This window comes from Lagopus muta, chromosome 7, assembly GCF_023343835.1.
Source record: "Lagopus muta isolate bLagMut1 chromosome 7, bLagMut1 primary, whole genome shotgun sequence".
Taxonomy (NCBI): domain Eukaryota; kingdom Metazoa; phylum Chordata; class Aves; order Galliformes; family Phasianidae; genus Lagopus; species Lagopus muta.
This window is the reverse complement of record NC_064439.1, coordinates 49,851,389-49,912,336: the sequence shown is the minus strand read 5'-3', so window position 1 is coordinate 49,912,336 and position 60,948 is coordinate 49,851,389. Positions and strand designations below refer to the sequence as shown.

The 60,948-nt window shown below is 41.0% G+C and overlaps 1 protein-coding gene across 4 annotated transcripts; it reads left to right on the top strand.

Annotated features, from left to right (window-relative positions):
- Positions 1–1,186: 1,186 nt before the first annotated feature.
- On the top strand, positions 1,187–31,368 carry INHBA (inhibin subunit beta A). Of its 4 annotated transcripts, none has more exons than XR_007378170.1 (3): positions 1,187–12,885; positions 23,359–24,550; positions 30,095–31,368. XR_007378170.1 is itself a non-coding variant. In XM_048951234.1 (3 exons), exons 2-3 carry the CDS (start codon positions 12,498–12,500, stop codon positions 24,243–24,245), a joined length of 1,275 nt encoding a protein of 424 aa, XP_048807191.1. In that variant the 5' UTR covers positions 1,187–9,700; positions 12,364–12,497; the 3' UTR covers positions 24,246–25,139. The 4 variants fall into 4 exon arrangements, 3 of the variants coding, with proteins under 3 accessions (XP_048807191.1, XP_048807192.1, XP_048807190.1); XM_048951234.1 differs by lacking the exon at positions 30,095–31,368 and having other exon boundaries at positions 1,187–9,700; positions 12,364–12,885; positions 23,359–25,139; XM_048951235.1 differs by lacking the exon at positions 23,359–24,550 and having other exon boundaries at positions 30,095–31,068.
- The last annotated feature ends 29,580 nt before the right edge of the window (positions 31,369–60,948 follow it).

The following is a 60,948-nucleotide window of genomic DNA, read 5'->3' as shown; positions in this document are numbered from 1 at the left end:
CTTAGCCTTTGTAAATTTGCCCTCCCTAAAATTAGACCTGGCCACCTGGAAATATTTACTAACTGAACTGAAATACTCTTGTGAAAGCCCTGCCAGTGTAAATTGAATTCTTACCCCTGTAAAGTAACAGCACTCGCATTGTGCAGCCCTGAATGTAACTGTGAGGTACTCCGAGAGAAGGTCAGATACTTTGGACCCTTTCTGTCATGTTAACTTTTTCACATGAAGGGAACAGCGTTTGCACTGACAATGTAAAAGCATATGACACTGCTTGCAACTCTGTGTTGTGTGCACTGAGAAAACAGTTCCAAACAGGAGCTAGAGGTTTGAGAACATATTGCTAAAACCTTCCTGAGCTGAGCCTATTCAAATGCCCTTTCTGAACAACAAAAGGAAAGAAACAAAAGATGGAGTGTGCAAGCCAACAATTTATTTGTCCAAACACTAATAACACCGTGCTTCTCATTTTCTCATAGACATCTTGTGAGAGAAACAAAAGGGATTTTCTGAACTAAACAGTGAATAATGGTCCCAATAGTAATACGTGCAGGCTCAGCCAGAAACTGAGATGCAAAGTATACAGACACTGAAATCATAGAGTCATAGAACTGTTTGAGTTGGAAGGGACCCGTAAAGATCATCTAGTCCAACTCCCCTGCAATGGACAGGGACACTTATAGCTGAGACAGGTGCTCTGAGCCACCTCCATCCTGACCGTGAGCATCTCCAGAGATGGAGCATGGAGCACCACCTCTCTGGGCAACCCGTGCCAACGCCTCACCACCTTCATTATAAAAACTTCTTTCTTACATATAATCTGAATCTCCTCTCTTTTAGTTTGAAACTGTTTCCCCTTGTCCTGTCACCACAGACCCTGCTGTATAGTCTGTCCCCTTCTTTCTTGTAGCCCCTCTTTAGATACCGAAAGCTGCTGTCAGGTTACCATGGAGGCTTCTCCAGGCTCCAGAAATGTTCTATCATAAAACAGTTAACCATATTCTAAACATTTTCTGTTGGAGGTTTTGCACAGCGTGGAGTGGTTTTTCAGTTCCAAAGCAGGTAGCAACATATTTTAGCCAGCAGGAAGAAAAGCTTGGAAACCATGGCAGGTTCCCCTTTCCATCCTTCCAACCATGGATTTCTTTGGAAGTCCTGGGCAGCCAACCAAGTGCTATGTGCAAACTTCCACTTTGTATCTTCCAAGTTAATAAAGAAAGACAACAAATACAGTTTCAACACTTACCTATACCAGAGATTAATCAGTAGATTTCTGCAAAGATTTTTGCCTGTCACGTACTGTCTGAGTACCAGGAATTCATGCTACCAGAGACCCTGATACTTTGAAGTTCAAACACATTTTAAAAGGCAGGTTTCAATTTTGTGCGGTTATTACTGTATTTCAGTCCATTTTTGAATCCCAGAATATGCTTTGGAACTTTCCTTTTCCTGGAGCTATCAGATTTTCAGCTGATGACTGAAAATGTCTCCCAGCATCTCCAACTCCAAGTAATATAAAAATGTCTGTATTTGCTTGTTGAAGCAGCTTATTCTATGTGGAAATTTTGTAATGAAATACAGCTTATTCTGTGTCGTACAAGCAGGTATTTCATTTCTATGAGATGGAGTGGTCAAAGGAAGCTACTGAGGTAGCTTTGTGTGGAACACTCACCTCCTGACTTTCACCTCCCTTTTCTGATTCAGATGTCCTACTGCAATTCCAGCCTCTCCTGCTGTTTCTGTTTCCAGATGGTGACATGCAGCAGGCTTCCCACAAACATTGAGACATCCAGCCATACCTGGGCAATTCAGAACAGCTTCACAGCTAGACAGCAGAAGCAGTCTTTCCCAGTGATTCAGCTTTGAGACTATGAGAAAGCAGTCTAACATATACAAAAGATGTTTTTTTAACTTTTCATCTTAACCAGAGTTTGACGTACTGTTTCAGCATCACTCGCTGAGGAAATGCTTCCAATTGGATGTGATCATAGTCAGCCAATAATCTTTCTAATAGTACTGAACTCTAATACTTTTTTTTCCTCGTAAAAACCCTCAACGAACTGACCAGAGGTGGGGGTGTGTGGAACAACTGGTGTTTGGTATATGACACTTTTTTCAGTTCCAGATTAGCAGTTCAAATCCAACCTGTGTCAGTTGTGACTAAGATGGTTATTCACAGGACTAACTTTTGTCTAGGGTAGATTTCCTGTGAAATTGATGGTGAGAGATAGGGTTTTCTAACAGATGATTCAGGGCAGGAAAAGGTAGGTTCTGCTCTGAATCACCTTCAGGAGCGTTCTTCTCTTCTTTGTGGCATGGAGACAGGAGCCTCAGTCCCACATGAGGAAGCTTCTTGCATGGTCCTGCCAGTAGTCCATCTAACCCTCTTTTTCTCAAGCCAACAACAAATGCTCTGTGCAGAGAGAATGTGAGCCTGGCCACTTTCTGTGGGTCTTTCTCTTCAAACTCCCCAGCATCTGCAATTGTTGTATTAAGGATGTTAAAGGATATGTCCCTGCCTATTCCCTCTGGTAGTTATTTATGGACCTTTTTGAGTCTGCTGATACTGTCTGCCCCACAGCCTCCTGTGGCAACAAATCCCAGAAGTTCAGTCTCCATTGTGTAAGCACTGTATCTGTTTTAAATCTTTTCCTACTAGTTTCAACGAGTTCCCCCTGGTTCTAGCACTGCAGGGTTTGGTGGATAACAGTTCTACATTCACCTTATCTGCCATCTTCATGACTTTCTAAATCCCAAGCGTGCCTTCCTCAGCCTTCTCTCCAAACTGAAGAGTTTCTGCCTTTTACTCTTTTTCATTAGGCAGCTGCTCCACTACCATTACCATTTTAATGCCTCTTCTCTGACTCCACTACGTTCTTCTTGAGATGGGGAAAGCAGAACTGCACACAACATCCATGTCAGAGGTGCACCCAGGCTGTATGTACCAATGCAAAATAGTGCCTTCTGTCTTACTCTCCTCACCCCTCCTGCCAAAAGCACACATTCTGTTGGCTTTTCGGACTTCCACTGGTCATTGCATCGACAATTTTGGAGAACTAAGCTGCAGACACCTCTCAGCAATACTACCCTGAGCGTCACTTCCAGACTATGTGCTGACTGGTATGAAAGGATTCCTTTCTCTCGGATCAGTCCCCACTCAGAACAAGTCACAGCATCAGGCAGCTCTGCTGAGTGTCGCGTTAGCTTGCTGGACCGTGGGGATGAACCAGCCCCTGCGAGTGGGTGAGGAAAGCTGTCCTGTGGCTCTCCCTGCTGTAATTCTCCCGTGAGCAAGCAGATTACTTTAGTATTCAAAGCTGTCAATTTGGCTCTGATCAGAGGAGCTAAATTCAGTTTAAGCGGGAAGAAAAAAGAATGAGAACTAACTAAAAAATCTGCTTCATGAGAAATATCTGAACACTTCTTTGTTGTTTTCATACTTCCTAGATGCTTGGTTACTGCCTCTGAATGGACGGCTTCAAAGGAGCAATTAAAAAATGTGTGCATGGATACACAGATGAGCCCTGTTTGCACACAAAAACTTTATTCTGAGCTACCTTATGTCACCCCTTTTAGCAGGAGTCATCACGAGGGCATGACACCAATAAGCAGACAATGAATAAAGAAAATAACTGTTTATAAGTTCATCGTTGGCATACGAAAGTTATTGAAGAAGAACTGATATTCTAGGCAGCTGGCCATCACTGCTGCATATCAGCCCGCTGTTCTCCCAGTGATTACAGGATGATTTTAAAGCCCATTTTAAAAGCACCTGTAAGAGATCTCTGAGCTTGGCAGGTACAACTCTGTGTGCTCTGATAAACACGCTTGCCCCATGTTTTGTGTGCACACTGAAGTCTGTAGATAAGGACGCTGAGCAAGCAGGTACTGAATTAGATGCTGTCCCTCCCACATGCACTCAAATACAAGCGTGGTGCTTCAACTACAAAACATGAAAACACATGAGAAAAGTTAGTGCAAGTGGATTAGGGAATTCAGTCCAGACCTGGGGACATTGTGTCCACTCCAAAGGATCAGCCTCAGTGCTACCAAGGCAAATCTCAAGTGTTATTACTCCTAGATATGGGGAAAATTCTGAAATAAGTTCTCAGAACTTAGATTTTCATCTTAATGTGGAAATTCTGACTTGTAAAAGGTACGTGTGCTTATAGGGAAGGGGGGCAACTTAATTGCATTAGCAAGCAACGTGTGTTTATTTCACTTCTCTCACTTGGCATATATGAAACACTCTCAGAAACTTCCTAATTTCTAATGAAAATAATCACAGAACCCCATCCCTCAGAGGTTAGTTGCCTGTGCTGGACGCGAGTCTGAAAGTGATCTTAAATGACCAAAATTAAATCTGGTGCTGGTAGTAAGGATACAGCACAGCATTGTTCACTGCATATTGCTAAAGCATATTATGTGCTTTAGCTGAACAGCGTTTCAAGTTAGGGAGCTTCTGAATTTGCTGGTTAATGGCAAATTGAGATTCTCAATAAATAGACAGGTATCTGTGGTTTCTTGCTCTGTGAGAGCCAAGGCAGGCTCACAGGGCTTGGAACTGCCTCCCTTAGAAGGTCACTGCTGCCTGAGGAAGAAGCACTGGTGGATACTTCCAAAGGTACCAAGGAAGTGCAAAAACACACTGGGAGCACTGACTGCACTTCATTTGACATCAGCTGAGCTTGTGCGCTTATCCACACCCTGCTTCCATCTACAGTTTCCTTCCTTCAGATCCCAAAACACTTTGAAAAACCAAGCAACTGCAATGATGGTTTTTTTTTTTTTTTGCTATTCCTGATCCACTGATCTCAGTACTCCCCATCATTTTGTTTCCATTTTGCAGATGGGGAAGTTATGGACTTGTCCTAAGGGCCCAGCAATCAAGAGTAGAGCTAGAGAATCCAGACTTCCCAGGACCCCATCTAATACTCTGCTCGGAAAAGCTGTAAGCAGTCAGGCTTCTCCTTACCATCTTCACTTCTGGATATGTTGACTTTTCCGTGGTGATTTGTTCTACTGGGGATTCACAGTGGGAAAAGCTGCAGCGATGCACAAGATCAGCACGTCCTCTTCAAGGCACGTGTCAGTGTCCTCAGTGTTTCACTTATGCCAGTTCTCTACCTGTCACTCTCACAAAGAGGGAATATCCATCAGTGTGGGTTGCTACGACTTTTCCCAATGGCCTGTGCACGATGACTACTTTGGAAGATTTGCCAGAGTAATCTCTTGTTGAGTTCAACTCAAAGCAAATGGCCAGCTCATGAGCTTCATTCAGTTCTCTCCCACTCATCTGCAGATTTAAAAGCACACAAAACAGTAAAAAATGCATCCCTGTCGTATAGGGAGCTAAAGCGAGATGAAATCGTGCCTTTCTTACAATACAACCATTGGTATCTATGTTTTAAAGAACAAGCCAAAAAATACACGTTGATACGTGGAAGATAAATAGAAAAAAAGACTTCAGATTTTCTGTCTCTGAAGAGACAAAGCCCTCTGAGGAGGGCTACTCCAATTTACATTAACTAAATGTTCAGCCCTGCTTTTACAGAAAGAGTTGCAGGTTTTTCTGAAACCCACAGGCAATATTACTTTAAGAAGCACATCAGCTGAACAGCTTTTGCCTAAGCCTTGATTTCTAGTCTCTCTTTCCATCTCTCAATGGTTAATATTAATCTTCAAAGTCAAAGTTCAATTCAGCTGACTTCTGGTCCCACAGACAGTGTTAACTTCAGTGGCATTGAGAATTGGCTCTAAAAGCTGAAAGATAAGAGTTTGCATTCAATAGGCTGTGATTAGCTGCAGTAAAAAGAATACAGAACGGAGAATTCAGAACTTGTAAGAGAAATAGACATCCATTATTCTTGACAAAACTCCACTGGTCTAAGAACAATTGTTATTAGGAATGGCTGCGATGATTCATTGTGCAACTTAATTTAGTGCAATCTAATTTTCATTATTAGCTTTAACTTACCTATAAATGTTAAATGCTGCTTCAACTTTAGCCATAGATTTTTCACCCACCTTGATACCAAACAGGATCGGTCATCTGGGGCTTCCTCCCTGTGTGATTTAAATCACTGACGTGACTCCAACCACATCTTCTGGAAATGTCTTTGAAGGCAGTATCACTCAAGACACAGAGCTGCTTCTCAAGGAAAAAAAGACTACCCCAGTAATGTGACAAAAATCTGCCTATCAAGCCACCAAGGCAGGACACTAGGTTTTATGAACCACTTCATTTCATGTAGTTGTGGTTTAACTCCATTCTCTCTGCAGATTGGAGAAAATTCTCGTTGTACATAGATTTTACCCCACGGGAAATGCTTTAAACAAGCACTGGTCACAGAACACACAATTTGTGTCGTATCATCTCATACCAGTACCATCATCTGGCTTGTGTATTCGTGTCTCCTGCTTTTTGTTTTTAAGTGTGAAATGGCCACACATATGCTAAAATAGCACAAACATAAAATATCCCTTTTAAAGAAATAACTCACTGTTCAGGGATTGGAAAGGAAGATGAGTGAATTGCATAGCAGAAGATGTAGGTATAGTTCAGACAGAAAGAAAACATACTTGCTTTTGTCAGCCAGACTGACTTTATACAAGAATCACTTCAATCAGAACATTTTTACTTATTCTGCCCCCCTGAGAAAAGTGTCATCCATTAGTATAAAAAAAAAAGGCAAGAAGTTGAAAGCTATTATTTACCCCACCCTCTAGATTGAGTTCTTATCCTCAAATGAACTTTATTTTTTGACCGGCTCACTAATTATGATTGAAAACACTGGCCCCTCCAAACAGCACAGAAGTATTAGAGTTTGCAGCAAAAAGACAAGGCTTAATTGGTCCTTATACATAAAAGCGGAAACATAAAACTTCTAAATATAAGTTTCTGGCACATCTTTTGTTGCTATTACAGTAAAATAAGGTACACCAGAGTGAAATTCCAGCTGATTTGCACAGAAATCTGTGCCAAAGTGTTTTCTAGTGACTGCTCTTCAAAGCAGGAATGGAGGCACACAAATGCTATTGTGTGCAATTTGGAATTCCAAAATAGCCAGTAAATCACACAACCTCCACTAGGTGAATAATGAAGTGGCACCGGGCCATCCTTTTTAATGGTTTGTAGGATAAAATCCACAATTAGGAAATAAGAAGCAGGTTGCTGCTACGCTAACCTTTCTCTCTGTCCCACTCCTTTAGTTATTTCTGATTCAGCAAGGAACAGAAGCGTGCCTACAAGCCCAGCTAGATAGGCTTGGTGTCACTCTGATGTTGTATGTGGTCTCAACTGGCAGCATCAGAACTGACATTAGAAATCCCAACTTCACGAAATGAACAGTGATTATCTGGATTCTGAATCTGCTAGGAAAAAAAATAAAGGCAGAAAAAAGAAAAAAAAAAAAAAAAAAAAAGAAAGCAAGAAAGAACGAAAGAAAAGAAAAAAAAAAAACAACCAACAAAACAGCTAAAGTCTTTCCCAAGAGCAATTGCCCTTTCTGGCAGGAAGGGGTAAAAATAGAGGCAGCTCATTAATATGGCTTGGCAGTGCTTAATGGCAGCTGGTCTGAAGAGCCAGATCAGTGGGCCTTTCCAGCAGTACTCCCGGACCGCTGCCAGCAGGTGTTGCTGTGTTCAACAAAATGAGAAGAAGTGGAGGGGTGGGGAGAAAAATATTTATAAAGAGAGAAATAGGTGTGAAAAAAAAATTAGTCACTGAGTAAAGCTTTCATTAGGCCTTTGGTAAAGCTATACACGAATTCCCCGAGGCAACAAGGAGCATGCTCTGAAATGAATAATGCTTTTCACTTCTCCTAATCTCCTTTCAGAAATTATCCTGGCTATAAATCACGCACACGGTTGCTGTGCTCTGCTTGTAGCCCTCCGGTTCTGCCACAGACCACACACCCTCCCCGGACCCCAGCCCTCAGCAGCCCCCAGCCTGATGCTTGGGTACAGAGCTCTGGTACTTGTGGGGCAGATTTTCCACTCTCTATAAAACCAAGGCAGTACAAGATCTCTTGCTGAGCGCCTGTCTGCTGCCAAATGACAGCAGTCACTGTGCCACCAGTATGTAACTAATTTCAGAGGGGTTGAGGACGCCGGTTAGAACCAAATTCAGTTTGGTCCTGAGAAAAACACAGTTCTGAGTCCTCTGTCAAAGCTTGGGTTTAGGATCCCCACAAAAGTGACTGTCCTGCACAGAAGTAGGTACGTGCATGCTCACCATTTGTTTCTTCAAGCGCGTCTCTCTCGCTGTCCTTCAAGGAGGAAAAATAAAAATAAAATGTTCTTTGCAACAACTGGAACCCTCAGTGTCAGACCGCAGAAAAAAAAAACGAAGGAAACCTGTTTCAAGGGGCTTCAATCCACGGCGCGTTACAGCCTGAAAACTTATTATATGCATGTAAAAACTGGGAAACAAAACAACCTATCTGGTCATATGTTTCCCATTAACTCCCGATTTTTTGCTCATTCTACTAAAGCTGTTGTGTGAATAGAGCACATAGTTTGGTTGGAATCAGTGCTGCTCTGAGTACTCCCTGGTATCAGGGAGAAGAAAATTTGAAATCTTTCTTGCCTGATCCACAGCAGTCATATTCTGAGACAGATTAAATGTGCATTACCGACAGGACATAAAAATACAATTGTAAGTACGATTCAGGCCAAGAAAAAAAAAAATCTGAAGGATGGGGATTTTCTGGTAATCAGTGGGTGTTTTGAATGAGTAAAGACTGCATGATCATGCCATTTGTCATAAACGGTACCACATAAAACCAGTTATTATGTGTGTTTAAGAAAGGAGATTGATTTTCAATTTACTTGTGACCTTATGTATATCTATTAATTTTGTACTGCCTAATTGGCATACGGTAATTTTTGAGTTTCGCTAATGTAAACTGAAATGGAAGTTGAAGTTGATTTTATTTCACCTGTAATTCATTGCAGCTTATTTTTAGATGTCTAAATAGTTTTTAATAGTGATGTAATCTGCACGTCAAGAAGCCATGAGACTTGGACATGAGCAATATGATTCATTTTTGAAGAACTTTAAAAGTATGCCTAAGTTAACAGAAGGACATATTTGTACAAAGAGTGAACTAAAAATTGTATCCTCTGCAAAAGGATTCTTAACCAGATGCATTTTCCTGAATTTGAAAATAATCCAAATTTGCAGATAGATTATCTGGTATATCCTTAGCACGATAGCAGACTCAAACAATTTGCTAACTAGTAATTAAATATCTGGCAAACACTGCATTTGAACTAAATCAGTGTTATCTACATCTAATAATATCTATATCTAGCTATGCAATAAAACAAGTTGGAGAGTGTCTTCTGACTCATAGTGTTTGCATTCAGTCTGATTTTAAGTTCTATTCTTTAAATGGATACAGAGATCACCACTACAAGTTGAATCCACGATATTTTGTCATGCTAGACAATTAGGAGTTTCCATTAGATAATTACCAGAAGTATGTCTCATACAGGAAAAACAGTCAATTGCTGATGTAACAGGATTAACCAATCCAGCACACTGATCCGGCCCACTTACTCTTGACAGACACTATATGTGAGTGTACACACGAGAAGTACAGTATAAAGCTTCGCATTATAAGTACCACAAAGAGGAACTTCAGCAGTTCTTAATGCACAATACAGCAGTCTCCTTCTCAGAGTGAGGACTAGAGAGGTAAAACTTTAAACCAGCTTTTTTTTTTTTTTTTTCTTCTAAAACTAAAACTTTCAATTCATGTGCATGCTGTTGCATATTGCTAGGGCGATGCTGAATGAATGTATATGCAGAGCTTTGCAGCTCAGGTAATTTTATGGAAAGAATCTGCACCAGCATTTCTCTATTTATTCAAACCCTGTATTTTCAGACGTGAACATAGATGTGTGTGTGCATGCATATCTGGAAGGATGAATGAACTCTCTATCAGTGGTACCAGCAAAATCGCTTTCAGAAAACAATGCTTTTAGAAAGTTGTGCTTTAGCATTAAATCTGTCATCAGCATGGCATGCAGGCATGCTACGCTCTCCCTACGTGTAACAGGCTGTGAGAGGTGTACCTGTTACATTGGCAAGCAGCGCACGCCGCACAGCAACAACTCAAGTGCACTGTCTGTCTTTTAAACTGAAATATGCCTATCCCTTACTTCTCATCAGACACTTTTGGGATAGATACTGTATTAGAACTATAAATAACTCCTTTAATTATGTCATCTGTTAGTACATCTAATCATGAATGCGTATTTTCATCTGAATTTTTTTTTCTTTTTTTCCTTTGGTCCAATTAAACTTTTAGTTCTATTTCAAGCTGACTTTCAGACTTCATATAATTACAACAGACTTTGGGCTGTTCACAAGATCCAAGAAATTTAGATGTATTATAGCGAGGTTTGTGTTACAAAGATGTGTTTATAAGAATGGCTGCAGGGTTTATAATGCTGACAGACCTGTAAGTGTAACAGTATATAACAGTATAGCAACTGAGGTCAGTAAAACGCAGATGAGGGTGTACTGTGAATGCCTTCTAACAGTGAAAGACTTATAAAATACCTTAATTGAAAAGGACTTGCAATATATAACATTTGTAAAACTTGGTTGATTTTTCAATTACTTCTGTATGCTTCACTCTCTCCAACTCCAATCCCTTGCCTGTCTCTCTGCCCGCGTGCCGGGAGCTATCTCACGGAAACGACAGACCTCACAGTGCTCATCTTTATAAATTACTCTTTCCCACTCAAATACAGTGGTTGATGGTAATGTACTGAAAGTGAAATGTTTGCTTGGAAGGAGGTAAGCACACCTGAGAAGACAGAGGTGTGTGTGAGAGAGAGAGAGAGAGAACGAAAGAAGGTAAATGCCAAAGAAGCAGAAGCTCTGAGAAAATCAGTAAAAGTTTAAGTCCAGTGTGAAAGAACCTCAGAAGCTCAACTCCATCAGCTGTAGTTTTCTCTGTTACAAAGTCCAAATGTGAGGGAGTTTGTTAGCTTCACCCTCGCTAAGTAAGGTGCAGCACAGAGATGCTGCTGAGGTTAGAGGCAATACGAAGCCCTAAGAGAAACTTCCCATTGCAGGGCAGAAGCCTCATCGGAATGAGCTGCTAAGGTTCTGCTGACATGGACTGGAACTCTGGCTCCTAGCAGTGCTTTAAGATTGCTTTTCACTCATTATGTCTTATTCTAATATTATGATTCTGTGGTTTAAATGAATGAAACAAAAAGTTCCTTTGAATAACAATGGGCCAAATGTAGAAGATCTTAGTCTTCACTCAGACAGAATTATTATTGGCACTGATGAGGGATTTGCTTGAGTCAGGAGCAAGTACGATTTGGCCAGATGACATGTAATATGTTCCGTCTTCAAAGCATTTTTCAGACATTACTTGATTAATCCCAAACCTAAATAGGAACTTCTAGGCACAGGCTAGCATAGCAGCAGGGATGTTTCTGGTTCCCGAGCAGTACCTTTGCATGTCACAGACCTGTGCCCTACCAGCTCCTCCTGCTCGTGCTCTCAGTGCCTGGCTTGCATTCTGCAGCTGGAGAGCGTATCAAGTATAATAGAGCCCTCCAAACAACAGGATTATTTTGCTTCTGTCAGATCTCCTGCCAGTGTTGATAACCTCCAGCATTTACAAATGAGCAGAAAAGATCTTTTTCTCTTCCACTCAAGGCAGAATAGCGTTCTGCCCAAAATACTTTCAGCCCCTGCCGTCATCCCCATCTTGTTCACAAGCTATTTAAGATCTCCTGCTAACCCTAACAATACCAGGCAGGACAAGAGCAAGGTGCTCATTAATAAAAGGTTTCACTCTTCATTCATTCATGTTTCCTCTGTTTAGTTAAGCCAGTGATACTGTTGTAGGAATAAAACAAATGGAAAAAAAAAAAAAAAAAAAAGAAAAGAAAAAAAAAAGAGAGAAAAAAGGAGGGGGAATGTGACAGCCAGGAGGGAGCCAGAAGGGTCAAACTGGGAAAAAGGAAGAGTAAATTTACAGGAATGGAGAGAGATTTTAGAGAGGAGGGCAGAAAGCCTGAGTAGTGATATTTGAAGAGAGGTGTGTGTTAGGGGAGCAATGAGCATAAGGAAGCCAGCCTGCCTGTTCCTCCCCCTTCCTAATCATAGCCTTTACTCACAGACAAAACTCCCTCCCTCTCCCATTCACTCACTCACTTTAGGCCAATCCGTCCTCTCCCTCTCTCTCCCTCTCTCTGTGTCTCTCTCCTACTCTGAGACAGAGTCAGAACTCTTCTCCCTGACAGCCACTAACATCTACAGCACTTATTGCATTCAGAGAGGGAACCTGCAAACAAAACTTCACAGAAAACTTTTGGTTCTTGTTCCAGAGAATTTGCTGAAGAGAAAGAAAAACAAACAAACAAACAAACAACACAAACCAGCCCCCAAAAAAACTGTGCGTGAAGGGGGAGGAAAAGCAGGGCCTTTTAAAAAGGGAATCACAACAACTTTTGCTGCCAGGATGCCTTTGCTTTGGAAGAGAGGATTTCTGTTGGTGATTTGCTGGATTATAGTGAGGAGTTCCCCAACCCCAGGATCCGAGGGGCACAGTTCAGTCACTGACTGTCCATCATGTGCCCTCACCACGCTCTCGAAGGATGTGCCCAGCTCACAGCCTGAGATGGTGGAAGCAGTAAAGAAGCACATACTGAACATGTTGCACTTGAGGGACAGACCTAACATCACCCAGCCTGTGCCCAAGGCAGCACTTTTAAATGCCATCAAGAAACTCCATGTGGGAAAGGTGGGAGACGATGGCTATGTGGAAATAGAGGATGATGTTGGAAGAAGAGCAGAAATGAATGAAGTTGTGGAGCAAACCTCAGAAATCATCACTTTTGCAGAATCAGGTGAGTGCTTAAAAACAAAGCTGTAAAATAGCCTGTTTGCCAGAACTGCAATTAACTTCTTTTCTTCTCTGCAGCAGTACTGCTTTCTGCGAGGTTGTGAGATGAGACCTGGGGGAAGGGAGAAGGACGGATGGGATGGGGTGGGGGGGTGGGGGGCACTCTGAAGGAATTTGATTTTTCTGATTTAGTCTTGCCTACACATTACACTTGCTAGGCACAGGCAGACACACAGGGAAGAAGCTCTTTAACCAATCTCAAGCAGAAAGTCAGGCTGCAAAGGGGTGCTCCTGACTGCTTCTGAAACCAAAGTACTTGCACTAAAGTACTGGATCGCAGTGCTGATGGTGAAAGAAAAAGGGCTCAAGGCATTTGGGGATTTTCTAAGGACAGAAAAGTGAGCTGCAAACTACTTGAGAAGCTGCCCTTTCTTTTAAAAATTATAGTGGAAGTTATAAAATCAGATGAAACAGCTTTAACTTTTAGGGCATTTTTGTTTTCTAATTTAACACAGCATCTTCGGCAATAAAGAGTTGCAGGGACTGTCAGATGACTTCAATAGAATTGGACAAGTTGCTGTAGCTGATCCAATTTGTAATGCAGACTTCTGCACGCTGTAAAGAAAAAAAAAAATTCTGCTCCTAAACTGTTTCTGCCAAACAAAAAAAAAAAGCAACCTTGATAGGTTATATTTTGAACTTTTTCACAGTACTGTTTTACCCTAGCTGTTCTATAGTAAGGGCTAAGAATATAGATATTTACTAACTAATGGCTAAGGCTCACATCAACTGCCTATCGGAAACAGCTTTAAAGTTGTAGTTTACTGTCTTGTTCCTACATGAATAGGACAAAAACTCATTTTAAATCAGTGTATGTGCATATGTATCTGTTTGCATATGTATGTTTATACATGCAACAATGTCATTATCCTGCAATAACTCTATCATCTAACTAACAGCAACTTTTTATGATGCTGTCTAGCCAAAGCATTTTTCCTGTTGCCAAGACAGTTTTAAAAGAATGTCATTGTTTTGTTTGGTACAGCATATGGTAGGCAAAGTATGCAAAGGAACACCAAGCATTTTTGTTTAAAAGTTTGCTGCAGCAGTATAAACAATTAAGACAACACTCAGAGTTTCCAGTCCTGAAAACCTGTTGACTCAGATGTTCTGTTTGCAGGGAAGCCGTGCATAAGAAGTGTGCATGCTTTTAAGAGCAGACATTCCTGCTGCCTGTCCAATTTCCAACTGTACAGGGAGCCCTCGCCTTTGGCGTCCTTGTCAATACGCACATTATCAGTTCCTTCAGCATGCAAGTTCAGGCTTTTTTTTTGGCTTTTTTTGTTTTTTTTTTCATCCCCTCCACTTCAGAAAGCAGGCAGACATCAGTGCCTAGTGGTCCATAGAAGCAGGAGCGGCTCAACCTTAGTTTAGAAATGAGCTTTTAAAAGCAGTGAAACCCCTACGAGTCAGATTCCCCACCTGGTATTCAGCAGCTCGTTCTGAAACACATATGGCATGAGCAGTGGTTTCTCTTCCCTGTGTGAGTCCCAATCATTTGTAAACACATTATTGTCTCTCCTGAGCTCTCACACAAAGGAATTTGGAATTTGATATATGCCCACTCAGTACGACACCCTCCAACGGCAGCTCTTGAAGCCATTGGCTCTCAGGGCCACGTGAGCAGTGAAAATCATGCCCAAGCCCACAGGCTGGCCAATAGTTCAGCCACTGATCCCCCTGCTGCAACAACCCCACACCAGTGCATCACTGACTTTGATTCACATAGTATTGTCCCGTCACTGCTAGCCAAATTCATTTAAGAAGACTTATGTTATGGAGCATGCCTGGGACATATGCTATGTTCCTATGCCTTTCCTTCCTTGCTGTCCTCTCCAGCTCCACATCAAGCCTACCCTGGAAGGCTACTCCAGCCCCGCATCCCCGTACCTGGTAGGCTTTTATCTGGAAGAAATAACCTAGGAACTGAGTTTCTAGTTTTCATGGCAATGTTAACTCCAGTCTGTAGAGAGACTTCAAGCTGTTGAAACATTTCTTATCTGCGGCTGTTCGTAGTTGGAGTCTCACTAAAACTGCTGGACCCACCGTGCCTTGCAGGTACAAGCGCTGCAATAACTTGAGCAAACTTCTCCTGGGCTCGCTCTCACTTCCCCACCAGCAGTATTGTGTCTCAAATGTTAAAGCAGTATTATTTATTCTTCTGAGGAAATTGAGGCAAAAGGATGGCAAGTGATGTGTCAGATAGGAATTATTAGGAAAAAAAGACAGGGACATAATACAGCCACGTGAGCAGTTACCAGAGTTCACTCTGTAGAAACTGGAATAAGTTTAAAGCACCGAGGAGGAAAACTGAGTGTGTTACTCTCACAGTTAGATTACAGTTCTTCCTGTTTTTAATATGAAACTTGCTCTGTCTCCAAAGAGGGGATAGGAAATCAATGAAAATGAATGGAAGCACAGTGCCTTATATCAAATAAATGTCCACGGAAAAAGAAGCAAGACTTTAGGCTTTTTGCTCCTTTAAGTATAACTTGACATAGACCAGCCATTCCCCTTACCTTTCAGAAGCCATGTTTACTGCTTGCCTTAATTAAAAAAGTAGTATTTCCATCCTTCATCAGCTGTATCCTCAGCCATACAATGAAACTGAGTGAATGAAGAGACAGTACCTTGTGCACGTGGCTCTGGCTCGAGACTGCTATTTCATAAAAGAGACTAAAATTAAGGTGAGCATAGGATACAGACAATTAGGGGAGAAACTATGTGCAGTGAACTTGTCTGAAGCACAGGTGTAGTGGCAGCCAGGAAATCAGCAAAATAGTTGGCAGGTAGTTCTCACAGCTAACAAATCCAGGCAAATCTTTGCAAAACTAATGACTGTATTGGGCAAAAGTTTGCAAATGCACCCTACTGTCCTTTGGCACTCTTACAAGTTAAACATGAAAATGATTTTCTACTTGCATATCAAACTACAATTACTAACCTCGATTAGTTCTGCTATGAGGGTAGCTGTGCCAGAGCTCTGTGGGTTCCTTCAAGGACTTAAAAATTATTTTGAGGAGAGGAGTCATATGCATTAGCGACAAACAATCCAACAGCTTCTATAACTGAGATAGCCTACACTCATAAAATATGGTTGTCTACTAAGCCCTTCCTTATTTTAAGTAGATAGCTGATTAAACAGACCTGGGATTTTTCCAAGTAAATTTGATCCTGGCAACTGAACTGCCAATGAAACGGGTTGCTAACGTCAGCCCCTGGAAAGTTGATGGAATTACTGTGTAGAAACACGGAAATCCAAAGGCTTATCATTAGGTGAACTGTGAACTAGGGTTAAAAAAAAAGAAAGAAAGAAAGAAAGAAAAGTGTGGCAGCTATTTACATTGCTTCTGCTTTTTCTACCCCTTCACACAGTTGCAGGTGAACTGCCTTGATCACGTAATACCTACTTTTATTTTCAGATATGCGTAGGTGCACACTCACAGCTTTTCCTAGGAAGATGCCTACTCCTATAAAGCCAGGCTGGCAGATCAGGAGGAGGAAAAGGACGGGCCACTCATGACTCTAAATCATTTCATCAGTTTGCTTTTGGAAGGCAGATTGTTTAACGGTATGGCTATCTGTGCCGAATGAGGAATGGCCACGAGAGGGCACAATCCAAAGGCTTTTTGCTCCATGTAGGCAACCTTCCTGCAAACTCCTATTGTACCTAACCGAATCCCGAATCCCACAGATCTTCATGCTTATGCGTAGCTTCTCTGAGAGGAGCTCTTGTTTCTCTCTTCGCGGTTATTTAAAAGGCAGAGATTCGCTGCAGTGGAAGACTGCAAGTAAAATAATGCACTGGAGGAAAAAGTGATTAAAAAACTGATTAAATGATGGAAGCTACAAGTTCTGGAAATCTGAAAAGATAAGAAATGTTCATTATTATTTTTTACCAGATACTGTGAAATGTGACCGTGAATCATCATCTGAGCTGATTTTCTCATATCTTTTTTTAAAGTAGCTCTTAGAAAACAAGTCTCTTTCCCTCCAGTTTTTTTTTTTTTTTCTCCTTTAGCACACTTTATCAAAGATTTCAAGTTTAGCAAATGAAAGCAAGTTACTTCCAGAAGAAGAATGCCATTCTGTATTAATCTGTCTCATTGTAAGGAGATGTGAGAATTCAGGGAGGCTGTTTAGCTTGAGAACAATTTGAGAAAGCATGGTTGAATCTGAGAAGGTGGGAACCAGTGTCTAAAAAGATACCTGAGAAAGGGAGAGAGTGTAAAAGTTCTGCATGGGTTCCTGTCTGTGGTTAGCCATGCATAGTGTCTGGTACACAAATGGAGCTGGAAATGTATGAGTATGTATTTGCTTGTATTTGTGTGGCAGGAGTATGCCAGAGAAGGCACACTTACATACCCATGTAGCTGAACCTGCACCACTGGAATGGGAATAGATTCCTACATATAGGTATGTGCATTGATGTGACCTCCGGAGTGCAGGATACACCTACACTGCACACCTGTAAATCTATGCTGAGCAGTTCTTCTATCCAGTTATATCTACACAAAGATGAAACAACCACCTCCTGTCACGCAGCAGAGTTCTGCAAGATGTAATTCAGAAGTGAGCCTTAGTCTACTGAAAGTGGTTGGAAGTTTTGCTACTCACTTCCATGACCTCGTGACTCAGACCTTAACACGCAGAAATTAAGCATTTTAATGAAAAGAGGGGCAGCTTCTGATGCTTTCACCTTAGAATTTAAAACAAAGTACCACAAGTGTGTACAAAAAAAAAAAAAAAAAAAAATCTTTTCTGAAAGGAAGAGGCTGGGTATTACTTGTATCTTGAGATGTGTTATTGGTGCAAGTGACCCTAAACTTCCCTTTGGCTATTTCAAATGTGAATGTAAAAATCAAATAACAAAAAATCTTAACCGAACAAGCACCTTTTTTATTCCTAAATACTGAAGGCCATTTGGGGGAAGGGCTTTGAATTTGGAAGGTGCTCTAGATTGTGGATGTGAAGTGTTTCCCTCTTGACAAAATAGCAAAGGAGAGTCAAAGTTCACCAGAACTGAATTATTTGACATTCTGAATGACCTTGTCGATGCCCCTTTGGGTTAATTTTTCAAGAAAAGTTAAGTAAGGTTGCTGCTGCATTTTCTTCCACAAATGCTTGGGGAATAGTTCTTTTTCTTGTTTTTTCTTTACTTTTTTTTTCCTGACAACAAAAATCCCATTTTGCTCACAGAAAAGAGTATGTGACCATAACGCTGAAGTGTTTATTTGTGTCATAATCCCCCCTCCCTTTTGTAGAGGCAACAGTCACCCGGACAGGGAGCAGGAACAAAACTGTGCAACCCAGATGACCAGTCACATACACGAGGTGTTGAATAGTTAGAATAAATCATTTGTCAGTGATCCATAGGCTGAAATGCATTCATAGAAACAGCCACGGCCTAATCGCAGTGCTAACGCATTCGTAATAATCAGCCTGCCCAGGAGATAATTGTCAGATGATAACAGTGCTAAATTCACTGAATAAATTCTGCACCGTGAACAATTCATCCAACTCCAGTGGTCACTCATTAGTAAACATTTTGAGCAATTATCTCTCAATAACCGTGCTCCTCTCTTCACTCTCTTTAGAGGAACCTTTCTAGTAACCTATTTTTTTTTTCTTCTGTCTCCTGGGGAACGGAAATGAGAAGTGAAGAGAAGGATGCTTTTGAATGTAATTACACATTGGTACGCAGCACAAATTCCCCCAAATCTAAACATAGGCAGTAGTAAAGTTAGCAACTAAAAAAGGAAAAAAAAAAAAAAAGCTTGCTTTGTATGGAAAAACAGCTCACATACAGTATAAATATAAAAATGGTTCAAAACTAAGCAGTGGGGAAGAGTGGAAATTTAAAGTAACAGCACCTTCTTCCACCCCGCATTTTTGAATGGAAAATTTAAATGCTGCATATTAAGAGAAATTAAGAATAAGTCACATGGCAGCGTTAGGAAGCACAATCACTTCCATTCTGAAAAAAAAACCAGCCTTAATCATTTAACAGCATGTGGCTATGGGGGAAAAAGTAATTGAAAGTATCGGCATTTTATTCAAACGAACCAAAACCTCTAGATTGTATAGTTTAGGCCCTCCCTTGAGCACGTAGCTCAAGCTAAGCAGGCATGACCTTGAGGCAGGTTTCAAACTGCAAACCAGTGGTTTTGACTACACAATTACAGCCAGTGGTCCTGCAGGAGGGATCCTTAGCTCCAAAGACTGAGCCCTCTGTGCTGCCCTGTGCCATACCCGCGCTTGGCTCTGCCTGGGAGCAGCCCAAGCTTCTGGCTTGGACCCAGACAGCCCTCCTGGAGGCTCCTGTGAGTGAGGTACCCGTGCGGGCACCTCACCCACGTCTGGGTCCTAAAATGGTGTGTGAGCACTGAAGAGAAATACGTACACGAGCAAACCCTCGTGCTTACATAGTGATGCGGCACTCTTTCCATTCAGTAACTCCTTCCATTAAACTTGCACTATGTCACAGGGCTTGTGTTTTTAACTATTTTTCACGGCTTTTGCCGTGTTCCTGGTGCTGCTGGGTGGTTACATCAGTATCCCAGCATTCTTCCTGGAAGACACTTCAGCCCTGTGTCCTCTCCAGGACATTGGGAAGCAGAGATGAAGAAAAGCAATCACGGGGGGCCCAGTGTAATCCCTCGTTTCCTTTTTCAGCTGCTTTCTTCAGCAGTAACAATCCAGCCTGTTCACTCTGCTGTTTATAGGAGTGCTGGAAGGCGTTACCACTGTTGGTCTAGGGGTCTTTCTGCAGGAAGAGCAGGATGATTACAAATGGAAGAACACCCCTGTAAAACAGCTGTGGCAGATGAGAAGTTCAGGACAAAAGGATAAACCAAGTGTAGTTATGAAAGTGAGACCGAACCCAATTTTCAGGAGGGTCTCCTTTTTCCTTTCAGGTAGATGAACAGCGTATATTTCTAACGGTTTGAACAGGGTTGTTAACTCAGACCAGAAGGAAAAGACTGGTAAATCCCTATGCAAAATGTGCATAAAATGAAATTCAGCACAATTTTGGTCTTGGAACACCTGAATAATATACTTTATTGTAGTACAGAACCTTTTGGAAATATGAAGATCCTGTTATAAAGCGAATATGTAATCATCGTAAGCCAGATTTGGAGATCTCCATTCAATTCTAATACAGATCAAACTTGGATTTCAGAATGAGCTGGTCTGAGCTTCAGTAACCTTGCACAGACAGCAGAATTCATACCATTTGTGCCGTGTGATTGCAGTACACTAATACTGAATGTGGAGAGAATTCAGAAAAGCTCAGGTTTTTTTCCTGATGTGAGAGCATGCTTCTTGTCCCCAGCTCTGGATCATTCCCAGTCTCCTTGTAAAAAGATCTGAGAAAAGGAATGATATTTTAACTTGTTATTAAACCTTTCATTAGCTATGCAGGTATGAGGACAGAGTAGTTCATACCATGCAGTAATATTAGGTTCATATCAGCTTCCTGCATCTTCTCTCTTCAGGAGCTGAATCAATCTGTGTGTGAAAATGCAGCTAACCACATCCAGGGAGTCCATTATTGTAGGTAACAACCTTCAGGGAGGCTGTTATCCCTGAATAAGGACAGGTCATATGCTCCCTTGCTCTAGGTTACTTCCCTGCAGTGAAAAAATAAGTATTGCAAGTATGCTCCCATGCCTTCACTTTCTAGCATCTCTAGAAATGAGAAAAAAACAACTTTCACATTTACAGGAGCATAAGAATCATAAGAAGCATAAGGTTTATTTTTTCATGTAACATCTGTCAGAAAGAATGATTGCATTGGTACACTTCTGGACCACTGCATTGATATGAAAGGTATGTCACTTTGTAACGATTTTCAGTTCCCACTGGAATGGAAATTACAAAACATGAAATTCCATGCATTAACAACATTAAGTTATTCAGCAACACGGGGCTCTCAAGCTTTTCTGGTCTCGTGGGCAATGCAGCTTCTTCCCCAGTCAGGCCAGCATGCGCAGCCCAGCTGCCCTTGTCATAGCACATGAGAGGGCCCATTATCGGTGTCCATGTCCAGTACAGCTGGTCTACTTGTCCAGGATACCTCCTAGCAAACCACAACTGCTATCTGTGCTCATTGCTGCACCCCAGGAACATAAAAGTAAGTTTTGCATTTCTCATTGTGGCCGTGTTTGTGTGTATAGCTCTTCAGTGCCCTGGTCTGATTTGCTGTAGGGAAAGAGGAGCTCCTGGAGGAGCCCACTCCCCTCAGAAAGGGTCCATCAGCACTGTGTTAAGGAAAGAGATGTGCTTGAAAGCAGCAGCTTGCTCTGTGAGACAAGGTCTGGGAGCTGAAGATGCAGGCTGGATAAGTGGCCCTCGCAGGCCTTAGATGTGCCCACTCTGATAGACCACATTCTGTATAACATCCCTATGTAGAACGCAACCAAGCCCTATGAGCAGGTTTGCTTTGGGCTGGCAGAATGTCACTATACACCTCCACATGCTCCTGAACCCAGGAGGGTGGGGATTAGTGTCTAATCAGCTAACCTTTAATCCAGTGCAGCTGGCAGCTTTGCCACAGTTGCATATCCAGAATGGAAAAACCAGCGTTACCCTCTGATAGCTAACTAATGAAATTTCAGTCATTACTGAACAAATCTCATTTAAAAAAATACTACAAAACAGTGTCTCCAGTGCTCTCCAGAACTTTGTCTTTTCTACAGTCTATTTCCTTTTCTAAGTCACAGTCTCATGGGATCACCTATCTGCCTTGGAAGTTAACGGAGCTGACTTTGGAGATGTACATCAGCAAAGACTGTGAGAAGCAGTTAACACAAACCATGTGTTTTCCTATCTCGTTGACAGAACTGAGTCTACAATTTCACACTCTCATCTAGAGGGAAAACACAAACAAAACACTGTGCCCGCCCTTTGGCCACTCTAATTCACACATGCCTGTTTCTTTGACCTGGGAATGCCACCAGGGAAAGCTGAATGTGTCAGTGCCAGGACTTCGCAGAGGAGGAAGGCAACAGGTAGCTCAAGGGGCAGTACAGCATACATACACACTGTAGAGACCAGTATAGTCTGGGAGCTCATACTGGAGGAGTTCTGAGGCAATGGGAAATAAGGAGCAGAGCCTTGCTGCCGCAAGAGCAGTTTTTACTTTATGCTTCCAACCATTTCTTTGTTCACTACTTTTCCTTTCCAAGGTACAAAGTTCTGCTTCCCTGACAAGCAGAACCATTGCACAGTGAAACAGATCAACAGTCATGAGTTGTTCAGGAATCAGTGAGCAACTGATAATTATGAATATTGCTTCTGTCTAGCTAAGGTGAGATATCTGTGCATTTCAAATCTGTGACCTCTGGCCTACATAATGAGAAAGAACAGAAGATGCTATCAGGGCCTTTCCTTTTGTTACGAAGACAGAGAAGTTCCTCTCTTAAAAAATAATATCCCTTCCCCCCAGCAAATTCATTCTTTCTTAACTTTTTTATGCTCTAGTGATCAAATCATTAAACAGCCTTCATTATTCATTCCAAGTTCTGCCAAGGATATGAGCTCTGTATCAGAGAAACACCCCCTCACCATCATAATCATCATCATGACATCTCAGCAAGTTGATACAATTATGCCAGAGAACCATCCTCATAATTATACAGTTCTTTAGCTCATTTTTTTTCAGTGTATTCACCATTACTATAATCACTGCAAGTACAGTGTGTTAAATTAAGAACAGAAACCACAGCTAACATCTCACAGGATGAAGAGTCTGCCTGCTGCAATTCTGTAATTCTTTACGATTTAGCTGCTAGCCTCTCAAAGCTCATATTTTGGTATTTCTTTGTTTTTGAGAAAATTGACATTTACTACTCATTTTAAGATGCACATGGAGATGGTGTTTTACAGAGGGAGAAAGGACAGCCCTCACTCCCACTTCATTTTCAAAAGAATTGTCAAAGAATTGGCAGGACTGGAACCCACTCCCCAGCTTTAGCAATTAGGCTCAGATTTGTATGTGTATGGTACATATAGTCACAGACTGTCATCACAAATATGTTTTTGCCTTTCAGCTAACAGTGATCACAAAGGCAATTCTTAGCAGCTACTGGAGCTTACTTGCCATGAAATGCTTTGTGTAAATGAACATAAAGATCTCACTGCTAAACAAAATGCTTAAAATATGCTACTGGAAATGTGAAAATATGATCCTGAGAAACAACAGGCAAACTAATAGCTTTCTAAAGAGAGGATGTGCACAAAAGAAACTGAGGAGGGGATTAGGTGAGGGAAGATTAGAACAGAAGAATCGTAAAAACGTGGAGTCAAGTAGGAAACCTAGGGAGCTCCATGCCTGCAGTGACAGAGAAGTCTAATAGAATGTAAACCGACATACTAACTAGCTCTTCCTGTCTATTTTCATTTACCAAATCAGGAACACCCAAGAAAACGTTGCACTTTGAGATTTCCAAGGAAGGCAGCGAATTATCGGTGGTTGAGCATGCTGAAGTGTGGCTCTTCTTGAAGGTCTCCAAGGCCAACCGGAGCAGGACAAAAGTCACCATCCGCCTGTTTCAACAGCAGCGGCAGCCGAAGGGCAACTCTGAAGGAGCGGAAGATATGGAGGATGGGGGGCTAAAAGGTGAAAGGAGCGAAACTCTGATTTCAGAAAAAGCAGTAGACACTCGAAAGAGCACGTGGCACATCTTTCCTGTCTCCAGCAGTGTCCAGCGACTCCTGGACCAAGGCAAGAGCTCCTTGGATGTGCGGATTGCCTGTGACTTGTGCCAAGAGACCGGGGCCAGCCTGGTGTTACTAGGCAAGAAAAAGAAAAAGGAAGATGACGGGGAAGGGAAAGAGAAGGATGCTGGAGAACTCACAGGAGAAGAAGAGAAGGAGCAATCGCATAGGCCCTTCCTAATGATGCTTGCCCGGCACTCAGAGGACCGCCAGCACAGGCGGCGGAGGCGAGGCCTGGAGTGTGATGGCAAAGTTAACATCTGCTGCAAGAAGCAGTTCTTTGTCAGCTTCAAGGACATAGGATGGAGTGACTGGATCATTGCACCTACAGGTTATCACGCTAACTACTGTGAAGGAGAGTGCCCCAGCCATATAGCAGGCACATCTGGTTCATCATTATCTTTCCACTCCACTGTAATCAACCATTACCGCATGCGGGGCCACAGCCCCTTTGCCAACCTCAAGTCGTGTTGTGTGCCCACCAAACTGCGGCCCATGTCCATGCTGTACTACGACGACGGCCAGAACATCATCAAGAAAGATATACAGAACATGATTGTGGAGGAGTGTGGCTGTTCATAGGCACGTGTGTGCACAAAACCCTTCTCTTTATGTTGAGAAGAAAGTGTTTTAAAAGCCCAAGAAGAGAAAAAACCTGGCATGATTTATAACTTTTTTGAATGAAACAATCATCTGAAATACAAAACAAAAAGAAAAAAAAAAAAAAGAAAAAGAAAAAAAGAAAAGGAAGAGAAAATTAAAGAAAAAAAAAGAGGGAAAAGTTTTTTTTTTAAAAAAAGACTTATGGAGGAGAGAAAAGGAGTACAGCTATTAAGAGGAAGAAAGCTTCGTGAACCCAGGCTTGAATGAGCTGCGTTTGAATGGCGGTATGGGTTGGGGAGTTTCTCCTTCCTTTCAGTACGCTCCTTATCTTATTAGACAGTATATTAAGCATTAGTTATTACTAGAGGAGTTGCGTTCCCTCTTCTGGTTACCCATCAGTTCGAGCCTTGGTAGCAGCTCACGTAACCTGCAGCAGTTTGGACTGAGTCCAAAACGTCATTGAAATTCCTTGAAAAGCCATGTGTATGAACACTGCATTCACTGGCACTTTCCTCCCAAATTTACCGAGGAACTGAGTAGGTGTGTGGTGTTTGTGTGGATATGTATGTGTCTACGTATTTCTATACGTACCGCTATGCATACAGACACTACACACTTACACGCATTTACTTTGATAAAGGGACAAAATTGTGCAGGTGTACACACCTCCATCTTCTGCACTACATTTGCAAAAAAAGAAAAGAGAGAAAAAAGAAAAAAAAGAAAAAAGAAAAATGAAGAAAAAAGATTAAAAAAGAACGAATGAAAGAATAAAAGTTACATTCTGTAAAGGTGCTTACAATGTTAGAACTATGCAACCTAGTTGGTTTGAAACTGTTTACCTGCAAGAGAAAGAAAAAAAAAAAAACAAAAAAAAACACAAAAAAAAACAAAAACAGAAAGACTTTTTTATAAATGGAAGTAACTTGTTTAAAAAAAAAAAAAAACAAACATTCTTCAGTGAGAGATACTTGAAAGGAATATGTTTGTCCAGTTACTGGAGCCAAACATTTCTATATTTTGTAAAAAAAATTTTTAATCGTTTACTATTTGCACTACAATGGTGTCTGACCTGTCTAATCCTTATTTAACAAACATTTGCAAGGGAGGGTGGTTGGGTGTGGGAGGGGTTGAGAGCTGCACTTATTGTGAGCTATACAAGAACTGCTACAGCACACAAAATAGCTATTTTTATTATTATAATTATTATTATTATTTTGTACCTTAAAGCGAATAGACATATACACCAAAGACATTCGTGCGAGCCTCTAAAAAGTCTATTTGTGGTTGCTACCATTCACCTGTAATAAGTTACAGTCTGAATTAGGGGTCAGTTGGTTGATTCCATTCAGGGCAGTACATCTGCTAACCAGTTAAATTAAAATTCTACCCTAAACAGGAAATTGCAATTTGGAGTAAGCTCAGAAAAGCGCCCTGGATGCAAGGCGCTTGGATCCACAGTCCGTCTAAGCCTAATTATACTTGTTCTGCATGTACAACACTTAGACTTATCCCTGATGCACAGAAACTGCATCACTGGGAAACAATTTTATACAAGGGATATGCATATATATGTATATATTTCTATATGTATATATGTGTGCATACACAAGGTATAAGCACTTCTGGCTTCACTTTAGCGTTCTTAAAGCAATGAATGTTTGTGTGCAAAGCACAGTACAGTACAAACTTGTTTGTTTGTTACTAGCAAGCAGGAGGGAGCACATTCAGAATGGCATTTGTGTGAGAGGAACCTCAGTCGGTGGTGTACGCTAGGAAAGTATCGATGCAAAACTGCAAGCAGCTTTGGGCCCTGCCCACCTTCGCCCCTGCAAATACAAAAAAAAGAGTGGCAGTTGTGGTCGGATTTCTGCTTGAAATGCAGCCTTCAGCAAAAGGCTGGCAGTCTCAACCACCACCCTCTAGCACGACAACTCTTACTGGGTTTGCGCGTTACCTGTAAAATGTAATTTAATTTTCAGTATCAGCACCTAACCTGAAGGGTCCAACCCGTAGGGCATAGGTAGATAAGTTTTAAACAAAAAATTCTATTGCTGTCGTATTTAAAAGAATGTTGAAGTTATAACTCGTGTCTTTGAGTGGGGGAGATGAGAAGAGGGAACGGGAGAAACCTTTCGGCCCTGTTTACACTGAATTTGATAACCCTGAGCCTGAACTTTTGGACTCTCACAGGTTTGCAGGACCAAGCCCCTGTTCACTGCCTTCTGATAGGATGAGCTTTCAAAGGCCTCCCAGCAAAAGCAGCTCTAACACGGCTCCCCTCATTGCTGAGAGCACAGTTTGTAAAAACATTAAAAAAAAAAAAAAAAAAAAAAAGGAAAAAGGAAAAGATAGCACAATTTAACCCGGTCACATTGGCTAGGGATAGTGTGTTAGCACCTTCACGGAGGGACCCATGTCTAAGCAGTGTAATCAGGGCCTTCATTTGTTGTTAGCCAAATCTGCTTGTGTGCGTGTGGTGTGGGTGCACTCCATGTCTGTGTGTGTGTCGGTGTGTGGGTGCGTGTCCCTGTTTGTACCTAGTGATAGAAACCTTAAAACAAGTGGGAAAAAAAAAAGAAAAAAAAAGAAGCCCTTTCCTCAGTTGAATAGATATCAACATACATGCTTATAGCTAAGTTTTCTATCTAATTTATTCCACAGTATTTAGATTGCATAGTTCAGCTAATCGATTATACATGTATGTACTTTTTATACAGTGCATTTTTACAGACCTATTCGCAGTTTGCAAAGAAAAAACAAAAAAAAAGAACAAAAAAAAGAACAAAAAAAAAAAACCTTCAAAAAAATGGTAACGATTGGGTAAACACTAAATTTGTCACTAAATTATTCTGTAAAATATCAAGGCTTTCGGATTTAAATTATTTTCAGAAGGTGTATTTTTGTCTGGTTTGGTTTGGTTCGGCTAGTTGTTTGTTTTGAGGAGTTTTCTTCCTGAGGGGAGTAGGAAAAAAAAAATAATAATGCACAACTAATTTATCTTCATAACTTAAAACCAAGTTCCTGACTGTTTCATTTTAAGTAAGTAGCAGAATGGCTGTTTTGTTTTGTAGAAGGAGAGCTAGGCTCTGGAATAGCAGGAGCAGGGACATAGCCTGTGACCTCTGAGGAGAGCACCTTTTATTTCACTGAGCTTTGGACCAGGGCTTAAAATTAGGTGCAGATTAGGTGCACACTCCCTAATGTCAACAGGCTCACTGACATCTCCTTGCAAGAGCAGTGACGCTGCTTATATGAGTAAAGGTTAGCCAGGCTGAACCACAGATTCCTTGTACTGTAAACAGTGTGATGGGAGAGAATGGATTTTGAATGAGTGGTACCATATCCAACACCATTTAATTCAACTGACTGTTAAAACTATGCTGCTTGCATCATGGGTTGTTCTCTGTATGTAGTGGCGAGGGAAGCAGGTGAGATGGCTCATGTTGGCAAAAATTATTCTCAAGTGTGATTAGTTAGAGAGCATCGGAGTTCTGAAATCCCAGCACCTTCCCCAAAGGACTATGACAAAACTCCCATTGGCTGCAAATAAAGTAAGTTGAGGCTCACTGTCTCCTTGTCCAAAGCTGGCAGAGCCTTTAAAATGAAGTCTGGGTTTGATACCTTCTGTATGGTGCTCTAGGGCTGGCCCTGGAATGCACAAAATTAGCTTGAGACAATTTCCATGTGAGAAAAGAAAGGAGGATTTTACATGTGGTGAGTGTATTTCATAATAGGTGCACCAAAATCAGAAGAAGCTTTTGCAAAGCAAAAAGTAACTATTCCTAAACCCAGCTTTTTAGCTTTCATGTGTGTATCTTATTCACAAATTGAAAAGGTTTCTCCCTCCAATCTCAGTCATGGAGTTTTGATTTGTGAGCAAAGTTATTTAAAGCAGAGGAGAGTGAAAAACTATATGATAAAATAAGAAATTGTGGTGTTAGTCAAGACAGACTGATTCCAGCAAAACACCCTACTCCTGATAATTTGGTTTAATTACATCTGCATGTACTTAGAAACGTAATTAGAAATTGTTGCCATATTTAAACAGTTTTCCAGGGGGATGCGGTCTCAAAAATTACTTCTCCTTTCAGGTACTACTATAGGAAAAAAAGAAAAAAAAGGCTTTTAACTACTAACACATTCCTTTCTGTATAACCCGTTTCCTGTTTATACTGAAAATGTATTTTCAGCATATATTTGATCACAGAATGTACTTGCTGAGTACCTCCGCAATCTTCCTGCTCCAGGGCTGACATTTGGTGGTCTTTCCCCCTCTCCATGTCGGATGCTCACTGTATCATACAGGCCAACAAAACTGGCAGAATTACACATTAAGGTGTTTCTTTGGGAGGGATGAATGTATTTGTATTCTCGGGGTTTAGCAAAAGGAAATGTTTACAGAAGCTTGTGATTATTCTGCACTTACATGTCACAGCAGAATACAGATCTAGGGCCCAAAACTGCAGAACTGATTGAAATGGGAGTTTTGTCATTGATTTTAATGGAAACAGTCCCCTAGCCCACCACTGCAAACTAGGACTCTGTTCCAAATACCTACTTCTTTGTCTTTAGTTAAGGTTCAAGCCATCAGGTTCGTTTAACTGTGACACCACAAGGCCACACGGAGGCTAGCAGCAATATCTCTGAGTTGGAGAAATTCAGGCACCTGTAATGTCTGTGTGCAAAAGGAGAATTTTTATGGACTATCGTTACTTATGTGGAATAGTGCCTTACTCTGTAAGTAATGCTGTTGATTTCAGAGTGTCTCCTGCCCTAGAAAGTCACCGTCAGCATGAATACCATGAGAGAAATCTATTTCTGGAATGTAGGTAGAAGAGATGTGACTGAAATTAGTGATTTCCTTAAGTTAAGCCTCGTGTCAATACCATGCATCAGTATAAGGATCAGATGCTGATCACGTTCCCGACACTGAATGAACTTTACTCCCAACCTACTCTCACTGCCTTACACATGGAGCAAAAAAGTTTTCAGTTTGAGTACCGAAAATCACAATTTGACCTTTGGTGAACAATTACGAACGACATTTTCGTGGGCAGAAACAAGCAACACTTCTGGGTTATATAGCTATTTATTTTTTGAGATACGGTGAATCGGTGTTAATTATCAATGGGTTTCTTTGTATTTAAATACTTTCAAAAGCAGTACATTGACGATGGGTTGAAGATATATATATGTATGTATGTATGTATACATATAATATATATATATATCTACAATATATATATACACACACAACCATATATATGTATATACATATATATATATATAAATTATGAAAGCCAAGATATTATGAAGCCTATTTTGTTTTTATCATTTTGTGTTTTGTTGTTGATATTATTATTATTATTGTTATTATTATTATTTTGCATACTACATGCAGTGCTTTAACCAATGTCTGTTTGGCTAATGTAATTAAAGTTGTTAATTTATATGAGTACATTTCAACTATGTCAATGGTTTCTTAATATTTATTGTGTAGAAGGACTGGTATTTTTTTTTATTTACATTATGTTTAAAGAGGTAACAGTTTGATATGTTCTCATTTGTTTATATTAGAAGTTATTTATTTTCACGGCATTCCGTCTGGTATTTTGATATTTGGAAGGCATGCTACCTATACTTTGTACAGTTAGTGGGCAGTATTCAGCAGCTCCCGGTAGATCTTTAGGCCCTGCGTTAAATAAAAGACCTGTTTGGGAATTTTTATTTTAGATCTTTCTTATTGGTTTGCCAGGAGCACTCAGTGCACTTACTGCCAGATACCCTGCCTGCGTGACCAATTTATTCCTGCTGTATTTACCCAGGACAGAGGACCAAAACCACCTCTGGTGTAAGTCCGGTGACTTCAGTGAAGTTACAACAGAGATGTCTTTGGCTCACCGAGAAACCGCTTGTGCAGATCAATGCAAAGAAAGGACAGAGAGAAAGTGAGAAGGAAAGAAGGAAAGAAAGAGTCTTTGCATTTGGAATGGGATTTCAACGTATTGAAAATGTTTGGGTCAGCTACTATTTTACTTGGTTCTTTTTGTTATTTTGCTCTTTCTTATACAATGACAGCAACAACACAAGTGAAATAAATAAAGGGAGTTTCACCAACCATTGCGTAATCGTCCCTTAATACACATCCCTGGTTGGGAAATACATGGGAGTTTGAAAAATACCAGAAAAATTTAACCTTAGAGGGGAGACATATGGGTGCCTCTTCAGATGCAGCCCTGTAATGCCTTTGTCTCCAGTCTGACTGTGCTAACTGTTCAGACTCTAGTCCTAGGCGTAATGCAATTTTAGGCTGTCCATTTCTTGTGAAATGCAGCCACTATGAAAACCACAGTCGGTGACAGCTTCCCTCTGCCCACTGGCCGCTAGGTCTTCAGCTGTCACCACGGTTCCCTTGAGTAACCCAGAACTAGATGCTTACACACAGAAAAGGAGAATTTGTATTTGACAAACCTGCAGGGATGTCGGCTCACGTGCACTAGTTTATAAATTGATCAGTAGCAGATGAAGTCATCAAAGAAGCCTGCTCACAGGCAGCGGTCTCTGGCCTGAGTGAGAAATCATCTGAATACCCCCGAATTTGAAAGTAAATCGTACTTATGAGGGATTTTTACCAGTCATTGCATTCCTAGGGTGATAAATGGACTCCTGCTACATTCCAGTGGGCTGAGAATCAGTGAACAAGAATTCTGAGGTTGATCTTTAAATGGATTATTTGCACGGTGCTCAAACACGAGCCACCACAGCCATTAGCAGGCCTTTTAATAGTCACGCACTGCAAGTTGTTTTGCAAAGGCTGGAGAAGTGAGTTTCCTTCCTCTTACTGAGAACAAGTTTTCAACAGATCAGTGCAATCACAGTTACAGGCCGCCTTTGTTTCAGAGAAAATTAAGATATGATTGAATATTTGCTTTCTTTCCTTTGCTATGATCACTATTATTACTACTGCCATTAAGGATAAATCCAACTGGCTTTGGAAGCTGCACAAGCAAAATACAATCTTGTGGGCTACTTGATTCAAACTGCTATCATATTAACCTTGTATAAATGAGGCTTACACTTCAGGTGTAAAACAGGGAGTTAGCCTTTCTCTGGCACAACATAAAGTATAGCACTGGCTGGTGTAATCCAGATTTTTTCCATTTTCTCCAGCTGTTTGATATTCTTTTTATTTTAAGAATACTATTGAAAACTGTTGCTAATGCTTGAGCTTGCTGAAATGCCCCTGCTCAAAACAACAGTGGAGAGCTAAGAGCTGCCTTTTGCATAAACCAAACGATCTGTTAAATCCAAAATAATTATCCCAAAGAAAGTAGACCATGCTAGTAATACACAGGAAGATAACACAAAAAAAATCTCAGAATAGATAGTGTCTCCTCAGTATGGATTTCCTATCACAGAGGAAGATTTTCGTGCTGCAACTTTGGGCTGTTGATTCACTGTGCCAGTTTCACTGTATATCAGAATTTTCCTCCATACTTCTCACAGGACCAACAGAGCCTGTGTTTCAGGTGGTAGCAGAGGCTGTCCTCTGTGTCCCCTTTTTTTACTAAAGTTTGTCTGCCTCTCTGAAATACAACCACAGACTGGCTTAAACCACTGCTCAGGGTTTCTGTCCTCTCTCATACCGCTGACAGTAACATTGCGCAGCCATCAAACCCATTGGCTCATAGACATTTGCTGCCCAGCTTCTGTCTCTGGGTGTAACATGGTTTCAAAAGAGTTATCTGGTTATCTCGCACACTGTCACCACTTGATCACTGTTCTCCTGACTACCATTGCTTCTCATCATCTTTGTTGGAACTGCATTGGCTGGAAAAACAGTGCAGAAAACCACCAGCAGCTAGAACATCTTAAATCACTTCTGTAAGACAGCTAAGTGAATGGCAAGGATTCCCTTTTCATTCTTACAGTCAGAAACTCCAAACACCTGAAGTGGAAGGTTGGAAGAAAACTCCACATGAATAGATGCTGTCCATGTATCACTTTCTTATGACCATTTTCTTACGGCTTCTGCAGATGAGAAGAAGCTTCCTCAGTGTTGGGGTGACTGAGCACTGAAACAGGTTGCCTACAGACATTGCTGAATCTCTGGAGATATTCAAAATGCACCTGGATGTGATCCTGGGCTAAGTGACCTTCCTTGATGCTGGGTGGTTGGACTAGATGATCCCAAGTGGTCCCTTCCAACTTCAACCATTCTGTGATTCTGTGTATGGGCATGGGTTTATTTTATCTTTGAACAGGGACACTGCAGCATATAGCTGCAGTGGCAAATTTAATGAACACATTACAGCACCACATCAGGAAGCAGCATAACAATTATTTTATATGTCTGAATCATCCAGCCTCTGCTGCATTAGAAAGTCATTCTATCTCAGAAGATAGAAATATGTATCACCAGAGTTATGACCTCCAGAATTTCATATAACAGAAGACAAAAACAACATAGCAGGTTTATTCAAAGAAGAAAAGCATTCAATGGAAAGTTGGCAGAGCAGAGGTCCCTAGAGGGGCTTTTGAGATGACTGCTCCTCCACAAGCTATGTATTCACAAGAATGTCTCCTATAGCTGCATTAGGATGCAGTTTGTAGGCATCGGCATGATTTTAATGAAGTCAGCAGGGTGTTACGGACCTGGATGGCTTAGCTGAAAGTAAAATGAAGTCCTATTGTTTGAGAAAAAACCATTGAGTATAAAAGTACAAAGATGGTAGATGACGCCGGCACTTTAACAAATCTTGTTTGAGAGCGATCAGAATTGTGTGCCTTTGAGAACTGTAAAGATAACTTAAATTGGTAGAAAATTTTCCAGTTACAGAATTTAGCTTTACAGCATCCTGATATGTAAGGAGCCTGTTTTAAGGTCTAAATCTCTTTAGCTCTTCTCAGATGAGTGGTGTGTCTTCCACTTCACTGACACCACCTTTTCTGGGGACATGCCAGCTTCAGAAATGGGGCAATGAAGCAAGAAGGTGCAGCACCAGGGCCAGGCATCAGACAGACACTCACTCCTTTTTCCAGTCTGGGACTGTACAGCAGTCACAAGTCTATCTAAAGTCTTAGCAGACAGATTGGTTAAGAAGTGATAAATCAAACTATTTCAATTTTTTTTTTTCTTCATCATTTTCTACCACATGACACAACTCTCAGAAGTAAAACAGGCCTGTTTCAGCACTGGCAAGTTACCTCGGTATGAATCAGGTTTAAATTTGTCATGTTTTCAAATGCATACCTTTTTATGCAAATCCTACTCCTTTCTCACGCTTGCAGTGGACAGCCTGGTCATTTGTACACAGCTGTTGTGGTGAAATTTGCTCTTGGCTTAGCCTTCAAGCTTCCCTTCTCCATTCATATTTCCATAGCCTAAGAAAATACTCTCAGGCACAGGACTTCTATACCACCCCCACATGTCTGGGCAGGAAGGACAGGAATCAGATAAGTAAGTTAATTACATCAACCAGTAAGAGACATTCCCTATGGAAAGAAACTCCAGGCCCAAACAGGAGAAGCTCAACACAAGACCTGCCCTGCCAACCACCCAGCCCACTACCAAGAAGGTCTGAAGCACCTGGGGAAGATTGCAAGGACTGCAGGGATCTAAAAAGAGCGGCTGAAAAAGCTGCTTGCAGACTGTCTCAGGATACTGTGTGTTAGAGACATGGCAGTAGAAAAAGATCCAGTACAATGAGTAAGCAGGATAAAGTCATTTAAGGGAGAAAAATAGAAAAGAACAAAAGGACTGGTAAGTCAATTCTAAAAGCACAATACAGAAAGTTAGAAAAGAATCTAGTACTCTGCAAAACCCATATTAACTGAGTTGAAAGCAGCGTGTGCTTTATAGATGGAAAACCTGTTTCTATTTCCTTGAAGAAATCAACAAGTTCATGGAAAGGAAATGACACTGATATAGTCAGCTTGGAGTTTACAAGAAGAATTTACAAAGACTCCCACTAGTATTTCCCCGAGTAAACCAACCCATCATGAGATTAAAAAGGCCACACAGACACCACAAAGAGTTTTTATGAGAAGAGATGAAAGAAATGGAGAGATGTCATCAGTGTCTGGCTCTGAATTTGGGTCTGTCCTACGAGCTTAAAAATCTGAAAATCAGCATGAAAAGCCAAATGACAGTGTTCTGACAATATGCAATTAATCAAAATAGCAAAGAATATGGCTGACTGAAAGGAACTGCAGAAGAACTTCACAAAATAATGAAATAGCATTCATTCAGCATTGGTGAATATAAAGTAACACAGGTGACATATGACACATGCAGGAGGAAACAGTCCTGACTTCACATGAACAGAAGTGAGCTGCCCCTCAGGAAGGGGACTTGAGCACTATAACACAGTTTCAACGTCAGTCAGGAAAGTAAAGTGAACACTAGGGATTACTAGGCAAGACAAGGTTTGTTGCTTATTAGACCCTCGGTATACCTGGAAAATGCAGGCATAGTTTTGGGTATTGAAAGAGAACGTCAGGCTTTGGGGTGAAACAGAAACTCCCATTAGATTGCTGAAGGCAGCAGTTTGGGTCTCCTTTTCTGCTTCTCTCCTTCAGGCTGAGAAAGTCCAGCTCTGAGAAAGACCGCTCAAAGTCTCCTCATACATGTCCCTCAAAGGGACAGAGTGAGGCGAGAAGAATAAGACATTATTTGAATGTCACTGTGTTGCTGATTGGAAAAGCTTGTTGTTGACTCCCCATTAGTTCTGTCACTTTTGCCTCAGTATAATCCCACGCTCCTTCTGGAGGATCGGGTCACAGCAGGCATTGATCCTGGGTATGCAGAGGGAGGTTACCCAATACCACAAGACAAAAATACAACTATGCTGCAGCAAATCAGACAGCTCGGATATCCTTCTGGTGCAGCCAGTTGTTTTGATTCCTTTAATCCATCTTTTTTAAGATCATTTCCAGTTAAAACACAAAAGCGTTATAATCCTCGTGGATGAGCTGCTGCAGCCTGTGATGATTATTTCTGAGCCTTCTTCAAGGGCCAGTCACTATTTCCTTCAAGTTCCAGTCTGCTTCAGTTGCACAAGCTTCCTGCATCCCCTGAGACAGCCTGATGGGCTGTGATCCGCCAGGTTTTCCCTCCTGTGCATGCAGTGCAAAAGCAATACAAATTTTGTTGTTCACGTTATCATTCGTATCTAAAAAGAAAAGTAAGGTGGAGGGAAAGAAAAGGAAACTAAAATAAAAATGAAGCTAAAAACAACATTAAAATAGTCCTCCTACTATTTCCACATGAACGCAACTGTTTGACGAGAGTTTTCTTAGGAGGGGAAAGGAGAGACCAGAGTCTGAAAAGGACGTAACTTCAAAGATAGGAACACACCAGTGGGTAATAAATCCTTCTAAAATAAGACACACATCAGCCTGTCACATACACTTTCTACAAAATGATGTATCGATGACTAAAGTGTGATAAAGAAATGCAGAGTAAAGTAACACAGAACCTAAATTTAGACTCATGCAGATTTTTCCAAATATTGTGTTTTGAAGTATTAAAAAAAAGACAAGAAGGCAGAGGAATGATGGAGCCTTTTTTTTTTTTTCCCCAAACTAAACACAACTGTTTCACATCTTCATTTTTTCTTTGTTTCTTCCCTTTTTTTAATTTCCCTCAACTTCCAGCCTTTGTTCCCTTGTCTTGTAACACGTTGTTATTCTCCATATGACAAAAGTTGTACTTTTTATGCCAAACAGTTTGATACATTCTGAAAAGGAAAATGAAAGACAGACCTTTGACGGCAAGATGTGGAAGTCTGCTTGGTGCCATAATGTGCTACATCCGCCATTTCAGCCCACCCCTTTTCCTGGGCCAGCTGCTGCTTGTGCACCCTTAGCCACAGTTTCCTGTCACAGCAGCTGAGCGAACACCAGTGCTGAGAGGTACTAACTGCTCTGAGTTCCTTAGATGCTCCTCTGAGATCAAATTAAGGCTTTCCTGGTGCATTTCACAGAATGGTGAGCGGATCTCTGTGTTACAAGTGCTTCGCCTCTAAAGAGTAACCCACAGCGTGTCTCTGTGCCTGCTGAGAGAGTGCAGAGAAGGGCTACAGAGGGGCTTGGAACATCTCCCTGATGAGAAAAGGCTGAGAGAGCTGGGACTGTTCAGCCTGTTTCTCCTGCACAGAATGAATTCAGACCTGTCACCAACAGAGCCCGGAGGTGTCACCGAGGGCGCGAGTGACAGAAGACAGGTTGGCAAAGGCAGGCAGAGGCCTCACAGCTGCAGAACCCAACAGCCTGTGCCAACAGCCCGAGCACCTTGTGCTGGGTGTCAGGAAAGAAAGCTTTTTAACTTAGCAAATGAGTACTTCTGCAACAAGACACAACTGTCAGACAAATATAGAACCCTGAAATGACGTTTTTTACGCTCCCTTTTCAAAGTAATGCAACGCTTTAAAGTACGGTGAAGCACAGTGACAGTTTTAAAGAGAAAAAGAACAGATCTGATTTTAAAGACTAGGCATAGAACTGAGTCAGACCTGATTTCAGGGAAACCAGAGGAAATGTGGAATTACTGCATGAGGATCACTTCTGATGTAGGCAAGTACAACTGAAATGAGGACCTACCAATCCCAGAACAACCAGAAGCAGAAATATGCTCTGCTGTGGAGGACCTGAAGTCAGTCACTAACTGGAGCACACTTCAAAAAGCTTTCTGGAGTCCAAACCAAAAGTCTGAGTACTTTCAGTCAGCAGAGAACTACATCTCAGATCTGTCTGTAGATTAAATTCCCTAATTTTGGGATGCTGCGAGGCTGTTAGGGGGATGTTGAGGAAAACTTTGGGAGTCAAGGAACACTTAAAGCTATTTCTCAGGCTGATCCTGGTAATACTTTTATGCAAAGTCATCATGAAAGAGTCTGAGGCAAAGTAAGATACAGCAAGAAAACAAAAAAAGATTTTGAAGACCATGGCAACAATGCTGAACTGGAACTGCAGCTGCATATAAAATTACCTGCCTAGATGCAAAATTACGTGAGCTCCTATGAGCTGTCTTTGTAAACAAGGCAGCTTCAGCGCTTCCCTCAAAGGGCACCTTGCATCCTCTAAGGCAGCTGTTGAAAGGCTGAAAGGACACAGAATCCAAGCACAGATTCTCACTAAAAGTAAGAGATAGGTAGGCATGTGCTCTTTCAGCAGCACACATGGCCAAGCTGGTATGTAGCACCTACTTAATTAAAAAAAAAAAAAAAAGACTCAGTCAAATCATTACATAAAATAAGAAGTTCACCATAATTCCTTACGATTAGGAGTATTTGGCAGAACTTGTTTGGTTTTGGAACACTTTTGTGTGATCTGGCATAACAAAAAGAAATGACAGAGATTGCAGTTCCTGCCTTTGCTTTGACCCATGCATTCTTCAAAACCATTCTGAAAAGAAAAGACAAAGAAGTACAGCCTGCTTCCAGTTACCTGCCCTGCTTCAATTTCTAATATCATGTCCTATTCTAAGAGGGCTAAAATTTTTCCTTCAGTGGGCAAGAAATCACTTCTTTCTATTGAAGCTATTAAAGCTGTTGCACTTCATGAAATAGTTCTTTAATTTTCCAATGCATCTACAGTCATTGCACTTTTTATCTCTAAACGTGTGTTAAGCAGTGCCCATCAGAACATGAAGTGTCCTTTGCCATCAAAATCCCTCCTTGCAGAAACCCTTGCTGGTAGTAGTGCTAACATTTTACTTTACTTGGACTGCAACAAAACTAAAAGTATCTTGAATGATGACAGTAATGCATGGCATTTGCTGTTCTAGATTTGTTCATCTAACATCTTGGTTACGTGACGTTATTCACTTTTTGACCTAAATTATTATGCAATCTTTCTTCGTGCTATTTAAAAGTTGCCTCATTTCACCTTAAGTACCACTAAGCAATGACAGCTGAAGTGATTCCTAACATGGTTTGCAAAAGATCTTATTATCTGATAAACTACTGTATGCCTGGAAATAATCTGAACATTTTGTTTGGACATTTGAAACAATCAATTTTCAGGAGATAACTAATGAGTGAACACTGTTTAAGACAAATGCAATAATATTATTTCAGTATTGTCTAACAGGAGAATTTATGATTTATTTTTTTTTTTAGCCCAAAGTCTAAATACAGTATTTTGTATTTTCTAATAGAGAAAAAGCAGAGAAACTATGAAAAAGATTATTTTGATAGTAAAGTATCCTAATTACACAAATCATGTAGCTCGTGAAAATAGTTGCAGTAAAAAGGGATGAATGGCACTTTAATCCCCAAGTGGTTTCAGAGGCAGAAGCAACCAGCAGTGGCTAACTGGGATTGGGCTCCTCTGCAGGGAGAGAAATGTCAGGGAGAGAAATGTCAGGGAGAGGAGAAGAACCACACACAAAACTGTGCCCCGACAAAACAGGTCAGCAGCACGTGAGAGCATGGTGTGTCCTAAATGCCCTTTGAAACTGGTTACTGGAGGACTTGCAAAAGAAAAACCCAGTGGGTAGCTGTGACCTACTGGGTGTCTTAGGTACAGAAGTATTCAGTGGTTACAAATACCTCCCTAATGTAATCTGGAGGCATTGCTGGCATTTGTGAAAGTTGTAACCTAATCCTGTAGTCATCCAAACTTCTTGGATGGCTGCATTTTAGTGGTTGTCATCTCACAGGAGGCAGCTCATACATCTGCCAGTATGTAGCCTCTAAGCTTCTGGTTACTTGTGGTAGCAATAGAGAGCTCAACAGCTTCACAAAATGCCTCCTATTTGTTTCCTTTTGCCATGGAAAGATGCAGAAATACATAACCTTGTTAAAACAGCCTCTGTCCTGATTGCCTAGGAGCTGGTAAGCCACTCAGAACATCTGATGCATAAGAGCCAGAACTCCATAGCCCATCCCCAGAGGGAGTGTGCAATTGCTGTCCAAGGCAGCAGTACAAAACATGGCCACTTGCTTTGTCTTATTCAATCCAAAGTAAGACAACAAAAGGCCTAAGAGATCCCCAATCTGGATCATCTGACAACATGAACACACTTCCAGGTAAAAGCTTCTCTAGTGTTTCTTCAAAACAAAACGCCAAAAGCAGGCTCTGTTATCCTTCCAGCCGCACTATCTTTGGTCATTAGTTTGTTATTCTGCATAAGCAGTTTCACTGCATCCCATAAAGACATATGGGGGTAGGATAACTCAGTCAGTCAACAGTTCCCCCCCATTTCTGCATTACTGCAACACCCCAGCCTGACTCTGAGCAGGGCACGGGTTCCCTTTCAGATGGTATTTAGCAGGAGACTCTCACTCTCGCTAAGATTCCCTGCACTTTCCACAAAAGTCAGGCTATTAACCTCTCTGACCTGACCATATTCCACTATTCATCAAATCCCATGGGGAAAGAACTCGCTTAGCACCGACTCAGAAAAAGATTGCCACCCACTGAATCAAAACCATCCCACTTAACGGCAGCCTGAGCATGTACATACAGAGACATATGTGTGTTTATAGTGTATGTACGCATTATATGGTGAACAGAAACCAATGAGGGATCAGACATGGCTCTCGTTTGTGTCTCAGAGTAATGTGCTACATCGTTCAGAGGCAGATGTTACACCATCACATTTACTTACTGGGTATGTTGTAAGCCAAATACAGAATTTTTCCTGATGCTCAGAGTTTTGGCATCCAGGGAGAAGTCCCTAATCTGTAACTGTAGCCTTAAACAGGTGAATTCGCATGGCCAGAAGAGTGAAGCAGGGAATCGGGCCCACATTATTTCTCTGACCTCACTGTTTCCTCTCTGCGCTGAGGCTGCTAACAATAACTTTCCTGTTTGATATGTTGTTCTTTCTGCCAGCTGCCACCTTAAATTAGGCTCTCATACGTCCTTTGGTAGGAAGGATCTTTGGGTTCAAGTCAGGAGATGCATTTAACACGTTTCTGATACTCCAGCATAAGCGGCTGTGACATGCAGGCAATTCTGAACATCCACAAACATCACCACCAATTACCCCCTTTATTAGGTCGACATTGCGGTGGATGCCCAGGGAGAATTTCACTGTCAGTCTAAGCATTTCACAGCTTCCTATATTTCACGAATATATATATATATATATATGCTGTGTTTCACATTTCACTTATTTGCTGTTCTCCCAAACACCAGCTTCTTAATTTTAGCTGCTTCAGTAATAAGGCATAAATCACTTTTTTATGGCTGCTGCACCATTTTTCTGCTAGCAGCTGTCATATTGCATTAGGCTGCATTATACACGATGAAGAATGAGGGAGAGGTGGAGCATAACATACACAGCCTAAGAAATTTATTATGCAGTTCAGCTGATAGGCCTATTCGTCTTTCAACACAGAGAGTACAATAAGCCCTACTAGCCCAAACTAACAGCGCTGCAGGAGAATGTCAAGAATGTAGATTATATACAAATCAGGGAACTCCGATACTGTGTATTCAGCTGGGATAATCTGCTCCTTGATAATGGAGCTGATGTATTTTAGGCATCCATTACCCTTAGGAAGTTGTTATGGAAAGGCTTTTATAATTCAGTTTCCAAGCACAGTGGAAATCTGTACTGAACAATGGGACTATCTAGCTTGTGGTTATGTTTATACGGCTCAAATACACGAAGGACTTGTCTGAGCCACAGACTGTGGGGTGACGAGGAAACACAGCATCACAGCCTTGCTGTGAGATGCATCCGTGTCCTGTGCTTTGGGTCCAAGTGTGTCCCCACCAGGAGTGGCTCAGGGAGCAGTGAAAAAGCCAAACCTGGCTGCTGTTTTCTGCAGAGGTTGCTCACAGCCAGAGACTTCCTAATTCACGTTTATAATTTCAGCACAGCTGGATTTCTCTGACACGAGGCCATAGTTTTAAAACTAGCAGTAAAAAACGGCAAATGCAAAACTCTGTTCAACACCTCTGACTCCAGAAACGCCAGGGTTTCTTACAGCTTCTTACAGCTATGTGGATGAAATTGAAATTTCCAAGTGGAATCCTTCTAAACAAAGAGCAACCATTTTTATACAGAGAAAGCATAAGTTAAACCTAGTATAAGTATAGATTATTTAGGCTATAATAGATAAGACTACAGAGGATTTCTGCAGCTTAACAAAGCTTTGTGGAGTTCTTAAAAGAAATATTCTTCCTTTCCCATGCAAAACCTCCAGCTGCTTCTGCAGCTATGGGGAATTCTTTAAATCACAGCATTGAGATCACATATTAAGGAATACACCCATTAAAATCTTTACAATTCTAACTTCTACCTAATTATCTTCACAGCAGCATTCATAGCACGGGGAACACTGTAAGCCATAGGGTAATGTTAATTACGTGTAAATGGCAATCGTAAAGGTTTAAATAGTGACCTCTGTAACTATTACTGACCTTGTCTACACTCCTCTATGTAATCCCATAGTTCTAACTAAAGCAACAAAACCCTACCTTGGCTTGTCCTGAAGTCTGAGTAAGATCTAGGGTGGACTCTTGAGGAAAAAATTCTCATTTGGTTGCTTTTCAGAAAGTATTAAATGTCTCCCCTCTACCCTTTAGGACACTAAGATTTTAGAAGCTGGACAATTTGAATTATTTTATAGAGCTATGAAGAAATCTGACTCCATTAAAAATACATTCAAAGTAATCCACGCTGTTTTGAATTTAAAACATTTGCAAAACAGTGCTTGAATGAAGATTCTGGCAAATCTTGGTTTTCTTATCTGGCTGTCAACTCCAGTGCATCCAATGAGGCCCTTTTATTCGTTGCATGTTCTCAGACCTATGTGCAACACTTTTAGTCCTATGCTAATTCAAATGGTCCTGAATTTAATTCCGCCAAAATCCAAATCCAAATCAAAATCAAAATCAAATCAAAATCAAAATCAAAACAAACAAAACCCACTGTGATAGCAGCCTCAGATTTTGTGGTTCTCTTGTGGAAACAGTCCACGAATCTGGGACAACTTGAAGAGATCTTCTTTAAAATCCACGATGCATCAAAGCGCAGATTTTGTGCGTTTTACTTCTGATGCCAAGCTGTGTACGTAGACAAGATTTTCCTGCAAACCACGAATCTTTTCATACCACTTAACCACAGATATAAATAAGCAACTGTCATGAAACTTGTGGGATTTCTCTGGCACATAGGAGCTAAAGCTCCTGGACATTTAGATTCTTTGTTAAGACTCAAAGAGCATTGGCCAATGCCACGTCTGGTCAGCGTTGCAACAAATGGTCAGTGAGCAATAAATGGGACCGTATTGTTCTTTCTTTTCATCTCCTTAAAATGAAGTTCATATGAGCTGCCTTCCTTCCCAGTGTACGTGCTCACAGAGCCTGCAGTTGTAATGTGTCGGAGTGTTACTCCTCACTCCTTTTGTGCAGCCATACAAGACCTGGGCACATTTTGTTTTGAAGAGGTTAATCATGCCTCAACCTTATGAAGTGTTTTGAGTGTTAATGGTCTCTGTTCAGTCCTGCACTGCTTTGAAATAGCCCAGCTTATGTATCTGTTTATTTGAACTCAGATTAGCTAATGCAGTTGTTTATTTTTCCTTAACTAGAGCACTAAAACACTTATTCTATATAGTTTTAATCATTTATTCCTAAGAAACACATTTTTTCAGCATAAGAACTTGGAAAAACTTGTTCACTTTGAGTGGGAAGAGTAAGATGATTTTATCCACATTTGGGTTTTATTGTTTTAAAAGCGGAAGAGAAATGACAAAATGTTGAGACAATTACATATGTGCAAAATTATCTGTTTATTTGATTTTTTAACCTAGTGAGATACGTGTATTTATTTAAATTTTGTTTGGATAAAATTTTCCCTTGACACTGTAGTCTACGTATTCTAATTTGGTTTAATGCCTAGATGCTTTGTGTAGAGCCAAAAACAAGAAGTACATTCTCCAGCTATATCTGAGAGGATTGCTTGTTAACCACTTTTTAACCTTTCCTGTCCTCTGCAAGAAGTATCATCAGTGACAAAAAGACTACCCTTATTCCCTTATGTGGAACAGTCTTTGTGAGAGCAGAATGAAATCCTGGGGTCAAAACAAACATTATGGAATGTCCAAAAGGATCGTATTGATACTTCCAAAACAAACTTTCCACTTCTCATTTTGCAATCAGGATTTCTTTCGAAATTTACCTACATTCAGTTTCAATGAAGGTTAAAAAGCCCAAATGAAATGTCTTCTGACTTGAAATGACATGTCTTTCAAATTTGCTTGTTTGTTGCTGTTTGGCAAGAAAACTGATAAATTTTCATTTTGGGTGGACCAGAAGAAATGTTTTTATTGTTGTTGATCTTTGGTTTTGGCCTGCATGCAAACACAAATTAATTAATTCTTTACACAGCTCTAGTCTTCAGATTAGAAAGAACTAACCTGATCAGCAAAATTGTCCCTTCAGTTTTACACATGTAAACAACAAGTAACCCTATTTGTTTTCACAGATGTACTACATACTTGTGCAAGAGAAAAGGGAGCAAGATTTCCTGTCAAAATAGTAAAAACGGAAAAAAGTTTAAAAGGGCAAGGGGAAGGGGAAAGGGAAGGAGAAAGGCAAAGGCAAAGGGGAGGGGAGGGGAGGGGAGGGGAAGGGAAGGGAAGGGAAGGGAAGGGAAGGGAAGGGAAGGGAAGGGAAGGGAAGGGAAGGGAAGGGAAGGGAAGGGAAGGGAAGGGAAGGGAAGGGAAGGGAAGGGAAGGGAAGGGAAGGGAAGGGAAGGGAAGGGAAGGGAAGGGAAGGGAAGGGAAGGGAAGGGAAGGGAAGGGAAGGGAAGGGAAGGGGGGAGGGGTAAGGGGAAGGGGAGGGGGAGGGGTAAGGGGAAGGGGAGGGGTAAGGGGAAGGGAAGGGGGAGTGGTAAGGGCAAGGGGAGGGGGAGGGGTAAGGGGAAGGGGAGGGGGTAAGGGGAAGGGGAAGAGAAAAGAAAAAGGGAGAAGAAAAAGGAAAGAGAAAAGAAAAACAAACCAGTGTAACACAGCCACATCTCTCCCATGTGTTGCTAAAAAACAGCTGAAACGAAGCTGACTAGAGACTCTGCAGAATCATACTTTGGAAGCAAGCAAAACAAGTTCAATTCTGCAGCAGTAAAGTAACTCCCCCAGCCACCGCTCTGGGAGGAATCAGGGCAGTTTCAAGGGGCTGTAAGTGAAAAAGAGGATTAGGAAGAGCCAGAGGGACTTGGCCGACCTTTGTTAACTTCCTGACCCCCACTTTCTCCCCACGGGATCTAGGTCTGGCCGTGGGAACAGCACCTGCCTTCCGCAGCCTGACTCCTTGCCCTGGGAGCTGCGCAACCCAGCGCAGCCCCTTGGGGCTCTGCTGCCATCTCCTGCCTGGGGCCCCCCGGCACCCGTGACTGTGGGACAGGGGGAAAAGGGCCCAAGGGAAGGTGGCACAAAGGGGTTGGGTGCTGGGATTCTCTGATAGCCCTGTCAGGAAAAGCATCTAGTCCCCTCTATTTGGGGAGACCCCTGCAGCTGGGGTCCCAGCACCTTGACCCAAGACAGCACAGAAATGGGAGTCATTGTCATCCTTAACCTTGGGCCTGTGCCCAAAGCTGTATTGGGGCCACACAGGTAGGTACCAGAAGTTAACCATGCATCATTAACCATCCATCAGCATTTCCCTTTCACCCGAGTTTTAAAACCATCAGCTACAAGTAACAAATAGGATCTGAAAAATATAAATAAACTGAATATTGAAGCCCTTCCCTACATCATCCTCTCTCACAGCAGTGAGAGGGAGTACAGTAAACTACAGACACATTTCAATACATGCACATACAATATACAACTATTTGTGCACTACAGACTCAAAAGAGAACCCTGCTTAGATCAGCAGCTTCATCTCTACTGGTTTCTATATGGACAGATTTTCTTATATGATCTCACATGTGAATGCTGAGTATACCTACAAGTGTGCATGTGTGCATGTCCAATGTACGTGTCTTTTATCCTTAAATTTGTCTTTAGAGGAGGACTATTTATCCTGCAATAGTGATGAACCATATGCTATGCAACGTGTCAACACAGTGGTCGTGAATGACCCAGTGCTCATGTGAAACACAGGGCAGTGCTTTCACAACTGGCAAATGCTTTACCCCTATAAGGTTGATTGCAGGCCCATGGCAAAAACTGAAGTGGAAAATTATGAATATGCAGAAAAGCTGGACAGGTTGATGTCTGTAGATGAGCGTAGGTTCCAAGATAAGCAGTGAAGCAACTAATTGTCTGAAGAATCAGCAGAGGGAGGGGAAAGAACTGTCTCTCGGAATATCTGATCCTGGTGGTTACTGCAATCATTTCTAGGCAAATAAGATTTGTATCTGTCTAGAGCTATACGGGAAGCAGAAGAAGGAGACCTCCGCTCTGATTTTGATCTGTGTCTTGGGATGTGCCCGTTTCAAGATGTTTTTCACTTGTGACATTTCTTTCCCCACCTGCTTCCCCATTCTCGGAAGAGCAGAGTCTGGAAGAAATGAACTTGCTTATGATCCTGGCTGGTGGCTGAGCCCCCTTTGCATGGTTTGCATACGCACTGGTCACAGCCCTGGAGTTTTGTCTGTAGCATGTGAGATCTTGACAGAAAAGTGAGACGGGGAGTTCCCTAAGTGATCTACCCTCATTGGCAGTGAGGGTAACTCCCTAAATGCAAAAGCTCATTTTATGAGCCCTTTGTGAGAAATGAAACTGCAAGCAAATTGCTGAGGCTGCTCTCAAGGAGATAGCTCCAGTGAGGCCTTATATCTCCATTTCAATAACAACACAGAAACCTACTGATTAATTGCAGTGTGTTTTTAGATAGTTTGGGATGCTTCAGGTGGCTACGAATAACACTGGAGCTTTAAGCAACAAATGCCTGGAGGAGCTCAAACATTTCGGGTTTTCCTGTGCTTAATATGTTGCATTGCTATCTTGATATGTAATGTCACAGATGGTAATATTAGTCATGAAAGCACAAAGAAGCCAAGTCTGTAGACAAATTAAGGTGGGGGGGAGCAGAGGAGGGAGCAGGGAGAGAGAAAAGAGAGCCAGAGAGAGCAGTGAATGCCTACAGCAAACAAATTTTATTTTAAAGCGTCATTTTATGTGCTGAACACCTCCTCAAGATCTATGTGTTGGCAAGAGCAGCCATAGGAGGCTGTAAATCCTTAACCTGGCGGGTATCCACTGCAAAAAGTAGAGCAAGTAGTGTGGTGAAAATACTTGGAAATGAATAGATGAACTTAATTTAACAATGGGCAGTCATCCCACAAGTTCTCATGCAAGAGTGGTGGCTTCCTCCCTGTTTTGTTGTTATTGTTGTTGTTGTTGTTTTTAAAGTAACTGCAGAGCCCTTCTCAGCAAGGGGATTCAGAGGGCTTGCATCTTTCTTCTTTGCACCTTTCAAATGTCTCTTTTTTCTGTTTGCTTACAGTACATTTTACCTACCATGAAGAGCTTAAGGGAAAGCTAGAAGTATAGATTAAGTAAGAAGGAAGTATAGATTAAATTCAAGTATGAAAAGAAAGAACAAGACAGTGATAGTGATTGAAGGCACTATTTGAAAGACAAATTATGAAGCCCATGAAACTACATATACCGGATGGAGTCATAGGGGCACTTCTTCCAGCTCAATTCTATCACTAGTGCTCCTGCTTGCTAAGTGAATTACACCTCCACGAGCAGAGGAAGTGCAGCTGATGTTAAATGAGGTAGCATACTTCCATGAAAGAAACACACCTCTTGAGTAATCTCTAAAGCCAAATATGCAATCTTACTGAAATAAACTCAGGCGCAGAAGAACCGTACTGGTGAAATTGCCCTTCTCATCTGAGTCACCTAAGGGTTGGGGAAAGATAACAACTGGGCCAAACAGCTGTGAACTGATATAATTGAGTAATTTTGTAAAAAGAATTCATTCTGTATTGAAGAAAAGTTCAGACACGACGAGAAAGTCACCTCTAGTAAATGTCACAGGCTGTTCATAAGTTCAGCTTAGGAACAGATGTCCCACTTTCCTTTTGCACTTGGTTGACTTTGCAGAGCTTTGAGTATATGCGGTGACAATTCGCAAGAATTTGAAGGAGGAGGGACAGAAATTGGTGGCTCACAGATGTGAATAAGGCAATAGAAATGAACTAGTTTGTTTTTAGGCTGCACAATAGGGAAAACTCCTAACACTGATTTTATTCTGCCATGAAATTGAGTCCTCAAATGAAGGGATGGATGCCTAATAGCCTGATATGGAAAATACTATACACTGAGAGTACACTTTCATTGGCAAGGAAATGCATAATTTAATAGGTCCTTTCCATCTCTATGATCCTATAACTTGGGGCCATTCCAAAGTATAAGGCAAAATGAAAGATAGATTGAACTTCTGCGTCACATTTATAAAGCATTTGATCTATCTTGGCATACAGAGGCACAAACGGTGAAGCTATTTCATTTGAAACATTTTACATTTGGAAGGAGATTTGATCATTTTCCAGAGACTGGACAAATATAGTGAAACAGAAATAAGGGCCAACATTACCCTTCTTTCTTTTATTTTATAATCCAGATCTGACAGTGTGTACTGCTGCACTGCCTGGATTCCCTTGAGAAAGAAGTAGCAAACTAAGTAACACTGCATATCTTGCTCTCATTTGTCATATACCACTCTTATTCTCCATATCCAGTGTTTTTATATAGTCTACCTAGCAGAAGGTCTGATTTTCACTTAGAAATTTATTTTTTCCTATGTTGAAAGGGCAGGACAAAAGGCTAAATTTGCAACTCCAGTGTTGCAAGAACCTGAGAATACACTCAAAAAGCTTTATGTTGTATTTAAAGTCCAGAGTGTGAGTGAACTTTCCCAAAGACTCAATATTTTTATTAACATTTAGCAGAGGTATATTTTACAGAAATAAATTCATTGGGTTTAGATGTTTAGAATGACAATTTCTGAATAAACTGAGGCAACCTAAGTAAGATCTTAGCCCTTTTACAGAAGAATACAGGAAAACTAATCTTTGGTCATTGAGTTGAAATGTGTTTCAGTTAAATAACATGGCATACAAGTTCCTTCCAGTGTTTTTTTTCAACCCACTAGAAGCGTAGGCACAAAATTTGACCTTTCAGACACTGACACACAGTATTCCCGTCCTCCCAAAGTTTCCCCTAGTTGATGTCATCCTCACAGTCGGGATAACAGATATATTTTCTCAGATCATGAATCATGTCAACCATACTTCAGCAACGAAAGGAAAAAGCACAAAGTGCTACTTCTGCTCCAGAACAAAATTCAACCCTTGAACATCGATGTCTACTTCCATTTAGGATTATACTTGTTTCCAGCAGAAGGTAAGATTTGAGAAACTTTTTTCTTAAAAGAGACTGCTAACATGTGCATAGATAAATACTTCTATTCTCTTTTGGGCTAGGATGCACAGATCTTAGCAATTGTGTTTTCACACATCGCTAGGATGGAAATGAGAAAAGTATATATGTAGATATATATATATGTAGAGATATAAATATGTAGATGTTGAAGCAGGATAGATTATATGGAAATCTATAGAGGAAAAAAATATATATGAACAAGTAATAATGTTAAAAATATTAAGTGGTCTTGACCTTTGTGCGGTATTAAAATTACTAAATGTGCTGATAAACAGCTGACTACCTATCACATCCTAAGCTGTCAGACATAGCTGCCCTCAAATTTACAGTCCAGTAATCCACTATTCTAATAAATTCAAGAAATATTTATCTGTAGTTAATGTATGAATGCTATGAAAGTGAAGGCATCAGAATTAAAAGTACATGACAGTCCTGTTAGATGAGGTGCTCTTAGAGCACAAGAAATATCGTATTATTTGTTGTGAGGTTGAACTCTAGGTAGTACAGAAACTTAAAATGCTGTTTTCTGACAGAGCAGAATTTAATGATGCAAACAACATCATAAAGATACCACCTTTCATGTTGTAAGAAGTAGATATTTTACTTTTCTTGAACATGGTAACAGAATTGTTACAGAGATTTGAGATTTCTGTTTGAGAATTTGTATTTGCTCAGGTAGAATTCATCCCAGCTGTTTGGTTTCACCAATATGATAGCTAAGCAAAACCTAAGAATCAGACAAACAAGAAAACCCACAAAAACCAAAACAACAAAAACTCCTTCTACTCCTTGATTTTTCTTTAGGGATCAGTAGAGAAATAGTTACTTCATTTACAAATTAATGTTAAGTCTACCTGGTCCCAAAGAAAATATGGGTTTTCTATTTTTATTTGGCCCTCTAAGTTCTATTTCTTTCATCTGGGCTGAGAGTCACAGCACCAGAGGCAGCGTGGCATACACAGCATCTATGTCTCTGTGCTTCTTTCCAATTTCAGCACTATGCTGAGGAATGATGGAAAACATTGTCTGTGAACACAGACCAAGAAACTTCCTGAACTTTGCATCATTCAGTAACCCATATCTGAGGTCACAAGGTGCAGACAGGTTGCATGATTGTTAGCCACCCAATTAACCAAAGAGGTCAATCACCAGCCCATGAAGCTGTGCAAGCATGCAATTCTTCTGTCTAAGTCTTGGTGCTTATCTTCACTTGTGACAGACAACACACACGGAGATAGGACATTTTCTCCATCAAAAACAGGGCAGTTCCTCTTGAAGATAAACTGATTGTGGTTGTCTGGCTTGGGATGAGAACTGTGCCAGGCACTCTGAGTGTCCTGACAAGATACCAGATTTCTGTGGATGGGATGCTGCCCAAGGATCACAGTGAATTCTACTTTGAACATCCACTGCCACTGGCTGCCATCTCCTTCTGATACCAAAAAAGCTCTGCCAAAGAGGCTTCTTTCTGCCTGCACTTTACCCCAGTGTTCAGGTTTCTGTCCCTCCCAGCATCACCAGCATATGGAGCGAGCACAGGAGGGGGACATGCTGCAGGAACTGGTTATGGCAGCAGGCTGGGACCAATAACGTGAGCACAAGTTCCGAGTAACATGAAGTAAGAGTTTCAGAAGAGCAAACAACAGCTACTAGGCACATAACTGAGGCATTTTTAATCTTTCAGGTGTCAGAGAAACCCTAGTGTTATCTCCTGTAGAGCTGAAGCAACTACAGACTACAGTTAGTTGCTTAACGTTCATGCCTTCTGCCACTTGACTATTTTTACCAGCATTTTGAGAAGCTAGAATATTTTTCTCTTATCTCCAGTTTGGACAACTGTTTTTTCTCCCACTAAAAGAAGGAATTGCTTTGGTAGAACTGGAGACCTGAGTGTCTACAGGAATCAGCATACTTGAAGGCTGATCAATAGTGATCTCTCCTGCTTTATTCCATGAAGGTGGTAAACAAAACATTGTTGACTGCATCATTAACAGGATTTTTTTTTTCTCCTCTCTGCCACTTCAGGTTGAACATGAAACAAAAGTTAAACTGTGAAAAGGCTCTAGAAAAATACTGAGGATTGGTTTATGGCAAAGAGCCTATGTTGCGTGTCCCGCAGGGCACTTATTTTGGATAAACTGTGGAAAGAACAATTCTAAGGGGATATAAGAGAACGGGTTGTATACTAATTGATGGGTGATTATAGAGAAGATGAAGTTAGGTGCTCCTCAGAGATGCAAAACAAAAGGGCAAGTGACAGCAGCTGCAAAATCCAGCCAGGGAAATTTGGCCTGGATGTAAGAAAAGAATTCCTCATTGTGAGGTGGTGCAAGATGAACAGGTGCCCAGAGAGTCTAGGGAATCTCTGTCTTGGAGAAGATTCAAAATCTAACCTGGAGACAGCCTGCAGCAATCACATCTTGCTCCCATGCTCCCATGAAGCCCTGCTTCAAGCAGGTCAGACTAGATGATGTTCCAGAGATCCTTCCAACCTACGTTAGTTCTCTGCTCTTTGTGACATGAAAACCTCTCCATTTCATGAAAGACGGGTGAGTCTGTGTTTCCCCTGGAGGTGTCACTCTGTGATATGACTCAGCCAGGGATGTGAATGCTTACAAAAGATGGCAGCTCCAAGCCTCTTGCAACATATTTTGCCTGTGTCCAGCCCCACACACACTGGACCTGCAAGAGCAAGCTCAGGGAGAGGTACAGTTAAAGGCAGAGCAGCTGATGAAGACCCAAATGATGATGTCTGAAGTGTGAAAACATGACAGGGTGGTTCGGTGTCTGTGCACTGTAGTGTGATCCATCCAAGCACGTGGACACAACCTGCTGTGACCATCTATGTGAGAGGGGCTGACTGTCCTGCAGCCATGGCTTCCAGCTCTCTTTGTTCTTTTCTTAGGAGGGGACAGGGGCCAAGGAAAACCCACCTGGCTGAGGTTGTTGGCACAGAACACTGTTGACAGACTGGGGCTGACCTCCCTGCTGAGAGTCTCAATAGAGAAGGAAGCAAAAGGCATACGTGGTTTCATATGCCTTTGGCTTTTCTTGGACTAACTTGATCCCCAAAGCTTGCAGGAAAGAAGAGCTGGGGAGACAAACTTCTCCAAAAGTAAATGCCGCCTGGAGACTTGGCTGAGAATTAGACAGACATGTTACTGAGCCAAACTGTAAATCTAAAATTTTGAAATAAAGTTTGGAATTTTCCTCAGAAAAGCTTGGCCACCAGGAGGTCTGACTGTGAGGTCAGTGCCAGAAGAGGCAGAAAAAACTGGACTGAACTTCAACAAGCAAGACATTCCCTGATTGCCAGATATTGACAAGCCTGGCTTCAGCCCTTCTCCTTGAACAGACCGAAGCAGTTATCAGAAAAAGACACCTACTGTAAATCTGTGGGGAGTTTGGTGAGTGGTGCAAGCCTGCTTCTTACAAAGGCACCTCCGAGGAGTCAGTCAGGAGCCGCGTGCTGCTCTCAGTAGCAGCAGAGGCTTCTACAGTTGAGAAAACAAAGCCGAAAACAAACAGCTGCATAATGTATTGCAGTAAGGCTTTCACGGTAAAGAGATAGTGGGTCATAAACAAGTCCCCCAGTAACTGGAGGATATCCAACAAGACACAAGGCCTAAAAAGAGCTATTTGTTTTTTCACTCTTCATGAGATGAAATGCACACTGCAGGAAAATCCCGTGCAAATCAACATAGCGTCATGGAAACCAAGAGACCATCAATAAAAGTAATAAATGGAAAAGGTTATAATAATATATACTTAGCACTTTACATTTTCAAAGTGCTGACAGGACATTAATCCTCAAAATACCCCTGTGAGGGCCAAGGCAGCTTTAACATTTTTCGGTGGGCTTGTGAAATAATTTTTGATCTCAAATCGATCTGACCTGACTTGTGTTCACTAGGATCACGCTTTTCTGAGTTAAATGGAATTAGACAATCTTCACACCAGATAACAAGATATTTCAGTGTTTCTCCTCATCTGACCGCAAGAAGCAAATCCCAACGTCTGCTAGACTACGCTTTCATGCCAATTCTGTAAAATAGTTTTTAAGGTTGATTCTTCCTCTTAACTGGGGCCTATGGACCACTGTGTTTACTGTCACTGAAGAGCTTGATTGCATTCTATTACTCAGTTAACCTTTACCTTCCATTAAATAACTATGTAAGACATACGTGCCAGTAATTCACACACCAAAGAATGCAGAGTGGCCATTTCCAATGAACAGAGAGAACAGTTTCCAAGACAGCCAGAAAAGGAAAACAAGAGAACGTAAATTATATTTTATAACTTCAAAGGGCTGCTTTTTATCTTCCACAGATTATTTGTTCAACTGCAGTTTTGAATTAGCTCTGCTTCTCCTTGTCTAAGTGCTCAGGTCGGGGCAGGGGGTGGAGGAGATGGTCAGCTGCTCAGTTCACTGCATGTTTTCACTCCTATTTCCAGTTGTTTTCCTTCGGGCTGTGATTCTTCTACCACCTCTGTTACTGCTCATCATCTCAATAAGTCAGAATTTTATAAGTGCTGGAGATTCCTTGTGTAGCTGTGCAAGATGGTTTCATTAAAATAATATGAAGTAGATGGCTACAAATAGAACAGGTGTCAACAGCAGTGTTGAAACTTAGGTCTCCCAGAGAAATGATTAATGAAAAACAAAACTAGAAGAGGTGAGTTGGTGACTGTAGAGAGGGAGAAGAGAGAGGTAGATGGGCAGAGAGACCTAAACACCTACTTCCTAAGTATTTGTGGGTAGCTAGCAGCTCAGTGGACAATATATTCAGCCCAGATGTATGATAATTTATATACTGTCATGTAACCTTAAAACTGATTGAGCAAGTACTTGAGAAGCAGTATTTATGATAATCAGAACTGAGAGTGTTCAATGCTCTAAATTGTACTGTGTTTGAGTAAGAATGCCAACTGTAAGAAGCAGATAACTATAAAGCTAAAAAAAAATAATGATTTCAGCACAGTTTAAGATCTTCTGGGTAAGGAAGGAGTTGCTTGCAAAGGGCTCAAGCAGAATTTATTAGGAATGTTTAAAAAAAGTCCAAACTAAGCAATTGTCTTCTTTAGAACCATGGTATAAAAATCACTTCCCTAAAAATGGGAAACTGTAGGCCACCCATCAGAGAAAGTGTTTAAGCAGTCCATTCCTAGCAGAAGCTGTGGAATGAATATGTGTTGCCTCTGGAACAAACAGAAACTTGGTGGAGGCTGATGGGAAGTGCATGAATGGGTATCTGGGTGTGAGGGGAGGATCCACTGTTTGGTTCTGCCAGATTTTGTGTCCCTGGTGATTCTCAGATGCATCTGCAACATCCTGAAGATGATCAGTTTTTGTTGGCTGCTTCTATACCACTTGTCCAAAGATATAAACAGAACTGAGAAACAACTTCAAAATATGCAAAAATCTTTGAATGTTAAGTCCTTAAAACGAGGGAATCGCCTCTCATTTACTAGCATTAATGAGAGGAGAGTAAAAAGTACGTGAAATTATCAACCGCTTCACATCACATGATGGAATATCGCCTCAGTGAATACAACCAAGCCTACTAAACTGTGCTGGCCTAAAATTTCTGTTCTGCTGTCTGTTTGATGAAAGGCAATGACAATTTTGTCTGCACACGGACTAACTGTAGGTACAAGATTCCAGTGACCCAAGCAGATCCCAGACAGATAGAAATGACTGCTCTCAGCTCTGCAAACTACAAGTTCAGGAGTTTAATCTGAAACAAATAGTGTGTTTTGCCATTGTAAGCTCTCTCTTCTGCTTATCTTTAGATTTTGTGCTGTGCTTATTACAGTGGTATTCCTTATAGGCTACTCTTCCCACAAATCCCTCATGCCAAACTCGTAATGATCCTGTCTTGATATATTAAAAAAGCTCATGCAAGACGTGATAAACACGAACTCAATTAGCTACATCACCTGCCCCATTCTTTATACTGTAGGAGACACTGACACATTAACAACTACAATTCTGGATCCAGACTCAGACCAACAAGATGTCCTTCCACAAACTTCCAGTTATGTTTATCTGTGGCTACTGAATAAGACAAACTTCCTTTTTGCATCCCACTAGTTTATCCCAAGAAGTATTTAAAATTAGAAAATGGAAAGGTTCTCCAACAAATTATCAAAGAAAGATGAAAGAAAAAGAAACAACAAAGTGCATAATTTACAGGAAATCATGTGCCTTTTTAACCAGATCAGCACAGAAGAAATGTGGACATTCCTTTGAAAGACAGGAGTTGTATTTTGTGGGAAAACTGAATATACAACCATGCTTTCTACCAAGTAAACCCTAATGACTCTACATAATACATATGCATAGTTGAGGTTGCTTGTTGACCAAAGGACAGAAAAATATAACCAACCCAAACCAGACATTCCTTGCTCCAAATGCAAGTACCTATTTGCTGCTTTAAAAGGGAACAATTAAAGTAGATCTCCTTCCTTGAAAATGTTTCCACAAGAAATATATTAGCACAGCTAACCCATAGATTTTGTAAAAGAGTTGAACAAAGTCAAAAATATAGGCATATTCAGGTCGCACACATTTAAGACAAATTTGGATCCCCAACATATCACTGCCTTGAAAAATATACTTATTACCATGCTTTATCATCCACTTCTTACTAGCATCAGTGACAATACTTCATTGGTTTGAAGTGTGCAGATCTGACACAGCATTCACTGTGCAAAGCTTTAAGTATTTGCATACTTTCACTGATTGTAAAGAGAACATGGGTGACAAGAGTTAGGATGCAAACAAGAATCCTGCTAACCAGGAGTCATAGGAAATTGTTTCTATATCAATAAGCAACTAGTAAGAATACTAGACCGACTGAGGTAAAGTTGAGTAACTATTCTACTGGGGTCTAGTCAAAGCATTCTGATTTATTGTAATTTCAATACATACTGAAGGATCTAGTGGGGTTGTGCTTCTACTTAGGTCTGTATTGTCAAAAGGTAAAGTACTTATGAGGATAATAACTGTATTATTTCATACAGCCTAGGTATCTACTAAAGCACAGCCTTGTTGCTTATGTCTATATTGTCCTTTTGATCTAATATCTGGGCAGAAATAAAAGAATTCTGACTTTACCAAACACCTGCCTGCAGACACTGTATCTACGAGAGACTGAAACAAAGACACTATTCATTGTGTAATTATTAGTCAGACCTAAAAGACAGCAAAAATATTCTTAATCTTTGTGGTTTAAGCCGTGTGCTCCATTCTCTTAGGCGAGCCGTTTGTTGCACAATTTATGCTAAACAAAGTGTTCTCAAATTCATAATGCATTGTTTCATGAAAACAGAGGCAAAATGCAGCAAGTATGCACCCACCCCTGTGATCAGTTCACAGTACACATGAGATAACCCCCAGCTACCATCAGCAACCGTGCTAGAGCTTAGCAATATTTGGTTCTAAATGTCTAACTTGAATGCAGTCACCAGGTAAGCTTCATGACGAGATTTTGCTCCTTTATACCTGTGAATGGCTGAAAGCAAAATGTCAACAACAGCAGCAAAAAATCAAACTCTGAGCACTTTCTACAAACTGGCACACTTCTGCAGATGATGTAAATCTTTTGTTATACCGTGGATTGTAATTATCTAAACAAAAGGATTACCAGAGCCAACTGATTTTTGGTAGTAATATTGAAAACTGACACTGAAGTTTCAGTTCGAGGTTTGCCAGTTGGCACAATGCAGAAGGGAAACCCCTCCAATAGGCAGCACGTGGTAGAACTCCTCCCTCCTAAAATCAGAAGCTGCAGTACTTATTTTGTGATTTTCTTCTTTTCTGATACTTACATTTCATATTCAGATTTTCAAACTTTGCTCTTGTTCCAGAGCTATAAAAGCAGAATTATTCTGTTTATCTGAGCGGGCATCAAGAAGAGAACCAGGGAGAGGGCATGAACTGAAAATAGCTCGTTTTCCTGATTCATCAGCTCATAATTCTCACTGGATACTCAGGGCACAGCACCCCTTACATTCTCCCATGTGCCATGGTTCCCACCATGGTGCAGCCTTGCAGACAGCCCTGGGAAAGTCTCAGGAAGCATTTGGAGTTGCACTGGTAGAGCAAAGGGTGGCATAGGTCTGCTTCATTTCAAAAAATGGCAGTGTTGGAATTACAGCGTGGTGACAGGACTCATCAGAAGAATTTATTTCCATGCTTTGGGCCTGTGACCTAATGAATTGGAAAATATTTGCCTATGTCCTCTGCATGAGCTCTAAATTAAAGTGACTTCTTTTGCTAAAAATGCAAGTTTTACAAACCAAAATACATGACATGCTGTTGTCTGTTTGATAATACAAGCTTCCTTGTAAACCTATGTATAATATTACCTTTTTCTTGGTGTATATGGGGCCGTAAATTCCCAACGGATGAAAATCTAAGCCCTGAATGGGGTATTCAATGAGTTGTCTATACTGTTCCTATGTAAGTCAACTAGTGCGCTGAATAATGCTGTCAAGGCTACAGCACTGGGATTATATTCTAAATTACAGACTGATGAATATTTATTTATTCTGCCCATTCTTTTAGCTTTCCATTAGTGGGGCAGGGATTTAACAACCATGACTGAACTGAGGCTTTCATTCTTAGGGATCTTAGAAGAGAGAGGACTTCCCAGGGGAGCTTTAAGGCTTTGCACAGACGTAAACCCAGCCATGCCTACATGTGCTACGCTGCTTTGCCACTGCGGCACTTGGAGGAGAGCAGCGAGAGCTGCAGAGCCACCCCCAGGAGCCTGATTCTGCATCTGCTGGAGATCTTCCAAAGAGCAGCGTTGCTCTGCAAAGCAAAGCAGTAGTTCAGTAACGTTTCCTCTGTAGCTTGAAGAGCCAGATAAAGGCAGCAAGGAGAGATTTAATTTGTGCTTCGGAAATTCACAACTGTGTTTCGCTGACGAAGGGGTCTGATGCTGTGTGCTTTTCTGGCTGGAAATATGAAGGGTGACAGGCCATGCTAATTTTATTATCAGGGGTTTAAGGTGTAATATAAATATCCTCTAACTGATATTTTCCTAGAGAGCACAATGAATCTTGTGAAGTGGTACAATCCAGGCAGTCCTGTGCTGGAGGTGCATAAAGGAAAAGTGAAAGTGGTGGTATCACTGTTCGTGACAGATACATCCCTTATTTCCTATTTCCGTAAGAACGAGGGCTGCTGAAAGCAATGCCTCCTATTTTGTCTGTTTGTTTGTCTTGTTTGTTGGCCTGTGACATCAGAGGTGCATCTTGGTGGTATGGCAGCAGGGGTTGAGCCTTCCTGCCAATATCTCATGGCGTGTTGTTGCCATGTGAAAGATGGCAGCAGAGGGGCAGTCTGACCAAATAGTGACTGACATGGGAGCTCATATGAAGCTAAAGGGTGCAACAGAATCCTTCCTTGTAGAAAAGACTGCACCCACTGACTATACTGAAAAATGGTGCTCAGTAGTTGAGAATTTCCTCTATCAAATAGTTTTATTGTGCTCTCCATTTCTCTTGCTGTTTAGTGGAAAAGTCTGTGGAAATAAGTAGGAGGCATTACTTTTGGATGAACCTGTGTGGACTCCATGAAAATTCTTGCAAAAATCACAACACTAAAAGGTAACCATGAGTGCCATTCACACACACACACACACACCCCAAAAAAAACAAAAAACAAACAAAAAAAAACCCTCCAAATGAGTTTCATGTACCTATGTTAACTTTGAAATGGCTGCCAAAACCTTTGCAGTGTCGTGAGCAAATTACTTGTGCTTTTGTGCTCATGCATCCTAAACTGGACATAACAGAGCACAGGAATGGTTAATCACCAACTACAAATACATGTTTCTTGCATACTAGAGATGTGGCAATATGTAAGAAATGCACACCAAGCACTGAGGTCTCTTGACATAAGAATTTTCCTCCTTGTAAGCCTCTTCTCCTGATGCTTGCTTGCATCCAGACTATTTGTACATTGTGTTTCCTCTTTTTTCCCCTGCCCACAGCAGTTCCCACATATCAGTGGAAAAGTTTTTATTTCCCTATGTGCAGAATTGCAGACCCACTCATCTGTCATGTCATGGTGTGGAAGCTGGTGATGTTATACAAGTGTAAAGGTGGTGTGAAAGGGCAATTTGGCTCTCTGTGGTCTTCATCTGTTCAAGCTCATACTAGCACACTGAGTTCCAAATAAATAGAAGCTCCTCTCCAGCTGGTGTTTTGGTAGAAAAGGTGGTTGAGCAACCCAGTCTGGATTTTCCTACTTCTGAAGATGCCTTGAACATTACATACACTTTCCTAATATGTTTTCAGTGTCGGCTATAGCACAGCAGTGGGTGGAATAACAAATAGGTATTCTTTGGGAATTAATTGCCACTGTCAGGGTTCAGAAGAGTTCAGAGCAAGCATTACATTAATATTTATTTACTGGTGCTTTCCACTGTTCACCAGATTTTTCCCTTGCCCAGTCCATGCAGCTATATACTCAGAGGAGAATTCCCTTTGCTTTGCTGCCAGAGCTCCCCCTCGGTTTTATTGCCCACGGAGTTTGCACTGTGATGGAGGAATACAGGGACTCTGAGCAGTATTTTGCAGATTCAGGTTTCACTCCTGGTCCTGTTACTGACCTCCTGTGCCCATGTTTCCATGCAGGAGACAGCCTGGAGGTTAATGAGGTGTGCATCACGCACCTTGATGTTATGGATGAGATTATGTTTTTTTAAACTAAGTGACATATTTCCGTTTAATAGCTTGTAAAGCAACAAATGGGCAATATGTCAAACCCACCTACTCCTTAACCCCTCCCTAGCAGGAAATAGATTTTAAAAATGAAAAGGGAATAGGAGGGTTGAAACCTGTCAATGTTAAACTTAGGACGCCATTACAGAGGCTTCTCAACATTATCTCTCTACACAGTGGACTTTCATCCAGGAATTCAGGTGGCTTCTGTTAATAGCTAGAGCACAATGAAGAATCTAACTGAATCATATGAAGGACTATTTTAAAGAATGACTACATTAGCAAGTATTATCAGCTTCCTGCTCAGACTAAGAGGTATTTATTCTTCTAATGCAACTACCTCTTTTTTTTTTCCCCATTTTCTGCCTCCTCTCGTCTTCCTTCCCTTGAGTTTCACAAATATACAGTAACAATTAACTATGACTCAAACCAAGGAGGTTAAGACTGCACTATTAATATAACCTTTCTGGGGAATTATAAACTACTTTTGTATTCACAGAGCATATATGTAGCAATATTTATTCATGCATTATTCATCAAGATATGATGAGTTGAACAGAGAAGGTTGTATTAGTGTGGATAAATTAAGAAGGGATGAGTATCTCACCTTAGAAATCAAACTGACTGTGGAATTTTTTTCACTTTGTAGACTTTAAAGCATTCCTAACATTTTTCTGCTCTTCATCTCTTTACTTATTTATATAATTCTTGTAATGCTCCCTCTACGTTTGCAAGCTTTCTTCGATTATAGCACTGTGATAAAAAGTGAAACCAGAAGTATCACTTAAATCACCTCAACAAGAAATTTGCAGAACAGAGAGAGTATTGCACAGGTTTGTTAAAAAAAAAAAAAAAATCCTTATGTTTTTAGCATTTCTGTCACTTCTTTTGAGGGAAACATGACTGCAGTTCCTAAAATTCTATTTAGACATAAAGAAATGTCAAGAAACTGTCCCCATAAACTTATTGAAGTAGTTCAATTAAGTTGTTCTAAATTCTTATCAATACTTAAGCCTCAGATAACCTTACACGTCACATCTTTGAACATACAGGAAGAACAAACTGCTAGCTAATTCACGTACAATACTGAAATGTCACTTCATAGGTGGTAGGTAAAGATCCAGCATTACATGCAGGTGCCTCCAAAAGTAATGCCTCCTATTTAATTATATGTTAGCTACAATGGATACAAAGAACACACTAACATCGTTTCATACAGCACATTCTCAGGTACAAAACACCACTTTTCAGCATAGTCACCACCATTATCTGTGGTCTTTTGCCAGTGATGAACAAGAGCCTGCACGCCTCATCTGTAAAAATATTCATGGCTGTCTGGAACATGGCTCATCTTTCATGTCACCTCACCACTGCTGATACAAACCACACATCACCTCACTGTGCTCACATCCACTCTTTGGACTCCATACATATTCAGCAAGTGTTGATGAATGTCAGTGGGTGCCATTTTTTCAGCATGGAGGAATGCAGTGACACCTCTTTGCTTCATGTACACTTCCACGTCAGACACCATTTTGTCAGACTGTCCTCCTGCTGCCATCTGCCACACAGAA

Coding starts and splice junctions, on each gene's coding strand:
- INHBA (XM_048951233.1), top strand. CDS start 12,093: ATGAGCATAAGGAAGCCAGCCTGCCTGTTCCTCCCCCTTCCTAATCAT. Junction 12,886..23,358: donor CATCACTTTTGCAGAATCAG/GTGAGTGCTTAA, acceptor TTACCAAATCAG/GAACACCCAAGAAAACGTTG.